This window comes from Elgaria multicarinata, chromosome 2, assembly GCF_023053635.1.
Source record: "Elgaria multicarinata webbii isolate HBS135686 ecotype San Diego chromosome 2, rElgMul1.1.pri, whole genome shotgun sequence".
In the NCBI taxonomy this organism is placed as follows: domain Eukaryota; kingdom Metazoa; phylum Chordata; class Lepidosauria; order Squamata; family Anguidae; genus Elgaria; species Elgaria multicarinata.
The window spans coordinates 160,616,303-160,688,391 of record NC_086172.1 but is presented as its reverse complement, the minus strand read 5'-3'; the positions used below and the strand labels follow the sequence as shown (position 1 = coordinate 160,688,391).

The window sequence follows — 72,089 nt, the reverse complement described above, 5'->3', positions numbered from 1 at the left end:
CGCCTTTGGAGACCCTTTTCTGGGTGTCCCTCCAAGTGAAGTGGACTCTGTATCTATTGGGGAAACGGCACCTTTGGTGCTGGCACTTCAACTGTGAGATGCTCTCTCCAGAAAGGTTCTCCTTGCACCTCCTCTGTGGTCTTTTCAGCGACAGGGGAAGACTGAAAAAGAGGGGCTGTAGCTCAAGGGTGCAGCACATGCTTTGCATGCAGAAGGTCCCGAAGAAGGGATGTACAAACATTGTGAAATCCATTCCATCTGACTTTCGTGTATTGTCTGGTGCCCTTTCATTCCGTCGTCCACTCATTGACAGAATCAAATTGGTTTTTGTGTTTTTTCAATTTCCCAAATTTGTGCAAATTCACATTTGCACAAATTCACACTGGTGAAAAGGGATAAATAACCCTCAAAATGCACTTTTTCACGCTTTGGCCTATGGAGGAAATGCACATTTTCAGCCATTTTTAAAAAAACATATTTTTCTACGACTAAATCTGCATAAAATTCTGGAAAGTTAAAAAATAAATAAATCTGCAAATCTACAGAATGCATGCAACTTTGGAAAAGACAGTCCACTGCAGAATCTGAGGTTTTATTCATCAGAACTCATTTGATCCCATTGCAGATTTCTCTGTCTTCGCTAGCCCCAGGTTCAATCACTAACATTTCCAGATAGAGCTGGAAAAAAATCTTACCCAGAACCTTAGAGAGCTGCTGCCTGACAGTGTTGAAAATACTGAGCTAGATGGACCAATTGCTGACCCAGTATAAAGAGCTTCCTATGTTTTTATTTTCCCAAGCCTTTTAAACTTTCAGACTGTCAATGTTTAAGGTTAAAACCTGTTTAACATATTTCCTTGTGTTGCTTAAGTGCCTTTATCATACTGGTTTTATTCTATGCACCATAATTGTTTATAGTTGTATTACAATGTTTTTGTTTTTATTGTTAACTGCCCAGAGAACTTGTTATTGGGGGAGCATATAAATATTGGCATTTAAGTAACAAGAAATAGCATAAAGTAGTGTGTGGTCACAATAAAATATGCACATACCTGGAGAACATTCTAAGCAAACGGTTCAATTCAGATGGCTCAGTTCAGACATAATCAGTCACAGCAAACCACAGTTATGGTTTGGCCTAACGTCTGAATTGGCAAACCATGGTTGCTGTCGGGAAGCAAACCAGGAACCAAAGCCATGGCTTCAAGTGGTTCCTTGGGAACCATCGCTTGTAACCATGGCTTAGCATGCTGTCTGGATTGACAAACCGTAGTTATAGCCTTTACTCAACTTCCAGAAACTGCTGTACCATTGTAACGGAAAACAATTGTTATTTCTAGGAGTTAGTGGTGGACAACAAATTACTCCTTCTCATGTCTAGACTTCCTGTTGGGCCTGTTGCTTTTAGTGGCTAGCTATGTTCCTTCTTAGATGTGTGTTTAGGATTCCTGAGGCTAGTAGATAAGCCTGCAGTGAGATCTAAGGTTAGCTATTTGTTAGGAGAGTACCTGGCATGGAGTTATCTATGCCGTCTTACTGCCAAATATTCTCAAAGTCATTAGACTATAGCCAGGATAGGGGAGGGTTTAAAATGAGCATAGTAGTATATATGAATCATTGAGACACTCCCATGGTGGGATCCCAATGTAGGCTAATTGGAAAGGCACTACATACGTTCCAGGTGGTTATTGGAGTCATGTCTGTTGCTATCTTTTGATGGGTTCCCGGCAACTGTATGGGTGTAAGCCTTGTAATCTTGCTCTGTAGGGTTCTGTTTCCTTCCACTTTGTTAATTTGCTCCTGCTTAATAACATCTTTAGCCTTCACCCATTGGTGTGTATCCTGAAGAACTTTTGCCTCTTGGCAAAAACAACCATGGAGCCAAGGATGTTTTTATTGTGTTGTTTCTAATTTCTAGGGCTGCGATTATCACCAATGGAATCTTTTCTTCCTTTGCAAATAGCCAGAATAACCCAAACCCACTTTTGGACTGGGTCTGTGGTTGGAGCAAAAAGTTAAAGCCCCCTTCTCCCCATATCTCAGTCCTGATCAAATTCAACACAAATAACAAACCAGCCACCAAGGATCCATAGGCATGCTGGGGAAATGAAGATAGTGAATGGTTGAAGCAGCTTCAGCAGGTGTTTTGCTCTACAGAGCACGTGTCCGTCCAGCTCCTCTGGGGACCCGCATGAACCCAAATATGTCTAGTGGAGGCTGGTGGCTCCAGTGTCAGTGGGACTGTGAATCCACTCTGGATTTCAGTCAGAACTCTAAAGGAGCTAGCAAGGGTGCTGTGCCAATGGGTTCAACACCTTGGATAGCTCCTTTAAAGTTCTAATCAGTTCTAACTGAAACCCAGAGTGGATACACAGACCCATTGAAATCAGAGCCACCAGACTCCATTGGATCTGTCTATGCCAGGTTCTGTCTCTGGGCTTGTTGGCCACTTTGCCAGCACTCCATTTTCTACTGACTCTGTCTGAGGTCTTTGGGGGACTCCCAAGCTGTAGGACCCCAGACGTACCCAGATGTCTGGCCTTAATGGCCCCATTGCTCTGATGGCAACATAACCCAAAGTACAGTCTCAGAGGATGATCTTAACCTCTGGTTGAAGTCTAGTGGTTTAAGTCAACATGGAAGTCATTTAAAAGCCCTTTGGTGTCTTTTAAGGCCTTTTGGTATCAGTTTCTTGTTTTACATTCAAAAAAGCACCATAGACTTGGGTTATTTGGCTTATTTGTATGATAAAAGATTTGCTTTTCAAATCTTTCTGAACCAGATACCTTCCAGAGTTTTGGACTACAACCCCCATCATTCCCAGCCAGCTAAAGCCTTGAATAGGGAGGAATATCATATGATTTGTTTCAGTTTTATTTGTTTCTAAAAACAGGAAAAGGTACAGATGCAAAAGTGAATGTTAAAATCTTTATTTACAGAGAACCTAGGCTACATTAAAACACAATGAACAATGTTTCATTCATATACAGATAGAGTGGTTTCAAAGAATGTAGGCTATCACTCCATTTTTGACAGACTATAAAGAAAAGAAACCCGCTTAATATTTTTTAACCTGCAGAAGTAGATGTGAGTAGATGGCATTCAATATATAGAATGACTCATTTGACAGCTGAATGGAGGCTCTTGTTACCTTTAATCTTGAACTTCGACTTGACCTGAGCCAGTATCAAGTGATACCAGTTTACCATCTGTCCTTGGTCAGCGTGATGGAGGACTTCAAAGGGTAGATTTAATAGCACACAGTTTGGCCTTGATGTAGAGGCTATATCTGTTCTTACTTACGAAACAATAAAACCCTGTATTTAGTTTCCCATCAACAGATGGGGAGCTAGTGGCTCATTCCATTTTGTTGCCCCATCTGGATGCTTTGGAAGTAACAACAAGAAATGGAAGGTGAGGCCACCAAAACGCCCTGGTCAAGTCCAGAGAGCGAGAAGGGGGGTGCGAAAGAGACCGAGCACTACACTAGGTCATGGCAAATGAAATACATGCCAGGCAGGCCCTAAGCAAATGCTAAAGACAAAAATCAATATTAACTCCTGGGATAATGGTGATGAAATTGGATGATATATTGATGGGGAAGCCTTGAAAGCGTTTGAATGCGATCCAGGTATATCACCATCTTGGCCCTTCCTTTGAATTGCATGGAACTTTGCCATCGTCAATATATGTGAGTATTTTAGAAAACGCTAAATGTAACCCTTCCCTTTTTCTAAACGTACTCAATTTCCCAGGATCACACACCTGTTGCATCAGTAATTAACTAAATTCACTGCCATAAGAGATGATCATGACTAGAGATATAAGATTTGGGGAAATATTGAGACCATGGGGAGTGGGATAGATTTTTTTCCTCAGGCGGTTTCAGAAAAAGACAGAAATTTTGGAAAAAATTAAAAATAAGCAATACTATTTATTTATTTATTTATTTATTTATTTTATTTTTAGCGCTCTTTACAGATCTAAAGTCATTTCGTTACTTTAAGACAGATTTCTCCAACCCAATGTCCTCCAGATATTTTGGATTTCAGTTCCCATCAGTCTCAGGTATGGCCAATGCTCAGGAATGCTGGGTACTGTAGTCCAAAATATCCAGAGGGCACCAGGTTGTATGCATCAGAAACTGCACCCTATAGAACAAAGCCCAAATTGTCAAGAATGCACATGTACTGTCAGGAATGCACAATGGTGACTCTACTCACATGTTGAGAAACTGAGCATAAATGTCTATCAGAATAATATACTTTAGATCAATAATTTTAATGAGGAATGAAATGAATAATTATGTTGGGAATCTTACAGAGAGGATTCAAAACAGTTTCCCCATTTGCTTCATTATTTCCAGATTTTTTATACCTCTAGTATTTTTATAAAATTGCTCTTATTAGAGTTTTTAGGAGTTGTAGTTTATAAGAGAAGATAGGGTTACATGTTTTTGCTGTGGAGAAGATCGGGAGTCTATCTTAATTTTGTATGTTTTTTAAGTGTTTTGTGCTTTTTATCTGTTTGTATGTTCTTTTTTCTACCTCTTTGTCTTGTATTGTGTATGTCTAAGGTGGTTGTGTTTTTAAAATAATAAAAAAATTAAATAAGAAATCATTTCAGGGGGAGTAAAAGCTGGGTAGCAATATATCAACACATATTTAAACTATGGAATTCACTGCCACAAGATGTCATGAAGGCCACCGATTCGGATGGCTTTAAAAGGGGGTTAGATAAATTCTTGGAGGAGAAGGCCATCAATGGCTTCTGGTCCAGATAGTTATGTGCTACCTCCAATATCCAAGGCAGTAAGCCTATATGCACCAGTTGCTGGGGAACATGGGTGGGAGGGTGCTGTTGTACCATGTCCTGCTTATGGGTCTCTGGCCAACAGCTGGTTGGCCACTGTGTGAACAGAGTGCTGGGCTAGATGGACCCTCAGTCTGATCCTGCATGGCTCTTCTTATGTTCAAGAAAATATTTCATAATGCAAAGCTGTTCCGTTCTTCCAATTTTTCAGAAAAACAAAACAAAAACAGTCCTCAGGAAAAAAATTTGGAAAGGATGTTTATTCACGAATTTTTCTGGTGTTCGGTTTGGTTTTCCTGGGCCTTCACATTTCTAGTCATGGCTTAAATGATCTTAAGAAAGGAATACACAAATCGATGGAGGTTCATTCTATCAGTGGCTGGCTAGGCAGAGCAGCCTTTCCCCAACCCAGTGCCCTCCAAATGTAATGGACTGCAAACTTGAGCATGCCAGGCAGTTTGGGTTGATCATCTGAGTCCAAGATCCCACGTCAAAATACGTACATTATAAGATACAAAAGGTTTGACTATCTGGACTGTTTACAAAAGTTGTGGCATCTCCAAAACTAGTTATGCACAACTGCTGGTTGATTTAGGGGGTGGCAGCCCCTACCCCAAGGAAACCTTTTTGGAACCAATATTTACATCATAATATACATGGTTGAAACAAGCAGCATCTGTGAGAGATCATTGCAGGGTGTCCAAACTGATTGACTTTGTTGAGACATATCTCCTTTCTGACCCCTCCAAAAGGGGGGTTGCTAATTACATCATGAGGCACTTGGTACCATTTGGTAGAGCTTTATTGAGAACTGAGAGACAGAGGTCGTGATTTGTGAAGTGATCTAGAGTACTGTGTATGAGAGAACATATATTGTTAGTCATTAAGAGTTACTTGTTTATTATTCAACAACTTATTACTGTAATGAAACTTGCTTTGTAGCACAGGAGGCTGTAAGGCAAAAAGCTTTGGGATTGAACCTTAAAGGTCTTGGTGACAGCGAAACCCATCGTGTGTGTGAGTGAAGGCGGTTCCTGCTTGGGTGAGACAACCCTTAGAGAAAGGGAATTCTCACTAGAAAGCAGCAATGCCACTGTGTGCCTTTGAAGACAGCACAGAAGTGCAGTTAGTCCCAAATGTAGCTGCTAGGTTACTAACTGGAACTAATCATAGACCTGATTCACACAACACAACAGCCCATTGTGGTGTAATTTATTATTATTATTATTATTATTATTTATTTATTTATATAGCACCATCAATGTACATGTACAATTTACCCATGGGAGCTGCCGTGTTGTGTTGTGTCATGGGTGCCATTTTTGCAACTGGCTTGCCATGGCTTGTAATGTCATGTGAACCCAGGCATCTGGAGGTTGTTTGAAGGTTAAAGAACCATCAAATCACCAATGGCTTGTTTTAGAAATTAACCCATAGTGGACTATCATGACATGTGAACAAACCTTTCTGGCCCTTAAATACCCAGGTCTCAAGCCATTTAGGACTTTCATTTTCAAAAACAAAATCTAAAACTAAGGCCAGAAACGAAACGGGCAGCTTGTACAGACATTTTTCTCCCTCTTTTTTTATATTAGAAGCAGAGGTCATCACATGAAGCTGATCGGTGGGAGATTCAGGACAGTACTTCTTCACACAGTGCATAGTTAAATTATGGAATTTGCTACCACAAGACATATTGATGGTCACCAATTTGGATGGCTTTAAAAGTGGGCTAGGCAAATTCCTGGAAGAGAAGGCTGGGAAACATAGGCAGGAGGGTGCTGATACACTCATGTCCGGCTTGCGGGTTTCCAGTTGATAGCTGGTTGGACACTGTGCGAACAGAATGCTGGACTAGATGAACCTTTGGTTGGATCCAGTATGACTCTTCTTATGTCCTTATGTTCTTATTAGACAAGATCAGAACCATTTGCTCCTATCTGATCCACTCTGGAATCTGACGGCAACGTTTTGTACCAGCTGAAGTTTCTGGATGCTTTTTTAAGGGCCGCTCCACACTGAATGTGTTACAGAAATCTACAGCTCTCGTTGCCCTGGAACAGTCTCTCGTGAACCAGGCGGACAAAGCCGTTTTGCGTGATATGCAACAATGCTCGCTTCTGCAACAAACAGCAGAATATTTTCATATAAAACAATATTTAAGATTAAGAAAAAAATCACAATAATAAAACACAGGCCAATGACAACAAGGTCGACTTTATTATCCTCTGCTACGGAAAGCAATGGAAAGGTAAAGATGGAACACTTTGCCATGCATAGCAATTATTCAGCCTGATTACTTCCTGCCCACCAGCACGGAATGTACACTTGCAGAGGTTACGTTCAACGTTGATAGATCTAGAAATGTCGGATATTGCCGTTCCCTCTCCTAACAATGCCGCTACATCTATTGGAAGCTATTTGCCAGCAATCTAATTTTTTCCCCGCAATTTGAGGAAATGTAGCATAATATTTATTTGTGTTTCCTCTCCTAAAGGGGGCGGGAGTGGAGTAGGGCTATTTTATTAGCATTACAAACAAAGCACCTTCAATTTGAAACCTAACGTGTCTAAACAGCTGAAAACTGTTGTGCTTTTATATGCTATTATGCTCAATATTATTAGTTAGGTTATGCCTTTTTATTTTTTTTTAGTAATGTATTGAGTAGCTTGCCGATATTTTTAGTTCCTGTTTGCCCAAACAAATGGATTTCTTGCAGCCATAATTATACTTGGAGAATACACCAAATGGTTGCCGGAGTACAGCAGCAGCAACAACCCTGCCTGTCCAAATATATCATAGTGTAGCAACTTCTGCTTCCATTGAAAATGTGTAGGTATTTATTTGCATTTATAGTCCATTCTAACCCATGGACTCAGGGCAGATTGTAACAATTCGTGTTCTGATGGTTTTTGTTTACCGGGGTTAATCCCTCTTTGTTAGTGTGAGATGCTAGTTTGGCCAGTCAACATAGAATCATAGAATAGTAGAATTGGAAGGGGCCTATGAGGTCATCCAGTCCAACCCCCTGCTCTCTCCCCAAGGTCTTTGAAGCAGCTTTCCTCAACCTGAGACAGTATCCTATTCAGCACTAGCACTAATGTAAATAACACGGCACATGTGTAAGTTTGCTGATGCGCCTGGTTTCCCTTGAAAACCCATTGCACAAGCAAACACTATCGGCATTGCAGAAGAGGCCACTTATGCACTTAGTGCAACACCACTTCCGTTAGTGCTCGTGCTGAATAGGGTATTGCCCCTGGAGCTTTCCAGATGTATGGGACTACAACTCCCACCAATGGTCCAGCTGTCTGGGATGATGGGTGTTGTAGTCCAGCACATCCAGAGAGCCCCAGGATGGGGAAAGTTTAAGGGCACAATCCTATGCATGTTTAGACAAAAAAAAAAAGACCTATAATGGCTGACTTTGGCACACACATGCATGGAAAGGTGTGTGCATGAACATACTAACTGGGGGCTATAGCTCAGGGCACAGCCATAGTTCAGTATGACAGAGCACCTGCTTGGCATGCAGAAGGTCCCAGGTTCAATCCCCGGCTTCTCCAGGTAGGGTGAGGGAAAGAATCCTGCCTGAAACCCAGGAGAGCTGCTGCCAGTCAAGTGTTGACAATACTGGGTTAGATGGACAAATGGTCTGACTCAGTGGCCTGGTTCAGACAACACACTAAACCAAGCTGCTTAACCACAAGATGGTTAAGGGAATGCATTAACCTTTCGTGGTTAAGCAGCATGGTTTAATGTGTTGTCTGAACCAGGCCAATATAAGGCAGCTTCCTATGTGCCTGTGTTCCATATGGTGCCCATTCAATGCATCAATGCTGTGTTATTTTTGGTGCCAGGTTAAAATGTTCTTATTTGCCTTGTATTTTAATTTGAGTTTTATGGTTTGTAGCCAATTTAGTAATCTTCATGTTTAACTGCTCTCAGTTTTATTGTCCAATGGTTTTCTTTTGGTATATATTGCATTGTTGGTTTTGTAATTTTATTTTTGCAAACTGCCTTGGAAACTAATGTTGTGGGTAAAGGTCAATCTAGAAATGTTAAAATTAATAAATAAATGTTCAGATTTTAAACTTCCTGGAACATATAAAAGGAAAATTACATTTTTCAAATGTATATGCTTAGAACAACCCCCCTTTTACTTTTTAAATCAATGTAGAAGGCTAGTCCAAAATAATAATAATAAAAAATACAGGAGATTTAATAGAACCTTCAGCAAATACATAATGGCTGGCAGAATTGTGATTTTTGGTGAGATACTTAAGGTCACAGGATCATTTCAATTTATTTTTTTATTTGATGTATATTCCACCCTTCATTAGGAAAAAAAAAATCCAGGACAGGTAACAGCAGCATTAAAGCACCCAACAATAGAATCATATCTATATCTATTTCTCTCAATATGTGAATACAAAACTATCAATCCACAGCAGAGCTAACCAGGTGTAAATTCCCAAGTGAACCAATAGGTCTTAGGGGCCATCTATACAATGCCATTTTGATTGATTGATTGATTGATTTTATATTCTGCCTTTTTTTCCTCCAAGGAACTCAAGGCGGCATACACAATCCTCTTCCTCTCCATTTCTATCCTCACAATAGGAGAGTCTGTGACTGGCCCAAAGTCACCCAGTGAGATCCCAGGGCCGAGTGGGGACTACAACGCGGAACTCCCGACTCCTAGTCCAACACTCTAACCACTGTACCACACTGGCCCTTTGCCTACTCATTTCCCCCAAATTCTGCAGCATCTATAGGGTTAAAATGTAGGCGTTAGTGCGGGCTACCCAGCCAGGAAAAATCACAGCGCCATTGTCAGACAGCGGAAACGGGCAGCAAATACTGAGGGACCAAAAAAAATCAAGAAAACCTTCTCTTTTTTCTCCTTGGGAACTCTCCGCAGCCTTGAAAGCCTGTAGCAGCTCACCTTCACTGCTACAGTTCATTGAATTTCTGTGCTATTCATCATAACTGACCTCACTTTCATTCCCAAGACTTTAATATTATCATGGTGGCCATTATTAGGCTTGCGAGCCCAACCCCTGCCCTGTATTCCTGCGCTTACCCTGCCCTGGGATCCGTCCCTAACGACGTCCACTCTCTTAATCTGAACTGAAGCCACCACTGACAGACAGCAAACAACCGTGGTGACATCAGAGCAAGGTAAAAAGTCGCGGCGGAATGACATATCAAAAATGCGCAGTTACGCGGGGAATAGCACGATGCGGCTGTTTTTTGGTGGCGGTGCTACTGCACAGCCACAATGCAGTATATCGAGCGTAGGGACAAGCCCTTAGGCTGCTGATGGAATGACAATAAGGTTGGCACTAGGCATACCTTTTGGGGGAGGACATTCCAAATTCAGGGCGCCACCACAGAGAAGGCCCGCCATTGCTAAGGGCAATAGCATAGAAGTAAGTGCAATTAAAATCAACAGGATAAACGCCCAAGTAAATATCATGATCCTAGAATTGGTATATGCACTTAAAATGGCTTCCTTTGTAAGTGAGTAGAGGCAGACGCAGCATGTTCATTAGGGTGTACACGCAGGGATTTTTTTTAAAAAAGGGGAAACGTTTATTGCACACTCAATCATAAAGGGCATTATTTTATTCATTAGACACTGTGTTCAGCTTGCCTGACTGCAGGAGGGCCATTGCAAGTGGAAGGTTGGAATGAGGAGACACTCAAGCCCCAGCCGTCACACTGGCCAGAGGATTGGCTTATGACATGTTATTAGCCTTCGGGGGCCCTCCTTCTGGCCTCTTTGAAGCCCAGCTCTTGGCAGAGAGGCTCTGAGCGGAGCAATTCCCTGCTGCTGGGAGCAATGGCGTGCTGTCCCAGCAGAGGCCTAGTGGCATGACTCCTCGGAGAGAGGCTCCCGGCAGAATAATTCCTTTTTGCGCCTGTTGCCGGGAGCAATGGTGCTCTCTTGGAGGCAGCGGTTCTTCAGCACAGTGGCAGAGCAGCTGGAGGGCATCCTGAGGACCGTTCCCACTGTGTCTGGATCCCTATTCAATGACCCCCTCAATTTGGTGCTTATTGCTTGAGGCATTAGGGTGTGCCTGGGCACACCCAGCACACCCCTTGCACATGACTATGGAAGTGTGTGTGTGTGTGCATGAGAGAGAGACTAAGAAAGGCTGTGGTTCAAAATTGGTGGACTGCAACCCACAGACTCTGCCTTCCAAATAAACTTAAGTGTTGTTTAAACAAAGCGTTTTCCAGAGAGCTCCCTCAGGTTGGCTCTTCTCTCTTCAGGCCGTGGGTGTTGCCCTCAGCTACTTCCTGGCTCCTCCCAGGAAGCACACACAATCCAAGCCAAATCCAGTTCTTTACAATGGACAGTTCACCCAACCTCCACCACACCGTTTTTGAGGAGCAAGGATCATGTGAACTGTACGCAACACCAATTTATAATTGCTCATTATATCCACCAGTAACCTTTTCCAGAGCCTTCAGAGGCTTAGAATCCCAACTCCCTTAGTGATATTTAGCTCCTTGCCTGTATTTTCACTTTTCTCTTTCAAGAACAAAACAAAAACACACTTCTAGCCTGCCTGCTTGTGGAGATATAATGTGTACAGGCAACATTTCTACCGAATTGGTCAATAAAATGAGGCATTCAACACCTGACTGGGAGCCAGATACTCGGATAATTCAGTTATTCTAGCCAGTGCGAGCGCACAGATACTGAATGGATTGACACGCCCCTGACACACTTATGTGTTGTTATCAAAATCTATGTTACCTTTATGAAAATCAGCTAATAAACCTTTAAATGTGTTAGACTGTTTGTATTTTGATTTTTTTACTGGTTCACATTGACGAACAAAGATGCCCTCTTCTCTTCCCCATCACCGCTACAAAATCATCTGGCTGTAGGCTTGCGTTCCCCTGATAGGTATGGATCGCTTTTTGTTAATAACACTGAAACGTTGCAAATCTCCTCCTAACCTTATGCGCGACCATACTGCATCACGTGTTCCACCGTTTTGAGATTCCACCTGCAAACCCCCACCCCACCCCAACATGCATTGTTCTGTAGCACATGGAAGTCAATTACTGAAACGAAACCATTGCAGGCTAAAAGGGGACTGGCAAATGACAAAAAGCTGCAATTAACGCCGTTTCCATCGCTTGCGGTCGGGAAGGCTGGGGTGCCGTTTGAGGCAGGCAGTTCTTCTGGCCCGATGTTAGTGCTTCGCTTTGTCACTCCTTGTGTCACGCTTGTAAAGTGCTAGGAATCACTTGGGAATGCCTATTCCGGATAGCTTTAAACTCTGCAATCAAGCTTTAAACTCTGCAATTGGCTTGAAGTGGGATGTACTGAGAGAGAGAGAGGGTAATTCCCTGGGCTGCCAATAGATGCATCTGAAAACTCCAGGGTCCTCTCATTTGAATTAAAGCTTCAGCTAGGGGTGGGTTTCTGTGTGTGATACCTGAGGAGAGCCTGCAGAAGCCGAGAGGCCTGAAGCATGGCAGCTGCAACCCTAAAAAGGGTTACCAGAGCCTCTTGCTCTGAAGGATGGTGGGGTGGGTGGGAATGGAGGATTGTTTTATTAAAAGTTTTATTGAAGATAGATATCTTTTGTATCATCTACATACACATATTTGGAGAATTATAAAGGTATATATGAGGCTTCGAAAGAAGTAGGGAAGCAAATATATGAATGTTCTTCACTTCAAGGTCCAAGGGCCACTGGCAGTTCCCAATCACCTCAAGGGTCTCTCTCTCTCTCTCTCTCTCTCGCTCTCCGGTACCTGCTCACTCTCAGCAGAGGCTCCTAGATTTGCCTTGTTGTTTGTTTTAGCGGTGAGCCAACTGCTGTGATCTGGGCAACTGGAGAAGGCTTCAGGGGTGATGGGTCAGGAGACCTGTCACTCTTCAGCTGCATCGTGGCAGGGGAGGGGAAAGAGGAGAATGCAGAAACAATCAGCCAATTACCTGTGTGGGGAGGGGGGAGCCCAAAAGGTAAAGAGCAATGCGATTGGCTAGCTGTGTCAATGCACTGCACAGGTGCTGGAGGTGGAAGGGAAATTGAATGAGCAGGAAAGAGAGCGCAACGTGCACCTGCGCTGGGAGATTTTGGAGCACCAAGTAGAGCAGAGCAGGCCTACCCGGAGAGGAAGGAGGGCAAAGGGGCAATTTGCCACAGACCCCTGCATAGCGCCCCCCAAGAAGCATTTTGTATGTGTGTGCATGTGTGACAACTCTACCCCAAAAAAAATTCCATTGCCCTGGGCCCCCAGGTTCCTCTGGGTGGTGCTGGAGCAGAGCACTTCATTCCAGTGATGAGAAATCCATCCCACTCCAAGGACTAGGTGAGCGTGTTGTAATTTACCTGCTTGACGGCTGATTGTTGAGAATTTGCTTGTACGACGTGGAGGGGGAGAGGGAAGACAGGACTGGAAAGCCCTCCAGCTGTGTCTGGTGCATGGCGTTGCTGCACAACTGGAGGGGGGACACGAGGGGGGGCTTACAGCCCAAGAAAGCCCTCCAATTGGCACTGACGGCAGCATTTGGAGCCAAAGTGCTCCGTTCTGCTGGGTTCAATGGGGCTTACTCCAAGATAAGTGTGCACAGGATTGCAACCTCGGTTTGGTAATTCTTTCTGCTTTCCTCACTCACAGCAACATGGAACACATTACTTCCAAAAAAAAAAATTCCACTGAAGGCTGGCATCGCTAGTGCTGCAAACATAACCGCTAACTGCCATATATTGGCTTTTTGCTTTAATAGGCTTTTAACCAACTTTCTTAATGGACTGAATACAATTTAGATATGGAACTTGGCTAAAACGTAGCTTCAATCGGCTATTAAAATTTAAGAGCCAACTAAGATAGCTAATTACAAAAAATAAGAGTGAAAGAGAGTGAGGGAGAGAAAAGAAAGCTCCAGCGGTAATGCTAAGCAGAATTAGTAATAGCAAACGACAGTCTGTCTAGTCTTGTTCCCAAAGGGAAGCAAAACTCTTAACTGAGAAGCCAACCAGACAATGCACAAAAAAATGTGTTGTTGTTTTAAAAACCACACACACCTCTAAACCAACAATCGCAGTTCTATTACCGGTGTTATTATGGCATCCCAAATCTGGAAGCTCATTGGGACAGAGTAAGTCAGGGAACTGCTTAGCATATCAATTTGGAGAGACTGCCAAAATTATTCCATTTGGACTGTCAGAGTGTGTGTGTGTGTGTGTGTGTGTTTGTGTTGTGTATATGTATTAATAGAATAGAAATTTTATTTGCAACAGCCACAAGCCATTGCAATGTCCACACACATACTTTTAAGAATGATAACGGGGGGCAGAAAGAGAAGCGGGGGGGAAAACCAACAAGGCAGCAGGTGAGAGGGGGGTTGTGTGAAAGTTTTCAAATCAGAAAGGAAGAAACACAACTCCGTTTGCCTATAATTAAATTGGATTCTCCCTCCAGATATTTTAGATTAGGGGGGGGGGGGGAAGCAAACGAGGGTCTGTCTGTTGCATGTTTGGCACTAAAAGAAGTGTTGTACAATTCATTATCAATACCCTCATTACACCATCAGTTGAAGTGCGTACTAGTTCTCCTGTGAAGACTTATCATGTACGGTGGCCACTTTGAAAGAGGGGGATCGGGAGGGGGTGGGGGAAACCATGTAGGTAGTGGAGTCTTTAACATTCCCGACTCAAGTGTCTCCCTGCTGTGCCTGTAAATGTCAGTCCAGTTTTTTCACGGCTGTGCGCACAGATTAGAAACAGCAGGAGAGCTTGGGAGTATGACTACAATACCGGTAAGGACTCTTGTCTTCATGGCACTGCTCAAGTGATTCTTGGAATGCAGGACCCTGCTGTTTTCTAATATTTACACACAACTGGAGTCATCAAGAGCAGTAAATGCAGTCTATAAGGACGCTCGCTTCCTTTGTGTAAGGGACTTTACATTCAAATCAGGACTCCCAAGAGCTGCCGCCCCCTTCTTTCCCCCCACCCTGAACACAGAGTATATATCGCAATATTGATGTCGTCATACACTCTCCATCCTCTCTCTGCTTCTTTAAAGCCTCAGGCACTTCCCGAGAAACTCCATTCATAGATCTTGCCGGTTTTCATCAGGTACACAAGCTCATCTTTACCTTCAAAATCTCCCATTGCACTACTCTCCATATCCACATTTCTCCATTTTTACATCTGGAAACATCCCTTCCCATGAACTTCACTCTTCCTGTTCCACCACTTGAAGGTCTCCTGCTATCTAAAACTACTTGGTGTTTTCTCGGTTCTGCCTGGAACTGCCCCCCCCAAAACTAGGGATGTCCGTCGCTGGGAAATCCTGTTCATTTTTGGCTTGAAGTTCCACCATGTGTCACTTTGCATCTGTGAGCTGAACTATGGGAACATTTTTGTGTATTTTTGGGGGGAGGGAAGGTTCTGCAAGTTGCACAAATTTGGCTCCAAGTTGCACACCCTGGAATGCGGAAATTGCAGAACGTTACACACAAACGTGCAAAATTCTCAGAAAATCTGCAAACCGTCCCCACTTGCTACAGATGCAAAATGAAGTCCAGGGGGCTGACCCTAGGAAAACTCATTGATTTCAGGCCAGTGACGGACTCTCAGCCCAACCTACCTCACAGGGTTGTTGTTGTTGTGAGGATAAAGTGAAGAGGAGGAGGATTGTGTACACTGCCTTGGGTTCCTTGGAGGGAAAAAGGTGGGATATAAATGCCATAAAGACATAAATTTAAAAAAAATCAATTTCTGACATATTTCTTTGATGACCCTACCCAGAATACCTCTGCACAACCACCTCCCAAACATCTCCAAGGCCCTCTTCAAATCTCACTCTTTCAAGAAAGTCTTTGGAAGAGCCAATACCTATTGACTAAGCCGAAGTACATGTAATTGAAATAATAACATATTCTCCCCCGCCTCCATCTCACCCCTTCCCTCTGTTCTTTTCCTGTGTCTATGTTACAATTGTAAACCACCTGTGGTAGGGATCTTCCAAATCTATTCTTCGTAAAGCACCATGTACATGGATGGAGGCATATATACTAGATTTTTTAAAATACAAATAAATCGGTCTTTAAGATAATTAGCCAACTGGTGGCTGATTGGCCACAGCCAACCACAACAAACTCCTCCGTAGCAAAATTCTTCCTTAGAAACCTTCGCTCCTACCGTCTACCTGGGCAGTAAAGCTATTTTGTCTACCTACAACAGCTTTGCTACATAAAAACATTTCATGCCACCAACTACTATTTATAATCCTGTTTTCAGAATGTAGTTATTCATAAAATACAAAATTAGGAAGCTGTCTTATACATGGTCAGACCTACCTTCCATCCTTCCTAAACAATTCTAAGCTGTCGTTCATCCACAAGGGATCCCAGGGCAGCATACATAAAAGTTTAAACACAAGCATATCACAAAAACATTAAATTGGTATAGTAAGATTGAGAGGCACAATTATTTTAGCAAACAATGTGGCTTATTTAAAATGCCTAAGCAAATGAAAACATCTTGACCTAGAGCTGGAAAAAAAAGTCTCGACACCAGTCATACCGCCTTTTAGGGAGGGTCTTTCAGAGCTGGAATGCCACCATAGAGAAGGCCCTCTCTTTTGTAAATGCATAATGCACTTTTCTCAACAATGGATATTGGGAAAAGGAGTCCTCTGATGATCCCAATGCACTGGCATGCTGATGTGGAAGGATAAACTATTTCTTTATTTAAAACATTTTTATACCACTTACCATTTTTGGGGGGGGGGGACCCCAACGTGGTTTGCAACATTAAAACATACATTAAAACCACATCCAAAAGTTACAAAGATCATGAAACAATAAAATGGACATTTCAAAACATAAGGCTACATAATAGCTGGAAATACTAGCATAGAAAAGTCATCCCTCCTTTGGCTAAAAGTCTGACTTGGGCTGCCTTTAGGTTAGAAACTCAAGATGTCACAAAGGCAGTGGCTCATGTTTGCTGAGAGCTTATATTTTAGCATTGGCATTTCTGAATCCCCATGCATCCTTGGGAACATAAACCTTCTTGCCTGATGGTATACAATGGGCTTTTAAATTACACCATATAGACCTTTGCAATTCAAAGCAAAAGTGACGTGATACATTCATATTGTCACATTAGTCCAAGAAGTGTGTACCAATTCTTGGAAAGCTGCAGTGCAGTTCTCAGCTCAAGAAAAAATATCAAGTTTATATTGAGAGAAAATACATACTAAATACATATTTAATTATGTATTTAAATGCAAATTTTATGTGGATCTTTTTTTAAAGCATAGATTAATGCGGATATGAGATAGATTTATGGGCGATCTCATGCAGAAGTGACATGGATCAGAAATGAAGTGATCTATCCATCTCTATTGTAGGCACAGATCAGCTTAGTATTCTTGAAAACCTTTGCTTAGAAATAGAGAACACTTGTATGTACAGGTGAAAAAAAATGAGGTACCAGAAAGCTCTACTTCTCTTATTAAATTTCATGTTAACATTAGATGGTAAACTTTGCTTTTACATAAAGAATGAAATGTAAAGTTTAATAAAATCTCTTGCCTTTCACTTCTAGAAACTGGGCTGCTGTGTTTGACTGACTGGCCCCATTGAAAATCAAACCTTAAAAGGGGTATCAGTGAGCTGGAGAAAAGGACAACCAAAATTATTAAAGGGCTGGAGGTCAAGGGGCTATGAGAAAAGCTTACAACTTTGGGGCTTTTAGCTTAGAAAAAGGAGAACATGGTAGAGATGTATAAAATTATGCATTGTGCTGAGAAAATGGATAGAAAGGTTTTATTCCTCTCACAGTACTAGAACCTCTACATAATGACATTCAAATGGTGGGAGATTGAAAGGAAGTTCTTCTTCACATGGCACAGTTAAAACCACGGAATTTGCTACCACAAATTTAACTTGTTCATAAATGATCTGGAATTAGGAGCAAGAAGTGAGGTGGCCAAGTTTGCTGATGATCCCAAGTTATTATAAAACAGAGAGCTTGCAAAGAGCTCCAAAAGAATACGTCCAATCTGAGTGAATGAGTATCAAAATGGCAACTACAGTTAAGGGAGGAAATTTGATGTGACACACACTGGGTAAAATAATCCCAACTAGGGCTGTGCTCCGCTCCAATTCGGATCCCTGAATCGGGAGTGGAGCGACCCGATCCGCACTCGCTAAATTTGGATCTGGATCGGGTCTAGGGACTTTCGGATCAAAGCGAAGCAGTTCACCTTGTTTCGGATTGCTTTGCCTCGATCCGGAGCTACGGACACAATTTTGAGCGGTTTTTCCCGTTGATTTGTATTGGGCAAAAAAACGCCTATAACTTCCTTATTTTTAAAGATTACTGAAAATTACTGAGCTTAGAGATTGCTCACTGGGGGTCATTTGTGTAGATTTTCAGAAATACTCGTTCAGCAGTTGGGTTGCAATGAATTTTTTTAAAATGGGTAAGCGGGGGGTGGGGAAATAAGCCTTTTTCGGCATTGATAGATAGCTTCATCTCCCAATCGTGCTGATAAGTGATCACCCCTTGTGAAGCATCCTCCAATCCCAATGTAGGAGGGGGGACTAAGCCAGAAGCATACAGACGAGACACTTTTCTTTCTCTGTCTTTGTGGGGCAGGACTTCGGTCAGTGGGGAGTGAAATTTTCTGGAGCTGTGTTTGGAGGAGTTAGTTGGAAATATTTTTTAAAATTCCAAAAAAAATCAGGGCATAATCTGATTTCCTTCAAAGTGGCCATGCCTAAAGTCCTATGCAGAAGTTATCATGGTACCCAGTTGCATGTGTGTATCTTGAAAAACGATGGAGATAACTGCATTTCTATAAATGGGGGGGGGGAAATCTTTTTAAAATTCCCCCAAAATCAGGGGATAATCCCATTTCCTTCAAAGTGGCCATGACTAAGGATCTATTTAGAAGCTGTCATGGTGCCCATTTTCATGTTTCTAACTTGAAAACTAAAGAAGTTATAGGCATTTTACATTTGCAATGCAAGTCTATGGGGGGGGGGGAGAAACAGAGCTCCGGATCCACAGTGGAGGCAGATCGATCCGGAGTGGACCCGATCTGAAAGGTGCAGATTGGGATCCAGAGCGGATCGGGGGTCCGTGCACAACCCTAATCCCAACTTCACATATATGCTGATGGGCCCTGAACAAGGGTTAACTGACCAAGGGACAGAACTTGGAGTTGTGGTGGACAGCTCGATGAAAATGTCAACCCAGTTTGCAGCTGCTGTGAAAAAGGCAAATTCCAAGTTGGGCATAATTAGGAAAGGAATCAAAAACAAAACTGCCAAGATTATACTTCCCTTATATAAATGCATGGGGCGACCACACTCAGAATGCTGTGTACAGTTCTGGTCACTGTACCTAAAAGATGATCTAGTAGAGTTGAAAAGGTGGAGAAAAGGGCAACTGAAATGATCAAGGGGCTGGAATAACTCCCCCATGGGGAAAGGTTACAACTTTGAACTATTTAGCTTAGAAAAATGACAAATAAGGGGAGACATGACAGAAGTATACAAAATTATGCATGGTGTAGAGGAAGAAGATAGGGAGAGATCTTTCTCCCTCTTTCGATACTAGAACCCAGGGTCCCCACATAAAGCTCAATGGTGGGAGATTCAGGATAGCTAAAAGGAAGTACTTCAGAGTACATAGTTTACAGAATTCACTACAAGATGTAGTGGTAGCCCCCAATTTGGATGGCTTTAAAGGTAGATTGGACAAATTCATGGAGGAGAAGGCAATCAATGGCTACTACTCATGATGTCTATATATTAGCTCCAAAATCAGAGACACCATGCCTCTGATTATCAGTTCCTGGGGAACGTGAGCAGGAGGGTGCTATTGCATTCATATCCTGCATGTAGGGTTCCCAGAGGCATCTGGTTGGCCACTGAGAACAGAACGCTGGACAAGGTAGTCCTTTAGTGTGATTTAGCATAGCTGTTATGTTAAAATGTTGATTTAAAACATTAATATTTTAAAAGCAGCATCTAAATCCTGTTCTTCCTTCATACTTTAATAGACACAGCATAGGAGTGTTTAACGTTTACAAAACAGAGTAATTTTAATATATGTTTGCATAATAAAAAACAGCTCCTGTACATATTCACTTTGTATGGACACATGGAATAAAATGAAATTATTAACAAGTCACTCTTTATGTGTGCGTTTTTCAAAAGTATTTTGTCAATTCTTATTTCATTTATGGCAAAGCACTGTTACAGAATTGCATCCCTATTTAATTACTGATGCAAACCTATTCATGTTTGGACATAACTCTCAGCGTGCCCCAGCCAGCCACTATTTTGCACCTTGCTCCAAGTTGGTAAACCTCAGTATTTCAGCACCAAAGATCCTTTTATTTGCCCAAAAATTTCAGCACCTACTCTGAACTTGTTCATCTTTTCGTAACTATTCTACTGAAATTCTATTCTGATTTATTGTTTTTATCATTTTGATTTTAATGAAGAGAAGCAAAGAAATTTCTTTTTTTTAAAAATAATCTGGGCCAGTCTTTTTTTAGCTGACAACTGCAGTCATACCCCATCATGTACACATTTAACTTGGACATAAATCAGTAAGAGTCCAACAAAACTTGCATTCAAACATACTTCAGCCTCAAGTGATTTTTATTTAAAAAGACATGAGAATTAAAATTTTATTTTTTATTCAAGTTCAACAGAAACTGAACAACTGCCAAAGAGTGTGCAAAAACAGCCAGTGAAGAATTTTTAACTGCATTTGTATTAAACTGTACATTCTGTACACAAGTCTTAAAATATTTATTCTTCCAATCCCAACTACACAATGCAGTACTGAATTGTAAGTCTGTATATTAGACACATACACAAAGGGGAAATGCCCTACTGCTGCAATTAAACCAAACAAATACACTTAAGCAAAAGCTGGACGCACACCTCATTCCAGCTCTTTTACTTCTCGATCCTCTTCCTCACTTTCAGGTTTGTGTTGGCTTTCCGAGAACTCTCCTGTGACTTGGGTTTCGTGGCTCCCTTCTCTACAGTTGTTGAGAATAAAAAATGATTTAAAAATTAAAAATACTGACCACAAAGTGATGTCGAAATACAAGCAAGACGTTCTATATTCACACATTAAAAAGAGAAATCCACACGAATTTTCCAATGATTTACACCTCACATTAAAAAAAAAAAAATCATACTCACACCGGCTTTAGGACACTCTTGAGTCTCATGAAATTAATTTATAGTAATACAATTCTTAGAATAAGTGTATAATATTGCAAGCTATATAAACTATAGTTCGATAGGGCCTGCAACAAGGTAGCATGCAGGCAATATCTACCCATCTATATGATTTTATCTCACACATACCCTCCCCACAACATCAAGATTCCTGTAAAGAACATTCTACCGTGAGTACATATTGACTAAGGCAAGGTTATTAAACCTCTAGCAGCCCGAGAGCCAAATTCAATTTCAGAGAAGCTCTTGGGGGGGTCTGCATTCCAGTGGTGGGTGGGGCCAAAAGCAAAAGTGGGAGGACCAAAAGTGGGATCACCATAGTTTAGCTTAGAAGCTTTTACTGCCAGGAAATAAGCCTTAGGAGAGAAAAAACAGTACAAACCAAGGAAACAAGTGAACAATTGGGGATTAGGGGGAAAGGGGTGGGCTACGGAAATGAGCATGACCTTCCAGAGAAACCTGGAGGGCCAAATTTGGCCCTCAGGCCTGAGGTTCTAGCCCCTGGACTTAAGGGGTATGAATGCAGAAGCAGTGTTGGAGATTCTTCATCCTCCCCTCTTCTCTTAAGTTCCAGCTACTCATCCTCTGCCCTCAGGACTACTCCAGAAAAAAACATTTTGAAAATTGTCTTGTGGCTAGGGCAAGAAGAGAAGAGGTGCTTACTGATTGATTTAACTACGAAGAATCCCAGGTATCCACTTACATGTGTATACATCTCTCTGCTAGATCTTAGGCAAAGAAAAACATTTGTGTCAAACTAATGGCTGATTCCAACAATACATTAGCAGGTAAAGCAGGAGCATAAATAATTCTTGCATTCATTGTTTTTGGTAATATTTCAGTGTCTATGTCACTTTAAAAACACACAGGTCTCTCACTTTGCCTGTTGTAGGATCCAAGAGATTTCAAGACACAAATCAGACTGCAAGTGAGACACATGTGAAAATAACAGCAAGTAAAGATAGCAGACAGTTATCTGCTGCTCTCTCCTCTCAATCTCATATCTAATTTTGCCCTAACCTGGGCAAGTGTCCAATATTGTGGCCCTTTTAATTTCCAAAAGAGACATAGAAAGGTAAATACTTCTGAAACAACTCTTAATATATAAAACAGGCAGGGAAGCATACAAGCACCCAGATTGTGTTGACTAGGACTTTGTGACTTAATATCTCTAGCAGCTTATCTATTGAAGACACAAAAAAGATGGGCTACTACTAGTAGTCAAAAGCTTGCACTGTTGTAGCAGACCAAGTTCACAGACTCAAGTCTCTACTTCATCCTATGTGCTTTTTATACTGTATTTTGTAATTGTGCTTTTAACCTGTTGGTTGTTTTATTGTGGTTTTAATTTTTGTGCACCGCCCAGAGAGCTTCGGCTATTGGGCGGAATAAAAATGTAATAAATAAATAAATAAATAAATAAATAAATAAATAAATGTACCAGGGTTGTCAAACCTCTTTCAGCCCAAGGGCTGAATTTAATTTCACAAAAGCTCTCAGAGGCTGTCTTCCAGTGGTGGATGGGGCAACAGGCAAAAGGGTCAGGACAAAATACCATTATGTTTTGGCTTAGGGCTCTTATGCTCAGCAACTTTGCCTTAGGAGAGGCACCTCAACCTTTTAGAATGGGAAACCACCACCCCAAACACACACACACACACACACAAAAGCCAGGAAACCACCAAACAACTGGTGGTTGGAGGAAAGAAGTTGTGGAAAAAGGAAAGGGTACATGGCCATCTGGGTTACCCCAGAGGGCCAGATTGTGACTCTTCACATGCCACATTTAGCTCATGAGCCTCAGATTTGACACCCCTGGTATTTACTAATACCGAACTCAATTTCTGAGTGCTCATCATCCATGCACAAGCACATCAGCAGGCTTGGGGGGAAACCCAAATATTTTGTAGAAGTACAAAATTCCCTTTTATAAAAGGAAAAAAACCTTGCAGGAGGGGAAACTGAGGACTGACCATAGTCAACGGGCATAGAATGCAGACTTACTATTGTGGAGAGGAATGGAAAACAGGGAGGTGAAAAGGAATGGAGGAGTATTCTAGAAGAGGAAAGGTTTGATTGGCTGACACACTGAACAAGAATACTTCACAATGCAACATTGTGTTGCAGTTCCCACTTTGTACATTTAAATTTGTGAACCCTAACCACTGCTCTTTTAGAGTTTCAATAACATATCTCCAAATACTGAAAGCTCGGTGTATTCAGGCTGAATAGGAGGGAAATGACAGCCATTTCGAAAAGAGTCAAAAGCAGGAGATGGGGCACCAAAACCAACTCTCAATATAAAAAACACATGGTTGTTATTAGTAACACAAAAGAAACAAAAATTGCAAAACTGTTTGCTGGAGAAAACATCATGAGAAATATAGATTGTAAGCCTATGCAGCAGGGCCTTGCTATTTACTGTTTTACTCTGTACAGCACCATGTACATTGATGGTGCTATATAAATAAATAAATAAATAAATAAATAAATAAATAAATAATAATAATAATAATAATAATATACCCTGACTTGAAAGTCCTTCACTAACAGGTTAGCCAACGGTTTAACTGGAGGGAACAGATGAGATGGTCTATGTGGTTTCCAAATAAAGGCTCCTAATGAATTAAGAGGACTTTGGATACTGAAGACTCAATTCAGGCTTAAAGAGCAGTATGCAACAAAGAAAAGGTGTGTTCAATGACCTCAAAATTGTATGCCTGCAAGTTTAACTTCAGTGCTGGACAAACTGAGTAATAGCCCCAGCTAAGAAAAGACTAGTTGCAAGCACGGATGGACATTACATCTTAGAAAAGAGTCAGCATCAGTTATGTAGAGAAGTAAGCCTCAAAGATCTACTGGAGATTTAAGTAGTGCACATCATGTCCATAAGGGTAACCAAGTTGAGGCTGAACTTGGAAATTCACTCCTCCCATCCAAACTGTCCTCGCATGACTACTGTCTGGGAATTATGGGAGCTATGGAGGGCACAAGATTGGTTGGGGGAGGCTGAAATATGGCATAAGAAGCAAAATCCTTCCCTGAGTCAGAAATTGATCACCATAAACATTTTTGAAGAGTATATACATGAAATACTAAATTTTCATAATGGAGGGGAATGAAATGCATTTCAAAATATTTGGATTGAGTCCTATTTGTTAAAACCAGTTCATACAAAGTGGATTTCTAAGCCTGAACCAATGCATTAAAACCACAGAAGGATCACATAGCACTAAGGATAGCCTAAAAAATGGCAGTGAAATTTTAACACGAGTTGAAGTGATACACATGGGGGGTGGGGGGGAATAGCCAAGTCTTGGGAGTACAACTTATGGCAGTTTTTCCTAACCAGGTGCCTTCTGAATGTGTTGGACTACAATTCCCAACATCACCAAACAGCATGGTTGATAATGGGAGTTGTAGGCCAACACAACTGTAGGACACAATAGTGAGGTTGAGATTGATAAACAAATGGTCAAAGAACACCTAATTTCCTTGAATGAGTTCAAATCTCCAGGGCCCAATGAACTGCATCCTAGAGTAATGAAGGAGCTAGCAGAAGAACTCTCAGAACCTTTGTCTACTATCTTTGCAAAATCATGGAAGATGGGTGAAGTGCCGGACGACTGGAGGAGGGCTAACGTTGTCCCTATCTTCAAAAAGGGCAAAAAGGAGGAACCTGGGAACTACAAACCAGTCAGTCTGACATCCATCCCTGGGAAAATTCTGGAGCAGATTATAAAGAAATCAATCTGTAAATGCCTTGAAATCAATGCGGTGATTACTAGAAGCCAACATGGATTTGTCAGGAACAAATCCTGTCAGACTAATTTGATCTCATTTTTTGATCGGGTAACCTCCCTTGTGGACTGTGGGAATGCTGTGGACGTCATATATCTTGACTTCAGCAAAGCTTTCGACTAAGTGCCCCATGATATTCTGATTAACAAACTAGCTAAAAGTTGGCTAGATGGAACAACTATTAGGTGGATTCACAGTTGGCTACAGAATCGGACTCAAAGAGTACTTATCAATGGAACCTTCTCAAACTGGGGAGAGGCAACGAGTGGGGTACCGCAGGGCTCAGTCCTGGGCCCAGTGCTCTTCAACATTTTTATTAATGATTTGGATGAGGAGGTGCAGGGAACGCTTATCAAATTTGCAGATGACACAAAATTGGGTGGGATAGCTGGAAGACAGAAACAAACTTCAAAGTGATCTTGATAGGCTGGAGTGCTGGGCTGAAAACAATAGAATGAAATTTAATAGGGATAAATGCCAAGTTCTACATCTAGGAAATAGAAACCAAATGCAGTTACAAGATGGGGGATACTTGGCTCAGCGATACTACAAACGAGAAGGATCTTGGAATTGTTGTAGATCACAAGTTGAATATGAGCCAACAATGTGATATGGCTGCAAGAAAGGCAAATGCTATTTTGGGCTGCATTAATAGAAGTATAGCTTCCAAATTACGTGAGGTACTGGTTCCTCTCTATTCAGCCCTGGTTAGGCCTCAACTAGAGTATTGCGTCCAGTTCTGGGCTCCACAATTCAAGAAGGAAGCAGACAAGCTGGAGCGTGTTCAGAGGAGGGCAACCAGGATGATCAGGGGTCTGGAAACAAAACCCTATGAAGAGAGACTGAAAGAACTGGGCATGTTTAGCCTGGAGAAGATAAGATTGAGGGGAGACATGATAGCACTCTTCAAATACTTAAAAGGTTGTCACACAGAGGAAGGCCAGGATCCTCCCAGAGTGCAGGACACAGAATAATGGGCTCAAGTTAAAAGAAGCCAGATTCCAGCTAGACATCAGGAAAAACTTCCTGTTAGAGCAGTATGACAATGGAATCAGTTACCTAGGGAGGTTGTGGGCTCTCCCACACTAGAGGCATTCAAGAGGCAGCTGGACAACCATCTGTCAGGAATGCTTTAGGGTGGGTTCCTACATTGAGCAGGGGGTTGGACTCGATAGCCTTGTAGGCCCCTTCCAACTCTGCTATTCTATGATTCTATGAGGAAGGCTGACATATGTGATACCATATTTAATGCAGTTTCCATTTCTGCCCACTGATAGCCCCCTTTTCTCTCTTCAAACCATAACCTGCTCTTTCTTCTCTCTGAATCACTACTGAAGGAATGCCTCCTCCCATACGTGCCTGCCTGGACCTTAAGATCATCCACAGGGGTCCTTCTCTGTGAGCGCCTGCCAAAGGAAGTGAGGCAGGTGGCTACCAGGAGAACGGCCTTTTCCGCTGTGGCACTCCAGCTGTGGAATGAGCTCCCTAAAGAGGTTTGCCTGGCATCTACAGTATATCCTTTTAGAAACCAGGTGAAGACCTTTTTTATTCTCTCAGTATTTTAACACTCTATAAATTAATTTTAACTTTGCTGTTTTAAATTTGTATTTCTGCACTGCTGCTGATTTAATCCTGGTTGTGCTTTTATATTGTATTCTGTATTATGTTTTTATACTGTTATTTTATACTTTGGATAGTTTTAATTTTTGTAAACCGCCCAGAGATTTTCGGCTATTGGGCGGTATAGTAATGGAATGAATGAATGAATAAATACAACTTTCTGAGCCTCTTCCTGTTAATTCTCTCTTTTTTTCTTTCCATCCCACAACACACTCCCCCTTGCCTCAATTCTCTTTTTGGTCTGTTTCTATCTCCTCCTTTCTCTCCTATGCCTTGCAGATTTCAGAAGCAAAAGTACACAAGTCTTTCAGTATTCCAGGAACTTTGCATTGACAGAGTTTTCATGGCTGAACTAAACATTTTAGTGGCACATACACATTATGTCAATTCCTCATGAAGCAGGAGTGGTGGGGTGTCCATTTAAAGCACAGCAGGGGTGAGTGGAATGCTGACACTCTTCCCTATGTTTCCCTAAATCCACTTCTCTCCAGACATTTTTTCCCCTATTGGGGCTCCGAGACTGAAGCAATACCTACTGAAGTGGGGGGTGGTAGAACAAGCGAGTGTGAGATAGTGTGTTTGTGTTTTTCTGCGTACCTAAGGGTTCAGCATCTACTCCCACTCCATCCATACTCCCTCTACCCTGCTTTATGAGGAACTGACACAACTGAGACTGAAACACATGAATTGTGCTTCTGTAACATCACGCTGGCATCTGGCAAAGGTGGGCCACACAGCATAGTTCTGGCTGGCATAGGGTTGGGGGGGGGAAATCTTATTGAGGATAAGGCTATCAATGGCTACTAGTGATGATGGCTATATATTACCTCCAGAATCAAAGACAGCATGCTTCTAAATACTAGCTACTGGGAAATATGAGCAGGAGGGTGCTACTGCATTCCTGTCCTGCTTGAGGGCTTCCCACAGGCATCTAATGTGAACAGAATGCTGAACTAGATAGGATTCACCATACACCTATAAATTTACTGAGAAGAGGAGCAATGTGGATAGCAACATAAGAATTCTGCTGCCTCTATCCCAATTTTGATTGTTTTGGTGGGCTTTCGGATGTTCCCCATCTCTCTCTCTCTCTCTCTCTCTCTCTCACACACACACACACACACCACTCCAAAAAAAGTTGGAGAAAGCCATACACAGAGGGTAACTGGTATTCGACAGAAAGTCACAAATAGGGACACAACTGGTCCATAGTCTTATATTGTGCAGACCCACAATAGCTGATTTTTTGGTTAACAAATGAGGGGGGAGTAGAATACAGACTCACTTCCAGCCTGTACATGAAATTTTTGCTCCCCGTGTAGCCCCAGGAGTGATGGTAAAGCACAATAAAGCATCACGGCTACACAGTGGCCCTCTGAGGAGTAAAAATGTAAACCACTGAGATTTCCACCACACATGCAGCAGCAAAAGAGGGTTTTTTAAAGTTAGGGTTGATGTTGTTTTTAAAAAAAGAAAAGAAAGAAAAGAACTAAACCGCCACTGCTTCCCCACCACCAAGCATAAGCACCCGCTAAAACTTTTTTGTAAAAAAACAACACATCCCCCAGAAATCCCTCCCCTCAACTTTGACACAACCCTAGTCCTAGCAGTCTCATGTTTTGACATGATTCATTTTAAATTGCAGGCTTTTCTTTAACCTATTTGCAATCAACTAAAGTTTAACTGTAGAGAAGCTGAGTATAAAGTTGGACTAAAAAATCAATTTCAATGTTAAAACCAAACAAACCATTGAATTTTGTCCACTCTTGAGCAGACAGTACTAGATGGAGTAATAGACTGGGTGTAAGTCAGGTCCTATAAGTTTTACTCACATCCTACACCTCACTATGAATAAGTACCATCTGCCCCATTCCCCTTTTCTTGGGGATAGGCAGTAACTCATTGGCAGAGAATGTGTGTGGCTCCAAATTCTAATCCCTGGCACTTCCTGCTCAGAATGTCTCAGGTAAGAGAGCTGCAATCCTTGGTTTCAAAAGTCCTGCTGATATGCATGTGATGTTCATAAGCTGCCAATGATGCCAAAATAGAACCAAGATTATTATTCCGTCTATTTGGATAACTCCCTTTTCTTAAAGTAGCTCCACTCACTGTTGTAAATGGCTGCTGCTGCTGCTAGCCTCTGGCTGCAACCTGCTGTGATGAATTGGTCCTGGGGAGTCAGCACTTCCTGACAGTGAATTGGACAAGATAGGGGAGGATAAAAATGAGAACAGAGAGGAAAATAAATGGTGGGAAAAGGGGCAGGGAACCACCACCACCACCTTTCATCAAGTAACTGTCATCCATTTTATATGATGAGGAGCAAGTATATTTCACATTTGCTAATAGCACATAGCTGACAATCTTATTTTCTTCAAGTTACCTAACAAAAATGGTCATGTTTATTGCAAAACTTAGATTTTTAAAAAACCAAAATGATATATCTATGACAAATACTAATAGGAACATTTGACTTACTAGGTGATGCACGTTTCCTTTTTTTGATAGTCTTCACATCATCTATAGCTGTTTCAGCATCATCTTCATCAGAAGTGGCTGCCCCTGATGCAGCAACCGCAGCAACTAATTTCCTTTTCGTCTATCCCCCCCCAAACAAAAGCCAAGTTTTATACAGAGCGGAAAAGCGCATGTAGGCAAGTTAAATCACAAAATAATGCAGTATAGTATGTTTCTCTATCAAAATCCCCGACATTTGCCTTCCGTGAGTAACCAGCTTAAAAATCCTCCAACAGAACCCCCTCCACCATTTTAAAGTAATTAACATACCATGAATCTCAATCTCTTATTTTGATTTTTTTTTATCAGGTTCATATGCAAACCCATTTTAAAATATGAGATTTGCTCAGGAACAAGACTGTAGTTTACAATCATAAGATACAATTAACCAAATGCATAATCATTAAAGTGCATGTGAGTTGTGTTCAAAGACAAGAACGTTCTCCAAGCATGAAATACAACATGAGTTTCTGGGTTGTCTGAGTAGCTCAGATTTTATTATACATTTCATTTTTAATTTGTAGTCTTTACAATTTCAGATATATTTATTTATAATATATAGGCAGTATCAGCTAGGGATTTGTGAGGAATTTGATATTTGCAAATTCCTATATGAAATTAACTGACCTGCATTCTTGAACTAATGGCCATATTGGAATTTAGCTATCCAACAGATTTCACACTTATCTGAATGTTGCAACGCAGTTCCAGACAGTGGGGTACCATCCTATTATGTGTATGCACTCAAGGGAGCAACCGCTCACACAACAGGGCCTTTCAAGCTTCTAAAAATAGCCTGAATTGAGCAGATGTGCTCATTTCTGCAATGGGGCAGGGTCAGCGTTGGTTTTCTGGGGTTATTTTAAGAAGTGTGAAAGCCCCATTGCACAAGTGGGAGAACAAGAACAAAGGAACCAGCAGAGTTGGAGCAGCGCCCTGTTGGATACTGTCCAATTTAAGCATATCGAAATACGTTGCAAGTTTGCATTTTGAGAAAAAAATGCACATTGGGGGAACGGGTGGGCTTAAATTGCAAATTAATGCAGAAATAGAATGGAACTTTAATACCAGCTGAAGAATCGGAATTTAAGGAAGCCACTGCATCTGAGCCCTGAATGTTGCCTCTCATACTGCTGCCCTGTCTGTGTCAGCCTCTCTCCCACCTTTGCTAATATATTCCAGATTTACCAAGGACCCAGTTGTCACAAACTAAATTACTGAAATTTAAAGAATACACATAAAGTATCCAAAGATTAAAAAGGCAGACACAATTCAAAAGTCCAATTCCAATCAGAAAGAAAGATAAATTAATCAAGTACTGATTGTTACTGGGATTCATTTTTATTTTAGATGGTCCAATTGAAGGAAATTCTGTTTCTATAATCTTACTCAAATAGGCTGATCTTGCACAGCTAGAACACAACAGCCCATTATTCTCCCCCGCCTCCCCACAGCAAGAACTGCTTCTCAACCAAAGTTTCATCAGGTTATACATAATTCTAAAAACCACAGAGCAGACAAAATATTTTAAAATAAACTTGAAGTGTGTGTGCTCTCCCCCCTTTTTGCAATGAATGTTGACAAGCCAGTACGTTTTGCCAGACACAAACACATCTCAGTCCATAAGCATAAAAATAACTGCTAAAGTTTAGCTTGCTTTTTTTGGTAAGTTTGACAAACGTGTAGCTTTACTGAAATAGCTGCTGAAGTGGTTACAACCTCACATAGCTGACGATAGAAGGGGAGAGTGCATTACATCTTTCCAAAGTGTTGCTTCATGATTACCATCTAAACCCTGCTGGGCTGAACAGATTGGTTCGATAATTACATACAATAACTGCAGTGGGCAGGTAACCCTCAGCTGGCACAGGGCAGCTCCCCTGTGAGAACTTCCATATGCAAACTGCACTGATGGAGTGCATTAGGTACATCTTTCCTGCCGGTGCACAGGCCTGATTAACGCCAACCAAGACTCCAAGGTTAGCATGTCAGCAGATTTGTGATGCATTAGGCAGGAATAAACACGGACACTTTTGTTCATTCTGACCAAAATTAAGGAGGAATATTTCACCACTGTATTACTGTTATATACAGGATATAAATGCATTCCTCCTGGTTGAACCAAAGAGGTTTTTAAAAGGCTCATTGCAAAAGCAAATATCAAATACTTTCCACACAGAAAGCAAAAGGACATTTATCTTGTTTCCAAGCTTATTCAATAAAAAGTGTTCTTAATCTTGATGCAGGTGAGTTACATGGCAAGAGAAGTCAGGCATCATTCCCTGACAGAGACAACACCCATGTCTGATGCAGAGTGCAAGGCAAACTATGAATCACTAATTCATATTTATTTCACTCCAAATATTTCCTAGCAGTTATCAAGTGCCATCAATGGGCTCATCACTGAACATAAGACATGTCCCATGGCTTGAGTAGTTTACAGCAGCAATAATGGATGCTTTCACTGCAATGCAATGAGGATAACTCCTCTTTCGACAGGAGCCAACTGAACCCATGCAAATATTAGAGTAACATCATCCATTACATATGAAAGCGAATTAGATTCAAGCCAAGTTGGGAACAATGTCTCATTAATAAATCTCAGAACTAGCATCAGTTAAAATTTATAGTAGAAAAGACGCAGATCTCCTAGTGTGAGAGAATTTCAATTAAGGTGGGCAGCAGCTGTTGCTGCTATTTCACAATACTTGCCATTCTGATATGCCATATATACACCAACTCAATCCAGATTAAAGTTCAACAATCCTGGTCAACAATTTAAAGTTAAGTTTATAAACTTATTGTGAAATCATTTTTACTCAAAAGTACACAATCAATGGAGCCTACTCCCAAGTAAGTGTGTGTAGGACTGCAGCCTTATACAAATTACAAAATAACGAACATGAGCTGTTTATACAGGAAAACCATGGGAATTTATTTTTAGGAACAGAAAATTGGTCATCTGAAAGTTCTCTGAGGACCAATAAATATGTAAGATTGTCTAACCTCCTACCCAATATCAAATTGGAAATGCCCATAAGTTCACACACTCCTCCCCCTCTTCGGCTCTAACCATGATTCCAAACCCAGATTTAGGAGCAATTATGGTTAGCAAAAAATGCTGGTACATAAATAATGTTGCACCACGGTGAGCTCTGAAATGGGAGGGGAAGGAAAGAAAAAGTTGTGTAGGAGAGGAGGGGGAAAGAGAGTGTAAAGCCAGAGGATGAGTATGCAAGTCCCCAGGGCAGAGCTAAGTTTTTACGAGATCTGATCATTTTTCAACAAGATTTTCGAATCTTGTCACAGTATAAACATTACGGCACACTAGCTATTTCAGTAGTTCTCCTCCTACAAGTATTAGACGGTCCTTGCTTATTTTTAAAACAGTACTGTTATGGTTATCAATCTTTTCTTCCCCCACCGCTTATAAGTTTGTCTCTTCTGAAAGGAAGCATCAACTATAGATAAAATGTGATCCTGCTGAAACAGATACTGTAATGACAAGTTTTTCCCGGAACGAATTCATTTCTACAGAATTCTATGGGGCTCACAGGTTCTTGTAATATCCCCCAGGCTTTTTAGCATCTACATGAAACCGTGGAGTGAAGTGTCATCAATTTGGAGAGACTACTCTTTTTCATGCACTTCAGATGAGGCAGTGATGGTGTTAAACCTGTGGTTGGGTGCACTAATGGTCTAGATGAGGGCCAAAAAATTAAGGTAAATCCAGATAAAACAGGGGCCCTGATGGTGAGTAGTTCATGTGCCTGGCTTGGTGTTCACCCGGTATTGGACTGCTGGATGGGTTGCACTCCACCAAAGGGACACAGCCTGGGGTGCCCCATGGTCCAATATTTGTTACTGGAGTTGCAGGCTTCTTTTGTGGAATGGTGCATCCGCGGGGAAGCCCAACCTGACTGCTGTGATCCATAATGCGGTAAACGCCAGATTAGACCACTGTAACATGTTATATGTGGATCTGTCTTTGAAAACGATTTGGAAGTTGCAACAGTTGTGAGACTGTTAATTGAAACTGGACCTTATATATGTGCTCTGCAAACTGCACCAGCTTCCAGTTTGTTGCCAGGCTCAATTCAAAATGCTGATTTTGATCTTTAAAGCTTTTCACAGCTTGGAGCTGGGATACTAGAAGGACTGTTTGTCTCTAATGTGCCTGCCTGTACACTATAGAGTCTGTTCTTCAGGTGTTCTCATTTTCTGAGGTGCAGCAACTGGTTACGGGGAGGACCTACTTGGTGGTGGTACCCTGACTGTGCAATGCTCTCCCCAAGGAAGCTTGCCTGGTGCCTACCTATCTTCAGATAAAACCCTATTTTCTTAAAAAAAAAAAAAAAAAAAAAAAAGTTCAGCAAATTATATACTAATTTGCATTCAGTTCCTTTCCTTTTATATCATTCTTTTAGGCAATGGGGGTTTCCTTTGTTTTATTATCATTTTAACTTTTTGCAAGCCACCCTGGGAACTTGATGCTGGATGGAAATAAACCCCTAAAATAAATAAATTCACACCTTCTTCAGGAGATATTATCATTATAATTATAATAATAATAATATTTAATTTTTATTTATTTATTACCCGCCTCTCCCTTTGGATTGAGGCGGGGAACAACATCAAATATAAAAATACTATAAAATATATAAAACCGATTAAAACATATAAAACTAATACATTAAAATAACAGCCAGTCATTTTAAAATTGGACTGGGTAAAAATATTAATTTATTACTCAGAGCTGCTATGAAGCAAAGAGCATTAATCCTTAGAAAGGGTAGAAAGGAAATTTTTATTTATTGCATTTATATCCTCTCTTTCCTCTAACCAGCTTAAAGCAGCATAAATGGTTTTAACCTGCACAACAATTTCATCCTCCCAATCTCTTGTGAGGTAGATTAGGCTGAAATACAGCAACTGGTTCAAGGGTACCCAGTGAAGTTAATGGTCAACTGGAGATTTAAACCCAGGTCCTCTATGTCCTAGACTAGCAACCTAAACACTAAACCACAAATGATTTCAACTCCACTGTGTGTGTATTTTTTTCTTGGGTAAGTTTATCATAGCAAACAAGTGAACGCTGATTAGATTCAGGATTCCCACCAAGTTAAATGCCAAGATAAACCAACTGAAAAATTCTAGAGAGGGTAGGGCTGAATGCATTAATAGATTAATTGGTTCAATTAACTAAAGTGTGGGTTTTTAACAGGATTGTAAATCAGAGCATTTCTTTTTGAAAGATGCTCAGGGCTTAGAACATTGTTTAAGACTATGCATATCTCTTGATTCAAGGAAGATTATTTTCCATGATCCAATTTCTCCAATTAGTCAAGGGGGGAAAATGTATGATCACCACCTGTATTTTAAGGCATTTAGAGGAAACACCCTGGTCCCAACAATATTTACTCAGAAGCAAGACAAATTATCAGTGAAATGCATAGCTTTAACAAAGTAAACATTGGCTAACAACCTAAATCATTAAAACCAAAAGAAAATCAACAGGCAGGAAAAGTCACCAGCTAAAATTAATTCTTATTAGGTGTAGACATATGGAAAATAAAGCCTGATCCATACAAGAACAATCACCATCAGTTTACAATAGAAGAGACACAAAGTCACAGGCCCCAGATATTTATTAAAGTAGATCTAAGTCCCACCTTTCTATGGCTGCCAGTATACACCAGGTGACTAACAAAATTTTGAAACTCTATAGGAAACTGATAAGATCTAATGAAAGGATCTTGCAACAGTTCAATATCACAAACACACTGTTATTTCCTCTTAATTGTCTCCATTTTACTTCAAGTAACTTTCAACATTTTTTTAAAATCATAGTTTATCTGAGAAAGTAAGAAGGACCTTTTTCTTCTTCTTCTTTTTTACATACAGGCTACACCAGTCAACGTATCAGCTTATTACTTCAAGTGTGCTAGTCAACATTGTGGACCAGGCTGCCTATTGACAAAACTTCACTGTACAATACTTTTAACCCCGGAACTATTATCATGGAATTACTTGCTGTATGTTCAAAGCAATATTTTTGTCATTTCAGCCTTCAAATAAATCTTATACTTGAATCATAAGCAATACCATTTAACCACATCTAGGTAAAAAAAGATTTTCTATGTATGTCTCCCTGTCTTTGGAAAACGAATACAGCAAAGTGTGTTTTTGCACAAAAGTGGCCTAGGTACTAGCATCTTTCACTCATATATACGATCTCTCTCATACACTTGTAGATGAAAATTCATTTTGAACTACAGGCATTAAAATCATTTATATTGTATTTATTTATTTGTCACATTTTTATACCGCCCAATAGCTGAAGCTCTCGGAACGGTTCACAAAAAACATAAAAATAAATAAATATACACATGATGCACCAGTACTCATGGTTTGTTGTTGGGTTAACCTCCGGGTTGTTTGGCCCCTTGACATCACAGCAATCTGGGTTCACATGTCACACTGCACAACCCCTGAAAGAGCCACTCTTGGGTTATACAGTAAAGTGGAAGAGCGTGCCCATCAGTTTTTAAACCGATGGGTTGTCATTATGTACAAACAGCTCCATTCTTAAAAAGAAAACTTTCAGAGGAGATACTGCCCAGGATCCAAAGCCCGTGTACCTAGCTTTTTCTTCTGTCCAAGGGGACTTTTGGCATATATTTCTTTCACTTCAGACCCCTATGCTGAGCAGAGTGGTGCTTCAAAGCAGTTTGTAATATGGCAGAGAGGTCCCCATTAAAGAAAAAAAGACTCCCATGGGGTGTGTGCAAGCTCTTGGACATGCCTGAAGTAGTTCTTTGGATTCAGGCCAGTGACAATAAGATTGAGCAAGCCTTTTGCCATGAAATATGGCCAAGTCTCAAGCGTACATTTATTCTCTTTCTCTTTCCAATCTTGATTTCACCTACATGACATCCATTTCTAACAGCATTCACTCTCCTTGCAGCTAAAAACAAGAGGTATTAAATACTGATCTGTATTAAGAAATAAAGACCTTAAGTGCAGGCTTTTCTGGAACATCTCCATTCTCTGAAATTTCAAAGTCCAATATACCATCATCCTTCTGACCAATTTCCTTGAGACCTCGAAGAAGTATTTCTCGTAATTCCTGGTATGGTGGTTTTGCAGTGTAGGTCAAAGCCATCACTGTTTCCATATACCTGGCTATTTCACCTGAAGAAAACCATTAAAAGTCTGAGCTCTACCTCAAACTATAATACATCTAGAAACAGCTACAAAACTCACATTGATATTACCACACATTCACATTGGTTGCCCAGAAAGAAAACATCAACATTTCATTAATAAAAAGTATTGTAAACCAATCTTCCTTAAAAGGCTTAAAGGTTTCAGATATTTGGCCTCCTTCTGGAAGATGACTGCTGAGGCCTTAGCTAGACCTAAGGTTTATCCCGGGATCGTCCCTGGGTCATCTCTGTTCATGTAAATGACACACAGGGGATCCTGGGAGCAGGCAGGGTCGACCCTGGGACAATTCTGGGATAAACCTTAGGTCTAGCTAAAGCCTGAGAGGAGAAACAGCCAGAAAGTCATCTTCTACCCACCCCCTACTTGACTGGAACCAACCCAGGTAGTAGAGACATAAGCCAGCACATAGAGTTTCTCGGCTCAGTTCATTCAGAAATGTCCACATTTCTTAGAACTTATGCTGTGTTTTTTAAATATTTTAGAAATAAAATATTCATACATTATGAATATTCAATATAAATATACACATTACGAATCTCTCAAGCAATTGATACCTATAATATGGAAGTCATATATGTTCCAAAGTCTACTATGACTGGAGAATCTGGATATAATTTAGATACCATTGAAGTCAACGCTAGAACTCTAACTGATTTTAATGGCTGTGGATTTTGCCCTATGCGTTAAAAAGAAAAGAGATTTCCTTGCAAGCCAATTTTCTTCATCCCACCCCCACCCCCGCAATTTTATGAGAACCCAAACTGTGCTGCATTTTGAGCGGTAGAAAACAATGCAAATACACCAGGTGAAACCCAACACAGTCCACCAGCTAGGATAACCAACACCACCGGCAGAATGGGTTCTCCCTCTCCTCTACATCCACCCACCTGTCCCCAAAAATCTTCTCTAGAAGGTTAGGGGACTCTGTGGAACAGACTTGGGCAGCATAAAGGGACAGCAGCAGGGGAAGTCATGTTGCATAAAAGGAGGTCTGGTTGTGCAATACTGGATATCATCACAAATATTAGGCAAGTTATTCAAGGACCATTTTAACTCTGCTTGAAAAATGCATGCCAGGACCTCTTTGGATCAAATCCTCCAAAACTAGGCAGTAGTTAGTTTTGTTTAAACAAAACCTCTCAATATTTACATCTTTCTATATTGTTCTCCTTTAAAATAAATAAATAAATCAGAAAAATATATATTATGCGTTAATATTTAACTTGAATCTTCCTACCTGGCTTATCTTTTTCAGTGAAACACTTGCACATCAATTCTGCAATATTATCAGTATACCTGACAGAAAAAGAAAGCAGTAAGTTATATTTAACAGATCAACACCTAGTTCTTTTGTTGGATTTTGATCCCTTTCAAGGGTATATACACAGTGATGAGAGCAAAAATGAGGCCAACCCGTTAAATTTTAAAATTATACTTCAATACTGAATAAAATCTTTCATACCCTACTATAGTACAATCTCATTTAGTAATATGGGCTCAAAATATTCAGACAACCAAAACCTTGGATGAATGGAAATATTATTGTATTATAATATTTTTGATGGATGTGTTACTATATCATGAAATTCCCAGAAAACCATATACATTTATCAAATAGGAAAGTCAATACCTTTAACTGGACTAACTTGCACTGGGAAAGTGGAACAAGAACTTTCAAACAGTAATGACAGATAAAATAAGATTATAAAAACATAGGGCTCTGTGGTGCATGTGTGGGTGTGGTTGCACAGTAGTTTAAGAAAGGTAGGACCATGTTCAGATGTTATGAACAATCAGAGGAACACAGTGTCGATGGTGGCTTAGTACTAGCTCAGCTCACCCAACAAGGTATCTGAGCATAAAGCTGACAAACTATGATCGTTCTGGTCATGTTAGGATTCTGTTGTAAACTGATGCAACTGAAGAAAATGGGTGGGCAACTTGTTCAACATTTACACTCTTTGTTGTATGTCCAACTTGTTCACCAGTTTTCTTCTCTGCAAAATTAGGAATATTCATCCCTTCTTGTAACACTTTGGGAGTGTGATAGAGTAATATCTAACAGCATGCTTTAGTTTTTATTAATCCAATGAAGCAAGCCTTAGAAAATACAATTATTTATTTATTTATTTATTTATTTATTACATTTCTATACCACCCAATAGGCGGAGCTCTCTGGGCGGTTCACAAAAATTAAAACCATTCAAAGTATAAAACAACAGTATAAACCATAATATAAAATACAATATAAAAGCTCAACCAGATAAAAACAGCAGCAATGCAAAATTACAAATTTAAAACACCAAGTTAAAATTTATTTATAGACTGTTAAAATGCTGGGAGAATAAGAAGGTCTTCACCTGTCGTCTAAAAGCATAAGCGAACCTCCTTAGGGAGCTCATTCCACAGCCAGGGTGCCACAGCAGAGAAGGCCCTCCTCCTGGTAGCCACCTGCCTCACTTCCTTTGGCAGGGGCTCACGGAGAAGGACCCCTGAGGATAAACTCACTTCTGCTGGGCTTGTCACATCCCAATCATACATCTGACCAATATTTTTGGATTCACAGGAGGAGGCCATTGAGGGTTTTTTTTTAATATACCAAGTTCGTTTTCATTTTTAAAATTATTTATTTTTAATTAAAATAGCCATTTACCTAATTTTGGAGTCTTTGACATAACTGGGGTCTTTCAGGTTGTCTTCCCAAGGCAGTTTGCCACTAAGCCAACATATCATACAATAACCCAAAATTTCCAAGTCACCACGCCTTGAAGGAGCTACAAACAAATCAAAGTATTAAATTTACAATAAAGTTCAAGTTTGACAGCTATAAAATGTATGCTTAAAGATCTAATACCTTTGTATATTTTACTTATAGCTTTTACTTGTATATGTTTTAATTTTGTAAAGCCGCCTTGAGGCCCAGCATTGGGCAAAAGGCGGGATACAAATAAAGGTAATAATAATAATACCACCACACTGTATTTCAAAGCTGATGGGCAGGCTCTCCTTCTTTGGCATGGAACTTCAGTGAGGGATGAGCAAGGCATTATTGGTCCTAAGCCTATAAATGCTTTCACTCCAAGGTCTCCTATGTGTGGATCATAACTGTCATCAGTGAAATGGGAAGTCCCAGGCTACTATTATGCCTGGTTGAAGATTAAGTGGTACAAGGAGAAGACGCGTGTAATGAATAAGGTTTCTAAGTGGGGTCAGACCTGACTATGGCTAGGATCCAAATAACTACTTTATGGGCAACCCAAGGGTTTTGACTTTTCTTCAAGTCCCATGCCATATCACAAATTGCTTTTGAGACTTTCCTCAGAAGCATGACAAGAGAAGAAGCTTCTTTTCAACTAACAGAAGACATTATCCAGACCCTGGCCCTAGAAAACTTAGAAGACAGTCACAATTACACCTACTTTGAGGCACAGTGCACCACACCACACTTCTTGATGTGATGCCCAATTTTTTTTTACCATTAGACTCATAGTTACTGAAGTGAGTACAGCATTACACTATCAGAATTAGGCCAAAAGCTGGGATTGCACTTTAAAAATGTCTCTTATCCTGGAAGGTAACAGATGTGCCCTTGTCCATGCATGTGTAGAAGGGAAATACACATGCAGACAGAGTGTTTCTTTTTCTCTGTAGAAGTTCCCACCTGAAGGTGAAGAGACAAGGTGGTGTGAAGTTCTTTGTTTTGTTTTAAGATTCCCTCTTCTGTGCTAGGGAATGCTACAGAGAAAAAGGAACAGTAACACTCGAGATATGTGAATGGCAGGGGAAGATGTGGGAAATCTAGCTTAGTAGTTGAGCAGATGCTGTGCATGTAGAAGGTCAGGGGTTCAATCTTCAGCATCTGTAGACAGGGCTGGGAAAGACTCCTATCTGAAACCATGCAGCCAATACCAAGCTAGATGGACCAATGTTTTGATTCAGTATAAGGCAACGTTCTCTGAAGAGGTCTCATATCAGTACACATATCCATCCATCCCTTGGGAACTGGCCAAGTTTTACAAGGTTAAAGTATCTGTTTTGTATGTTTGACAAGATAAGGAGAAATGCTAATATTTGACTTTTTTTAACTGACCAAGCAAGAGAATCCAAATCCATATTTTAATATGCAAATTAGGTTCACAGAATTGCTAAGTATTCAGCTATATCACAACCCTCTTACAGATACTTTCAGTAGTATCATTCCACAACAATAATACAATCCAATTCGCGACGCTTATTAAAATTATCCTGCTAATTATTTTGGGATTTGGGGATGTAAGCAGGCAACTTTAGATCAGTATTTCAACATGGTCATCGTGACTAAATGCAAAGAACAATGCACAAGCAGAAAAAGAAAATTACTTACCCACCCCCTTGTGTGCATCAATACTAGTAAATTCAAGGGTTCCATCATGACACCGTTTTGGATTTTCTTTGTAATCCTTGTGATTTCCTTCTGGGGAGTATCGATATGCAAGGCCATAATCCACCAGGTACACCTATTAAGATTTTAAATGCATCAAAACCAGCTTCATCCAAGAATTAAAATGACTATATTAAGATAACATTTTTCATCTTTATAATATTTAAAGAGTTCTCATTGGATCATTATTTTCAGCAATGATCAGTCCTCAAACATAACCTAAAAGATCATTCTAGTACCTATAGACTAATCATTCCACATAGCCAAAGTACAAGAGCAACACATCACATTATTAGGTGTAACATTACACTCAAGTTAAGATACTTGCTTTTCTTAAAAGATGAAACAAAGTCTGCTTGCACACTATATTTCTGTATGGACCAATCGAATACAAGGTCTCCTGCACTTACTCTTGAGTAAAAAAGAAAAAATAGCTAGTAGATATATGTTTAAAGTATTTGATTCTTCAAGCAGGAGTGAAGAACACGTTTTGAGCCAAATTGCCCTGCAATGAACCCTCTGTGGGTTGGATGACATTAGTGGGTCAGGCACTGAAGCACTGGTAGCCACAACCATCCACGTCATTAACCCGCACCCCACCAGTTTTGTCTTTCTCCATGCCTTGCAAGCCACAGAGGACCATGCCTCTCAATATGGAGAAAGGAACTTGGCTGGCACTGGGAGGTGCAGTCAGTATGGAACGCACAAAGTCACTCAGCTGACGCTGGGAAAAGCAGCCGCTCCCTTCCAGTGCTGCTTGAATCTCCCACCACCCACATCCCTGTAATCGCCAATCCAAGAACACATTTCATTTAATGGAACCATCTAGAAAGTCAGAATAGAATTGCAGCTTCCATTTGCAATCCACAAATTTCATTATAATCTCCATCCAATAACTCCTTGTTTGTTACAAGTCAGCACAAAGAAGCCTTCTGGATTAATTTTGTGTTAATCATAATAAAAGTATTGTAGCACTATTAAGTTTTTGATTGGTTCTAATTAGCAACCATGTAACCCTGTATTTATTGTTTGGATATACACCTTAAAAAATGTTAAGTATGCACCTTGAGATGAAATGAAATCCCACATACCGTACAGATCACAGGAAAGCAGATCCAAACACTTTGGGGAGAGAGTGGAATTGCTAACAATGTCATGATTATTTATTTTTCAAAAACAAGGGAAATTCAATGATCAATAAACCTGCCAGTTTAAGGCTAGAGTTTAGGGTGTCTCATGTTGATTCAAGCTACATAAAGCTGGGAAATAGGAAGCTAAAGCCAATGCCTTAACAACCATGTTCCATGATCAGAAATGATGTGAAATGTCACAAGTTGTGCTTGCTTACTAACAACTTACTATCCATGCACCCACACTTTCCCTCAGTCTTTCAGACCCAAATCCAGATGTGGAAAATGGAGTGCTTGGGACCAGCAAAAATGTGCCATGTCGTCCTGGTTCTACATTGCCTTATGAAGCATCTGTATTGCTAGAGAAAACCTCCTGTGAGTTGACCCATGTCAGTAGCTGGTATGATGGGTTAAACTAGGAGTGTGCAGAAAGCAGATTTTCAGATGTTTTGGACTTCAACTGAGCATTTCTGAGCATTTACGATGCTCAGACAGACTTCTAGGAATTGAAGTCCTAAATATCTGGAGATCTACTTTCTGCCCACCCTTGGGTTAAACAGTAGGAGGGGGGCTCTTCTGGCACCCTTCACCATTCTTATGCTGGCTCAATACAGAGGGGGCTTTTGCATGGCATTGCAGTGAGACTGGATGACATAAAAGCTCAAGTTTTGTATTCTTGATGCTAAATGATACAACTGCCCAGTGACAAAGATCAGAGTGACCTTGCCTTTCCTTCTATAGGTATATTGAGTCCATATACATGTGCATAATAAACCAGCAAAACTTTTTGTGGACTAGTACATTTCGTGAATTCATTTGCAAGGCTAGTTTTGCTACTTCAAAAGTACTAGTATTTGCTTATTCACCCCCAAGATAAGCACTTGAACAGGAGAAAATTATGGACTTCATATGTGCATTTGCCAAACACTACAGATGTAAAATAATAATAATAATAAAATTAGACAGCTACAGATATTTCTGTAAACCAATTGATTTAAATAATCAACATGTTAAAAAAATCAGGTTTTCCAAGTAACAGAACACTTATGCTTGATGGATTCTTCAAACAAAGGAAATAAAAAATTGACAAAGCAGACAGGCAAACGTAATTCACCGGTGTACTATATAATTTTAAACTTCCACCCCCAAATAGCTATTTGAAATTCGTTTTGTATCGCAAGCATTCTCCTGAATATTATTCAGGGCAGAATAGCCAATTTGATCAACTGCCAGCAAAGTGAATAAAAAATGTACAACATTAACTAGATATAAATGTCAAGCAGAAATATTAATGCTGTACACATTCATAAAGGCAAGACTTCTGCTGAGGTTCACAGCAGCTCCATTTTCTTTAAAACAATAGGTTAAACACTGAAGAAAGAAAAGACTGGAAGTTACCTGATGTGGAGCTTTGTAGCCCAGGAGAAGATTTGAGGCCTTGATGTCTCCATGCACATATTCATGTTCATGAACATACTCTAAAACATCAAGCTAAAAAAAAAATACAAAAAAGGGCAATGTCATAAAAATGCTCAACCCCACCCAGAAGGGGGGCTTGACCCATTACAGACTAACCTTAAAATCAAGATTATATTAAGCAGCATTTTAAAAAAGCAAATGTTTAACTTACTATTCTCAAGCCCAATTGTAATACTGCTTTGCGTGTAAACTGTTTTCCTCTCTCTTCAAAAATCTTCTGAAGATCTTTCCCAAATCTGTCCATCACCATAAATCTATAGCTAATTTCAAAACAAAGGGACCAAAAAATGTATTATCCATTTATTTTAAAATGTCTAAGTAGCAAAAAGGCCTTGAAAGCAACATATAATAGAAATACACAAATTTAAACACTGAACATCCAGCAGAATAAGAAGGTCTTCAGTAACTTTCTAAAGATTAACAGGGAAGTGAGCAGATGGGCCTTGTAGAGGGTGTTGCAGAGTCTGCGCAGCGCCCCATGTTACTCACCAACCATACTTCAGATGACAGTGGGACGCAGACCAGAGTCTCACCTGTAGTTTGGAAGGATCATGTGGTTTTTTAAATAACATGGCCCCACACAAAAAGTCCAGTTCTAGCAAACAAGGTTATAAAGCCACAATTCAGCAAGCATGTGCCAATGCCTTTTCCAGATTTTTGGGAACATTAGCAACCTCTCCCATTCTACCTCTTGCTGTATGGTAAATTTAAAAAGGAGCAACTGATAGCATTTGCAGCCCGACAATGCCCTAACCCTGCCCTTGGCAGTGCGCTCCTGAAGTGTCAAACACCATCTTGGTCGGGTGGCAGCAGCTGTGCAGGGCTGTCAATTTTGCCTTGTGTGCATCCCTGCCAGGGGATGGTGTATGAAACTTTATCCCACTCCTGTAAACTTCCATGAAGTTAAAGCCACCACCTCGAAAGGTGCTTTCATTCACACGGCTTTGTCAGCAGGAAGGGTCTTCAATGGGACCCATGTGCATCCCTGCTAGGGGGAGCCTGTATATCACATCTGTCCCAATCCTGTATATGACATCTGGTCCCAATCCTGCAAACGCCCAAGTGTTTTATTTGCGCCATCCCATTTTGGATGCACCCGGGGGTTTCGTGTCTAATTGTGCAAGGTTTTGATGGTGCATTGGGTGCCTCCAGACTGGGGTGGCTATGTATAAAGCTTGGTCCCAATCCTGCATACGTCCAAGAGCTTTAGAGCCACTATTCCTTGTCGGGGTGATGCTGGAAGCACTGAATTAACCTATCCCCTCTCATTAGGATATTGTGGAAAGTTAAAAGAGGTTGCTGCAACGTTGTCAATGGGTGAAACAGCATCATCGCGGGGCAGGAGGACTGCAGCAGGACAGGGAGATAACTCAGATTACGCACAGTAACTTAATAAACTATGCACAGTAGCTTATTTGTCTGGTCATGTGGGGGATAACAGTAGCTTATTTTGAGTAGCTGTGAGTAGCTTAAAGTGACGTCTGAGCACAGCCAGTGTGGCCCTAAAAACAATCGTACAGAATGTTAAAAACTAACAAATTTATTACTTTTTAAACAGCTCCACACGAGATGGAACAAATAGTACTAAAATCCCTAAGACTCAACCAACAATAACCTCTGCATGCATGTGTTAGTTCATATCTCCAAATAGTCCATCAATAACATTTACTGAAGGTTTTATCATAAATTTAACTTTACATATAGGTATTTTTTAGGTGGCAATATAAAATCCCCTCACATTTTCACAATAGACTTTTGCCAACACAATGACGAAAGGTGTCATTTAATGGTATCTGCTAAGATTAATTTTAAGAAACCAGGTTAGGGCTTGTGGAACATCTATTGGTGGAAAATGTGACTATGAGATAGCTTAAACACTCTAAAATAATATACTGTTTGTACCTTTTGCCATTCTTTTGATGCATGCCAGAACCCCAGTATTTTGGAACACCTAAGTATTTCAGTTTGTGAGAAGAAATCCATTTCTTAACTGAAAACATAAAACAGTTTCCAAATATGCACTGTTATGGTTTTCTGCAAAGCAATTATTGCCATATTTAAGAAAAAATGTCATTATTGGTAAGTCAGAAAACTGATTAATATCAGTGAATAGAAAACAAGTATTTACTACTTAGGCGCTAAGCACACAACTTAGATGACATTAAGCACTTTTAAGGCTCAGTAAAATTAGCCATGTGCAAGTCTTTCCTGTTGAAATTAACAGGATTTAAAAGTGCTTACTTTGGCTGGATTGTGCCATTGCTATTGTCCATGCATTTCATGTGTATATTTCTGCCTATATTCTTAGCAATTTTAATATCTTGCACAAGCAAATAAAAGCCAATATCTTGTCTCTTTAACAAATTCAAGTAGAATATTTAAATACAGTTGCTTATACTTTCTTCCCATTCAAACAGTCACCTTTTAGTATGAAAATTCCATTTCCCCCTTGCAAATTAGTGGCTGCAGCCTCAATGGGCTGTGACCTTCTAGCATGAAAAGGACAAGAGCAAGTGTTCCAGTTCAGTAGATCCTGTTTATAAACAATTACCTTCAATAAATATCCAACACTGCACCATTATAAAGAAACATCCAGTTATAATTAAAATGCCCTTAAAGAAATCATTTAAAAGTCCTCTATGTTCTAGTTGCCCATGAACCATATAACAATATATTACTACACCTCTCTTTAAGGTCTATATTATGACATGCAAGAGGATTAAAGATACTGTTTTATTGAATCAGAACTCAAGAGTAGACTACTTACTTAGGTCTGGTTTAGCAGCTCGCGTGTAGAAATTTAATTCAGTAAAGAGTGGTCCATTGTCACTGGGCTCCTTTAAAAATCATTTCAAAGTAAATATAATTTTTCAAACTTATTTCTGTCCTCCTAGCAAATACTACAATACAAAATAAAACTTTCTTCCACTGTCCTGTATATAAAACTTGAACTTCAACCATTTAAATTATCTTCCCTTTAATAAACTACACTTTTCAACCATTTCCTCAAAGGTTGATATGTAATGGGAGAAAAACAATTAAAAAAACAGGAACATTGATAAATTTCAATAGGATGGCGTTTGCACTTTAATATGGCGACTGAAAGCCTAACATCTGACATTCTAGTAATATTGCAGTATTTACTATCACACTGAATTACCAATATAGAAACTTTTGCTTTATTATCTGAGCATATGCCTCTTAGTACGAAGCACCCAATTATCCAATGCAGGGCCGCGGAAGGAGTGGCGAAGGCGATCTTCACCTCCTCACCCTCTGGTCCTGCAGATTTCACTAGGAGGGCTTTTTAGGCCATCTAGTGAGGGCTCTTCAGAGCGGGAGGGAAAGAAGCTCAAAATGAATCATATCTTGGCCTCTCCAGTCTCCTCCCCTCCCCCTTCACCCAGGGACCATAGGATTGCTCTCTTACAGAAGTAAATCTACAAGTATGTTTGAGAACTTAGGAAGCTGCCTTATCAAGTTTAGATGATCTGTCCTTCTAATCCAATATTGTCTATTCTGACTGGCAGCAGCTCTCCAGGATCTCTAGCAGAGGTTTTTCCCATCACAGGCTACCTAATCCTTTTAGCTGAAAATGCTAGGGATTGAATTTAAGATCTTTCACATGCAAAGCATGGTTCTACCACAGAGATATGGTCTCTTCCATGTGTACAAAGGACAGTTTTTATCTCTTCCATGTGTTCAAAGGATAGCTTTTATCTAATCAGTTTATACTAAAACAACGGCTCCAATACGAAGATTCAGTTTGTTCCTCATCAAATTTATGCACACTGCAGCCTACCATAAGACTGAATTATGTGAATGATGAGGGTTTGTGCAGCGTTTATTTCTCACTATCTCTTGTTGAAACTGGTGCCAAATTTTAGGCAAGCATGAACACTGCAGGGGACTATCCCATGTTAAGACACTTCTCTAAGTGCTATTTTCTTGTCTCTGAAACAATGCAAACTATGCCCATGCACTACATGTGTCCTACATACCAGTTCGCAAACAGATTATATTGTCCAGATTTAACTGAAGCAACTCAATCCTTACTCAGTCAACTCAAACATACACAAGAACTTCAACATATCTACATCTGCTGTCATATGTCCCTACCTCTAAGAGACAGTAACATTTACAAGCCGTCTATTCTGTAGTCAGAGGCATTCATTTATTAACACAACTTATCTCCATTATGGTTATACACTAAAGTAGACCGCAAGGCACTGATGTTCTATATAAATAAAATGTTTATATCAACATCCTTTTAAAACCGCACATATATCACCAATATGAACTATGCATTAATGCTTTTCAAAACATTTAGTAGTCAAAGACATGATGCATAGACTATTTTTACAAATGTAAACGTAATCGATTCATAGTATCTATAATCCTATAAATAAAAGGAAGCCAGAAACAGGCAAATCTACATGACACTACTGCTACCAAGCAATAATATTTGTAGCTACTCTAAACCGCACCTTATAATTTGTCACATTCAACCCTCCCTCTCAAGGAATGGTGGGAACAGAGAAGGGGGAATTGAGAGGCAGCTAGGAGGGGGGTGGGCATAGAAAATTGAAGCACACCTCAATGTCCTCTGTATCCTCTGGCACACACTATCACTTTGTATAAGGCAGTTGGCTCTTTCCTGCTGCTTTTATCTTAGTAGTGCCAGTACTTTACATGAAATTAGATAGTGCAGAAGGCTACAAGGGTAATTCCATCTTCAAGTACTGTCCCAGCTGAATCTACCCCCTGCAACCTATCAAGGAGGAAGGTGATGAGTGGTACAGCTGGAAAACAGGAATGAAGGACAGGACAATGGACCTGGTCCTCCACCACCCATCCACTGTGTAAAGTGCTTCATAGTCAGAATTAGTTGCCAAATAAAGGCATTATAGCTTTACACCTGATACCATAGGGAAATGGTATCAAAACAGTACCAAAAGTTTCAAGCCTGTATTCCAGCTCCAATCCATTCCAGCATTAGTAACTGTTCCCATCTCATGTTACTATCACAGAGACTCATAAAGTAGAATTTGAGACTACAACCAAGCAGCAAGAGGACAATGATGTTAGTTATTTTAAATAAGAATGCTTACAGCAGAGCAGATTTAAAAAGATGTTAACGTTTTCAACATACTTTAACCTACTTGCAATTATAGGACAGACGATTTTCTCCCTATAGAATTCCACAAACTATTGCAAACAGGCAAGTAGAACAGTCTTTCTAGTTTTCCCATGATGTTCTAAACAGTCAACCAAATTCTAGTTGTAATATAGAATGTTTCAAAGTAAAAAGATTAAACTTACCACTTTTATAACATAGGGTGCATCATTTGTGACAGATTTTGAAGAATTAACATCAGCTGTTAAAATATGAGAGAACTACTTTTTAATATACAGTTAGTAATTTTACAAAATAAAACAGAAACAAATATCCAATAGCTTGATGGGAAAAAACCAAAATTTGAATGTTTGAGGGAGTACCTTTGCACTAAGAAGGAATACTGCTTGACTAGATAGGAATACTACTTGGCTCCTTCACACATTACATGTGTTCCTTGGTCAATCCTGCCTCCATGTGAACATACCTGTATGATACACATGTACGATAAACATGTCTTTGCTGCACCTAATAATATAACAATTTTGCATGCACATATTAAATGCACATATTAAATTGTGGCTCTCAGGGAGCCCCCATAAAGAAGCAAGAAGCCATGGTGCTTTGATGAGTGACTGAGATGGTGACATTAGCTTGGCTGACATTTGCAAGCTGGAAAGGGACCATCCTCATTCCTTTTCACACTGCTAGTCTGAAAAGAGAAAGTTCAGTACAGACAGCACAGTAACAGTCGCACCAAGCAGTCATCATTGCACCAAATCTTGAGACTAGAAAGTACATGAGCTATAAGGTATTTCCTGGGAAATGCTTTGCATTAGCACTCTGGTCACTGGAGAAGCAAGCTATCATGTGGAAGTGCTCTTACAACAAAATGCTATTTTCTTTTTAAACTAAGATGCCATATATCACAAAACTAATTATTTTGAAGCTCATGGATCTGCCAGTTTCCAAAAGGGAATCCTGTGACTGAGATCCTTAGCACTAGTTTAGAAATAGCAAAGATTGTAGGGATCAGAAAATAATAAACTTGGGCTACAGCAGCATGGCAGGAAAGAAGCCTTGAGGCAAAACTCCTCAATCCTCTACCCCGGAATGGCCATCAATTCCAAGTTTCTAGAAATAAAATGGCTGAACCAGATTTTTTTTAATTGTGTAAATCAGCCTTTCCAAACTTGTGGTAGCCAGATTATATTGGTCTGCAACTCCCATCATCGCTGCTATCCGAGGTAATGGGAATTGTAATCCATCATCCCCTGAGGACTGCAGGTTAAGAAAGGCTCACGTAAAAAAGGGGAAGAATAAAACTCAGAAAGGCAGCAATGAGTATGTTCTGAATTACGACAACTTTTGAAACGTATGTTTCAGGTATTAATTTGGAAATCACTAGTCAAAGTGCAATTTGTATTTTTACAAGCAGTATCCAGCCAGCAGCTGACTAGGTCCAAGCTTCCACATAACAAAGGACTTAAGAACTTCCTTGCTTAATCAGATCAGGGTCCATCCATTCCATCATTCTGTTTCCAGCATTAAAGACTGGAAGTAGCCCTACTTCCCAGCATAAAGGTGATGAATAAAATCAGGATTAGCAGCAGAAATTTTGTAGGGTTAAACAAATTGTGAGGTAAGTGCATATTTGGATTCGTAAAAAGAGAATTTTGAACGAAAAAATGCTGCTGCTCTCTAGCCAAATTGTGAAAATAATCAGTTTATTTTATTGCTTCCATTCCCTTAATTTGATATGGTGCCAGCACAAGCGGAACAAACACAGAGCTCTAAATTTAACACCTTTTAAAACCAATCTTACCAAGATACAGGCAGCCAAAACCACCTTTGCCTATAACTGGACCAAGCTTCCAATCTTTCTTTAATATGTCAGTAAAAACTTCTCCTGGAGGGAATTCTTCTGCAAGCTTCCGCTTTGCAGGACCTCTTTTTCCTGCTGTCTTCTTTACATTAGGCATATTCACTAAACCAAACAAAAGCAAAACCACCAGTAAGATGCTAGGTTTATTCCACAACTGTTAAATAAAACTGTTCAGAGTTTTATTTAACAGTTCAGAGTTCCCATTAACACTTCCCATTATTCAACACAACTGTTCAGAGTTGTTTTTAGTTATTTAAGCTGTCTACTGCCACTTCCCATTATTCAACATATCCTGCCTCCACAAGTACTAAAATAAGCACTGTGCAAATTCTTGTTCCAGATTTTTAATGCTTTGAGTGCAGATTTTCTTTGGGAAAAGATTTCCTCCTCCTAACTGAAGGGTCAAGAGATGTTTCCTCTAAGAAACAAATTCCCTACAATTTCTCCAATGCCGAGGCAGATTTTACTTTCCTAGATGGATAAAAAAAACAGTAGATCTCTGTACTATTGGCACAACTACACTATTCTGAATTCTGCAGCAATAGTGCAAGAACATGCCAACTTCCTTGGGGAAGAAAGACGTTTCCCTTTGGGGAGCTGCAACTAAAAAGGGTAGAAGTCCCTACCTGCCATACCTCAGACAACAGCTGTCAGTAGGGCCTTGGTTGTTGAATGGAGAGTCAAGGCTGGTTCATACTGAAGGTTACAGTGGCTAAAATAACCTTTAAGGCCCTAAGAACCTTTGAGACCAGGCTAAGACTAGCACTTTCAATTTGGCTCCACTGAAGTTTGGGGTTTGGAACACCCGCCAGCATACAACACTGTTCAGAGGCAGAAAATATGCATTACAATCATCTAACCTGAACAAAACTAGAGCATGAATGACTTTCCTGCATCATTGCTTTTGCTGTTATTCTTTCTAAGCAGTGATGTCCTAGTACATGTTTCCATCCACATTGCCTAGACCTAAAATGAACATGCCTCTAATTTATTTTGAATACAACATTTCTGCTGTGTGGGAACACAGAATGACTCAACAGCTGATGTCCTTCCTCATTTGGTGGTGCTCTAATCCACCACAAACTGTTGTTTATTTCAGCAAGCAGGCAAGTACCATTAGGTTTGAACTGGGAACTTTATGCGCCAGCCTTCTCCAATCTCCAGATGTTTTGAAGTTCAACTCCCCTGATTCTTGACCATTGGCCATGCTGGCAGGGGCTGATTATTTATTTCTTTATAAAGTGCCATCAATGCACACGGTACTATACATGATGGGAGTTTAAGTCCACAAAACCTGGGGGGAGGCAGGTTGGGGGAGGCACGTTGGAAATATGCAGCACTGCATATTAGAACTTTTCAAAGGCATCTAACTGCACATGAGACACACCACACTCATCAAAAGGGGAAAAAACTGTTTGAGAACCCCCCTTTTATTTAAATAAGTTTGCCAAAAGGAAGAGCACCCAAGAAAGAGTTATGGCAGCCTCCCTCAACTTAGGCCATTCCATCCGTTAGATTGCAACCCCTATCACCCCACTGGTCAAGCCAGTTGGACCTGATGCAGGTTGCAGTTTCCATTATTTTTATTTATTTATTTATTTATTTGCAATGTGTCCGTCACCCTTCCTCCACAGTTATGAAAGGCTGGAACCGAAGAAGCTCAAACAGTCCAGAGGAAGCCACCTCATACTGAGCCAGACCGTGAGTCCATCCAGCCCAGTCCTGTCAACACTGACTGGCAGCAACGGCTCTTCAGGGTTTCAGGCAGGATTCCTTCCTAGCCTAACCTGGAGAAGCCAGGGACTAAATTTGGGGCCTCCTGCGCGCCACGCAGGTCCTCAGGCACTGAGCTGCGGCCCCCTCCCCAGTTGCTTGTACTCGACACTCTCCGCTCAGGCAATAAATGCGGCTCCCCCACCTCCTACATACAGCCTCAGAAGTCAGGGAATGTTCCCCCCCCCCCGTCCCTCCCCCGCGTGAGGAGAACAGGGACGCCTTTCACCCAACCCGGTGCTGGCTTACAACAGGGCTGGCTGCAGGGGATGCTGGGAGTTGTAGTCCAACACCTCGGGGGGGGGGACCAAGTTGAGAGAAGGCTGGCGCAGGTCGAAAGCGGCAGAAACGGGTGAAGGGAAGGCGAGGACACAGCAGCTCCCCGTCAGCCACTGCCCTAGTAGGGCGGAAGCGGCCTCCGACCGGCCTGACTCTCACCGCCGCTCCGTAAGAAGAGCTGAGGAGGGTGGAGCTGGATCCGTACCTAGAGGAGTCGTCGGCCGACGAGGCTCCAGCAGAGAAAACGGCGGGAAGACAGTTCGCCCTCAGCCAGCCACTGACAAGCCCTCGCTCCACACCGGAAGCGGGGCGGGGGACATTCGGAGTTGCCGCGCGGGGAAAGACGCAGCTTCCGGTTTCGGGCGTGCGACAGCCGTTGGGGCGGGGCCGGCGCGAGAGGAAGGCTTCTGAGTGGACGCCGCGGAGCTCCGCCTCCTCTTGCCAACGGTGACCGCGAGTGAAGGGAGCAAAGGGGCCGCGGCGGCGACGGCAGCTGCAATTACGCGCAGCGGCGGTCCGAATGCGCGCAGCTCAGATTCCCGCCTTGGGTTTATTTTATAAAGAAAAAAGGCGGGGGCATCTTGTAAAATAAATAAATATGGCCCTATTCAGAAGACATCTTAATCACCGTGGTTTAAGGCGTCTTCTGAATAGGACCTATATGTATGTGTAAAGCGTTTTTTCCCCCTAAGTAATGAATTAACTAAGCTCTCCTTCGCTTACACCATATAAAAAATGTAGGCGTGTGTGTGTTTGTGTATATATGTGTGTGTTTCCCACGATTAAACTTCAACTAATGTACGATATATTTTTAATATGTATGTGTGTTTCTACATACATATTTTAAAAGCCCTCTAACTAGCTCTCTAAGTTGAAGCTTGCAATGCAGTCCTGTACATGTCCACTCAGAAGTCTGTTCAGTGAGGCTTATTCCTTGGGAAATTTGAATAGGATTACAGCCTTAAACTTGAAGTCCACTTCATCTATATTCTTCAGTTTTTGCTACATGAGTATTTAATAAACTTATCCTTAAACTTTATTCTGTTTTTATTTTCTTACTCTGTTTTTATTTTCATTTTACATTGTACACCGCTCCGAATTTTTTTTCAATGGGGAGCAGTATATAAATATTCTAAATAAATAAATAATAAATAAACTATGTTCCTGCTAATGACCTGCTACTTCTTAACCCTCCTCTCCCCTTTCTAAATTTGAAGATTATTATAATGTCTCACCTGGATGCTGGTGATATGATACAACCAGTAAGCCTAATTATCTCATTAACAAACATTGCTATTTGAAACCTATGGAACAAGTTAGTCTGAACTTTAATTCCTGTTGCTTTCAATGAGATGTGTGCTGTGTAATTCTAAGCATGTTTACTCAAAGGTGAATCCCACTGAGTGTCTTCCAGCAGGCCTACTCAGATGAATTTTAAACCTAAGAATGTTAAGATAGTGTGATGGTTATTTTAATATTGTATTGGTTTTATATGCTCTTTTAACTAATTTTATGTATTATATTTTATTTGGTGTTGTTCCCTGTCTCGATCCAGAGGGAGAGGCAGGTAATAAATAAATAAATATATTATTATTATTACCTCACAGGGTTGTTGTTGTGAAGATAAAATGGAGAGGAAGATTATGTACGTCGCCTTGGGTTCCTTGGAGGAAAAAAGGCGGGATATAAATGTAATAAATGTGCGAACCAGGTCACTGTCTTTGTGACATCAACAACCACTTAACTGATCCTCTCATTTCTCTGACAATTTTACGTGGTTACAACCCCCAGCAGTAGTGCTAAAAGCAGCTGCTTGGTAGTGCATGCTACGAAATCAAGTTTGACTCATAAAAAAATGGCTGACAATTTCATGCTGTGGCTTTGGCCAACGCTGCAACACTCAGGGAGTCCCGTGCCCTGCACCACTGATATCCATGAGAAAATTTAGCTGCATCTCCCTCCCAAAATTCTTTTTAAATCACTAATCAATTCGAAACAATGTACAGAAAATAGTTAATCCATTCCAAACGACGTCACGTGCAGCAGATGAAATGGATGGTGAAGACTGAATGGGGATATAAATTGCCAAATAGCAATCGGCATTGCCTGCATGCATAAGTGTGGTGGTGTTGGATTTAGGAAGCAGAGGGATGTTCTCAGGAGCTCTGGTCAAACAATGGGGGGGGGAGCTGACCCCACCCATTTGGAAAAGGCAAAGCCAACCCTGGGTTTGAAGGGATCCTTGGCATGAGGTACTGGTATCCCCCTTATATTGGTGCCCACTATGTCAGCAGGCATCCCTTCCACTATTCCTGTTGATTTCTGGAGGGGTGCTCTGAAGCAATGAGGGCAGTTACAATGGCAGCTGCCTGGCACTCATCAAAGGAGGCTCATGGCAGCTACTGTTGGCAACAGTGGACCCTCAGCAGCCCCTGAAGCATGCCACTGGCTGATGCTGGTCCTGGCCTTGCGCCATGCTTCATACAAAGTTTTTGGCACAGCGCTAATTGGAACTGGCATGTGGCACATGCCAGTTCCAATTAGCGCTGTGCCAAAAGCTTTGACCATTCCATTTTTGGCATTTCGTGGGGGGAAACGAAAACTCGGGCGAAAAGGGCTGGGGGAGGAGAGAATTTTGGAGAATTTTCTCCTGGGGGAAGAGGACAGGCTTTCCCCATACCTTTTAAAATGTAGCCAGCTGTTTGAGGGGTCTTATTTCTCTTTATTTTTTTAAAAAAAACACTGCCAGTATTTTCAGGAGCCCAATAGTTCTTCTTGAATGCTTATTGGAGAGTGTGAGGTCACATGGTCTCCAATAGGCATTCACTAAGAACTACTGGGCTCCTCCAAAAAACGAGGGGGGGGGCTAAAAACTAAAAAATAGGAAGAAGGCCACTCAGCAACTGGCTACACTTAAGAAAGGTATGGGGAAACCCTGTCCCCCTCCCCAAGGAAAAAAATCCCTGAATTTCCCCCCTCCCTGTGAAAGAGGCAGAAAATACAATGCCTCTTTCACAGGGAGAGAAAAAGTTCCTGAAAATAGGGGGCAGGATTCGGCCCAGCATTAATTCCAATATAACAGGGATTTCCCATTTCTATTTGGAGATGCCAGGGATGGAACCCTGGGACCTTTGAACTTGACTAGCAATACATCCAGGACAGAAAGGAGCACATGGAAACCACTTCCATCAGGCTCCTACCCTTAACTTTCATCGAAGACAGCCATTCCAGCAGGCGGCTGCAGCAGAAGGAGATAGGATGGGAAGCAACCCTGCTGAAAGTAGGGTGACCATATAAAAAAGAGGACAGGGCTCCTGTATTTTTAACAGTTGCATAGAAAAAGGAATTTCAGCAGGTGTCATTTGTATGCATGTCACACCTGGTGAAATTTCCTCTTCATCACAACAGTTAAAGCTGCAGGAGCTATACGAGAGTGACCAGATTTAAAAGAGGGCAGGGCACCTGCAGCTTTAACTGTTGTGATGAAGAGGAAATTTCACCAGGTTTTCCATATATACAAATGACACCTGCTGAAATTCCCTTTTCAATACAACTGTTAAAGATAAAGCAGCCCTGTCCTCCTTTTCATATGGTCACCCTACTGAAAGACCACTTGCTTTTTCCCCTTTCCCCTCTCCCCTCTCCACCCCACACACACGCCTTTTGCATCATGTCTGCCTGCAATCAAGGTCTGCCTTGTTTTTTATTGGCTGCATACAAGGTGCTCTGGGAGCCATTTTGACAAAGGATAAAAATCCTATCAATGAATGACTTTCTCTTGCATATGCCTCTAGGGGGGATAAGTCTCACTACAATAACTATTGTGTGGTTACGAAAAGGTTAAGTTGGATCTAGCCCCCACCCCACCCCCAATGGCTTGGCTTGTGATACCAGATGAATGACAGCCTTCAACAAATTCAATCAAGGAGCTTCTTAAAGAGACACAGTTTAGAAAGAAGTTAATGAAATCAATCCAAATTAAAGGGAGGTTTCAGCGACTTTCAAAGTTGTTGTGCGTACTTTAGTTATGGCCCCAAATTTGCATTGATGACAGCGCTTCCCCCCCCCTTTTACCTCTCCCATCATTAGACCTTCTAATCACCTTCTTGAAGAAAGTACACACATAATATATCTCATCCAGGCCCACACAAGCAGTACAGTCTTCCAATGGCGGTACAAAGGACTTCTGTTTATCATCAAACATTTCATGAATCCCATTACGTGTGAAAGAATTATTATCTATCCCGCTGCAGCAAAAACACTTTTCCCTATAATGGAATTTTTACTCTGGAAATTTATTTTAGTATTAAAAGGTTCCACTTTATACTGTCTACAGTTCAATCAGTGATCTAAAAGGCACTTACATGCTTTGAACAAGATACATAAAAAGCTTTTATTGCAAATGCTTTGCTGTATCTACCAATTTTGCCATTGATCTGTTTCCATGTAAGGCAGTCCTGGAAACAGCCCATGCTGTATAAAAATCACATGGTGGTTTTTGATCTCCAGCCGGTGATTAAAGCGCATTATGGAGGTCTGAAAAAATTTTCTTGTGGCCATTAGCATACCTCTAAACATCACTGTATTAAATGCTGGTGGTGTTCTTAATACATGCTATTTAAAAACAAGAACCCCAGAATCTATAAACTTATTATTTACCACTCTTTATAGCTGGAAGGATGCAAAGCTCTTGAATGAAGTGAGTTTGGCCTTTAGTGATAATGCTTTACTGATGAAAAGAACGATTTCTTGCGGTAATTAGGACCAGGCACAATGCAAGGAGGCAGAAGGTTGTGTGTGTGTTAATCCTCATTTGCTAATACATACAATGTTAGCCACTGAGAGGCCTAAATGCTAGAGTTCCTACACCTTGAATTACACTTGCAGAGTTTGTGACACAGCAAGACAAGCACAGCACACAAGCTATGTCTGGTCATCCATCGGGAGCTTGGTAAAGTGTCCTATTTTTACAGCCAGTCTTTTTTAAAAATGGGGGGGGCGGGGGTCAAGCACCCTGGCAGTCATAGCCTGTAGTTAGTGGGCTGCAATTGGTGCCTTAGAAGCATACGGTGCCTTAGAAGAAGCTCTCTGGGAGCCTGAAAAGCCAGCTCCATTGGATGTTCATCAGGGAAGGATGGACAAACAGCCATCACGGAGCATTCCCCAACCTGTTGCCCTCCAACAATGGGCCTGTTCAGACAACATGCTAAGCCTTTTGCAGCAAATGGTTAGTGAGCGTGTTTAAACCAGGGTTAAGAATGGCTCACACAACACACTAAGCCATCGTGTTTAGCTCAAAATGCTTAACCACCGTGGCTTAGCATGTTGTCTGAACAGGGTCAGTGTTGGACAACAACTCCAAATGTTCAGCACCAGGTGGGCGAAGGCTGTTCAAAAGCATCCCTGACAATTGTCCATCCTTCCCTGATGAACGTCCAGTGGTGCTGGTTGTTCAGTGTGGGAGTTGTTGTTGTTGTTGTTGTTATTATTATTATTATTATCATCATTATTTACATTTCCATACTGTCCCATAGCCGAAGCGCTCCAGCCAGTTTACGGAGGTTAAAAACGTTAAAAATTCAATATTCAAAATTTAAAAACATTAAAAAAACACAAACAGATAATATACACAGAGACAACATATATGTAAGAACAACTTGATCGATCAACCAAACCATGAAACAAATTCAGGATCAATTAAAACCCATCACATGCTGCCAAATGTCTGGGAAAAGAGAAAAGTCTTGACTGGGTGTCGAAAATATAACAATGTTGGCACTAGGGCCAAATCTACACCAAGCAGGATATAACACTTTGAAAACGGTTTGAAAACTGTATATGGAGTGTATCTTGGGCCCCAAAAGTTGTCACTATTGTTATAAACCTTTTTAAAGCAATAGTGTAGATCCTGCCTAGGTGGGCCTCATCAGGAAGATCATTCTACAGTTGAGGGGCTACCACTGAGAAGGCCCTTTCACTTGTTGCTGTCTTCTGAGCCATCTTCAGAATAGAAATCCAGAGAAGGACTTTAGATGCTGAATGTACAGTATAGGATTGTTCAAGCCGGGAGAGGCATTCTGTCAGTTGTAGCGGTCCTGATCCATGTAAAGCTTTATAGGTTAAAACCAGCACCTTGAATCTTGCTCAGAAACATACAGGCAGCCAATGCAAGTGGGACAGAGATGGTCTTGTATGTTTGGACTTTCTGGTCTCCATTATCAGTCTGGCCACCGCATTTTGCACGAATTGCAGCTTCTGAACCATCTTAGTTGTAGCCTGACACATCTGGAGGACACCCAAGTTGGGGAAGATTGCTTTCCATTCTGACCCAGTTCACACATCATGACAACCCACCATTTTTCTAAAAAAGAAATGGTGGGTTGTGAAAGAGGCAGCATGCTAATAGGTTGCCCAAATGACCCAGGGCTGCTCCATCCCTGGGTTAGCATTGCATCCGAACCTGGACCTCTGGCTTGTCTCTCTCCTGACAAGCCAAAGAAAAAGACTCATGGTTTGTTCTAGGGTTGTTTCTCTACCCTGTCGCAGGAGAGACAAGCTAGACGTTCAGGTGCAACACTAAACAACCCAGGTATATGGAGCATTCTGGGTTGTTTAGCTGCTCTTACTTGCTGAGGGAGGAATCAGCCAGTGTGTACCAGCACACCCAATGTAGCCCTCTCATTCCCAACAACACTGGGTTTTTTTTAAAAAAAAAACCTGGGTTGTTGTGATGTCTAGACAAGACCACTGAGAGGGCTACGTGATGTTTGGGATATCTTCCCAATCCTAAAGGCATTTAATTAAAATCAAGTTCTATTAACTTCAATGAAACGTATTTTGAATCAACTGTGCACACCAGGAAAACAGGTTGACCCCTTCCATGGGTAATATGAAGCAAAATGTTTGTAGAATATGTTAGACCTTTCATAACACAAACACTATCCATATGGCTCTTACCGTAATATGCTGGAGGGGGGATGATGTCATACAGGCAAGAAAAACAGCTATGTGAAATTGGCTTTTGGTCTGGGTACATTTTTGATGGTTAAAGAAATCCTAGCTGATTAAACAGAGTTTTGAGTCTAGCAATCAACAATTAATCAATTTAAATTTGCATAAATTTATATATGAGTAATCCAACTAAGTGGCAAGGAGCACCTTTTACCAGTTTAGGCTGATATACCAACTACACCCTTATCTGAACATAGATAGCCTAGTTATCCATGCTCTGGTAACCTCTTGTCTGCGTTACTGCAATGCCTTATACGTGAGGCTGCCTTTGAAAACGGTCCGGAAATGTCAACTGGTACAAAACAGAGCAGTGTGATTGTTAACAGACAATCGCCAATGACTGTACTTTTCCAGCTTCACTGACTGCCAGACCAGGTCTGGCCCCAATTCAAAGTGCTGATATTAACATTCAAAGCCCTAAATGGCTTTGGGCCAGGTTTTCTGAAGAAACGTATCCTCCGACATGTACCTGCCCAGGGGTCCTTCGTGAGCCCCTGTCAAAGGAAGTAAGGCAGATGGCTACTAGGAGGGCCTTCTTTGCTGTGGCACCCCAACTGTGGAATCAGCTCCCTGGAGAAGTTCGCCTGGCACCTACGTTATACTCTTTTCAACACCAGGTGAAGATCTTTTTATTTTCTCAGTATTTTAACGTTTTACCATTTTATTCTTTTAACTTTGCTGTTTTAAAACTGTATTTAAATCTGTATTTTAAATGTGGGTTGTACTTTTATAATGTGCTTTTATATTGTGTTTTTTATATTGCGGTTTAAGTTTTATACTTTCAATTGTACTTCATGGTTTTAATTTTTGTAAACCGCCCAGCGAGCTTCAGCTATTGGGTGGTATAAATGCAATGAAAATAAATAAGTAAGTAAGTAAGTTCTGGAGTAAAAGGCATACATTGTTTTTAGATGTAAGGTTTGTGTGTGTGTGCAAGTAAGTGTCAAAGCAAATATCGCTTTAGAACAGGAATTCCATCTTCAGCGAGAGAGAAGGGGCATATTTCTTTGAACACAGTGCTTGCCATGCATTTGTATTAAACACTCCAAAATTTTGAAAAGCATTTGCATCAAACGTAACATCTTGTTTTAAACGAATCTGCTGCCCAATTAACTGTGGTACTTTTTCGATGATCCACTTACGTTTTTAATTGATGTAGCCAATTAATTGCAGTTTTAGTTTCAGGGTAGCAATGGTATTTGTCAGTTCCTCTCATTAAGAGTCTTCTTCTCAGTCATCACCTTTTCCTGTCTTCGGCCCCCATTAACCCCATTGACCTCCATGGCTAGCGCCACCCCTATAACAACGAAAACGTGGAGTTAACTAGCTGTGCCAGAGGCGGCAGTTTTGCTGCAGCCACTCTACACTGATGGAGGGATTTACTTATTTATTTATTTATTACATTTATATCCCACCTTATTTCTTCCAAGGAACTCAAGGCGGCATACATAATCCTCCTCCTCTCCATTTTATCCTCACAACAACAACAACCCTGTGAGGTAGGCTGGACTGAGATTGAGACTGGCCCAAAGTCACCCAGCGAGCTTCCATGTCTGAGTGGGGACTAGAACCTGGATCTCCTGACTCCCATTCCAATGCTCTAACCACTACACTACACTGGCAAAGCCATGGGATGAGGCCCATGTCTTCACCCCCAGAAGGCCTGCTGCCCCAGGTAAGCAGAGTAGATCCTGGACTTGACCTGCTGTGCCACAGGTATTTTTATTTATTTATTTATTTATTTATTTATTACATTTATATACTGCCCCACAGCCGAAGCTCTCTGGGCGGTTCACAAAAGCTTAAAACAGTAAACGTTAAAAGTATACAATTTTTTTAAAAAAAAATTACATGCAGCCCAAAGAAAAACGTCCATATAATTAAATTTTATTGCAATCATCATTCTTTGAATGATACCCTTCAAATGCACAGTGCTTTGGGAATAAGAGTGACAATTTGGGCTTACCCTCCTGTCAAGTATAACATACAGGTAACTTTGTGCCATTCTGTTTGCATCCATGGTAATTTACATCACATCTAAATAAAGTATTTAGTTTACTTAATGCTCAATTCATTGATTCCCTGATTACCAATTACAATCTCTTTTCCTGGCTCCCCCCCACCCCCCCAGATAAACAAAAGACACAAAACCACTGAATAACTCATCATCAGGTGTCCCGTTGGTTCTTGCGCTCAGGCTATGCAAACTCAAAAAGTTAACGCACCAAGACTTAACAAAAATACCGTTAATCACCACTGACGTCCTCTCGTTCGTTATGCAAGAACACCAAGAGTTTAATCACATGCATTATTGTAATCAACCTGCCAATCACATGTTGAAGTGTTTCATGTATTTTTTTTCCTAGTTTTTTTTAGGGAATTACAATACAATTCCCCCTCCCCAGCCCATCTGAAGTATGGAGATGGTAACATTGATATTGTGTGACGAAAAATGTGAACTGGGAGGGGGGGGGAAGCAAAGAGGATGCTTCTCCATAGAAATGTTACACTTTTGCCCTGTAAATTGGTTTCACTGCAAAGACTGTCAAGAACTTTATTTATTACACTTACATCAATAGAGAGCTGCCATATGCGAAGTCAAATCATTTGATAGATGGTGCGGGGAACCATCTGTTCCCCGCACTGGTCAGCAACAGTTAGGGTGACCATATGAAAAGGAGGACAGGGCTCCTGTATCTTTAACAGTTGTACTGAAAAAGGAATTTCTGCAGGTGGCATTTGTATATATGGAGAACCTGGTGAAATTCCCTCTTCATCACAACAGTTAAAGCTGCAGGAGCTATACTAGAGTGACCAGATTTAACAGAGGGCAGGGCACCTGCAGCTTTAACTGTTGTGATGAAGAGGGAATTTCACCAGGTTCTCCATATATACAAATGCCACCTGCAGAAATTCCTTTTTCAGTACAACTGTTAAAGATACAGGAGCCCTGTCCTCCTTTTCATATGGTCACCCTGGCAACAGTTCTACAAGATTTCAGACAAGAGTTTTTTCCTGCCCTACCTGAAGATGTCAGGGGAATGAATCTGAATCTTCTGCATGCAAACCGTGTGCTCTGGGCACCACACTTCAAGAAGGATGCAGACAAGCTGGAGGGGGTTCAGCGGAGGGCAACAAGGATAATCAGGGGTCTGGAAACAAAGCCCTATGAGGACAGACTGAAAGAACTGGGCATGTTTAGCCTGGAGAAGAGAAGATTGAGGGGAGACATGATAGCACTCTTCAAATACTTGAAAGGTTGTCAAACAGAGGAGGGCCAGGATCTCTTCTCGATCCTCCCAGAGTGCAGGACACAGAATGATGGGCTCAAGTTACAGGAAGCCAGATTCCGGCTGGACATCAGGAAAAACTTCCTGACTGTTAGGTTAGTACGACAATGGAACCAATTCCCTAGGGATGTCATGGGCTCTCTCATGCTAGAGGCCTTCAAGAGGTAGCTGGACAGCCATCTGTCAGTAATGCTTTAAGGTGGATTCCTGCATTGAGCAGGGGGCTGGACTCGATGGACTTATAGGCCCCTTCCACTTCTACTATTCTGTGGTTCCTCCACTAAGCCATTGCCCTTTCCCAAAACAAAGTGACTTATTTTGGGTTCCAATGCACTCTCCTTTCCAGGGACTGAGCCGGATGAGGCCTGCTTTTACCCTGGCGCCAACATTGCTATCTTTTCGGCACCAGGTCAAGACTTTTCTCTTCTCCCAGGCATTTAACAGCATTTAACAATACATGCTAAGTTTGTTTATTTTTTAATGGACCCCAGAACTGTAGTTGTTTAAATGGATACTGTTGTTTTATACTGCTGTTTTTATATTTTTGATGGTTTTAAATTTTGCATACTTTTTAATGTTCACTGTTTTTAACTTTTGTAACTTCAGCTATGGGGTGGTATATAAATTTAATTAATAAATAAATAAATTTCAATTCCACAGAGAGCAGACAGATGATACCACTCTTAGGTCCATGATGCTGTCACGTTGCTGACACTAATTTACAAATGGAGCCAGTAGTTTTGCCTGCCTTTTGTACTCAAGAATTAAGTTCAGAGCCTCTGATCTGGGGATAATGGGGCGTTAATAATAATAATAATAATAATAATAATATACAATATAATTCATAAAACTGGTTAAAAGAGCATATAAAACCAATACAATATTAAAATAACAATTACAACATCTTAAAATTCTTAGGTTTATAATTCATCTGGGTAGGCCTGCCGGAAGAGACTAGTCTTTATGGCTGTCTTAGACTCAGAGAGAATATTAAGCTGATGAATCTCCTCCGGCAGGCCATTCCACCCTACCCCCTGCTGCAGTCCCAATCAGGACTTAATGATCCTTTAAAAGGTATGGATCGCTATTTGGCAATATATGATGCAGGCACTTTGGAATAAGGGGATCAGTATCAGGACCACAACAGGGAGAAGGGTTTAAGCCTCGCTCTCTCCCAACTTAGGGTCCCCATCCAAATTATGGGGTCTGCATTTACTGTAGGGTAAAAAAGGTGGGAAGGAAAGATATAACTGTTAGCTATGGGCAGGTTCGAACAGGGGCTTTTCACACGTGGCCGGCCCCACCATGCACATGGCTCCTACTGCTGGTGGCCTGACCCTTCCAGAAACTAGCATTTTGGGGCTCATCCCTAGAAGTGCTATATCACAGCCACCAGCGGTAGAGGTGCACGGTAGAGCCAGCCGTGCACAGAAGACCCCTGTTGGATCCTGCCCTTTGTCTTTAAAGTAACATGTGCTTTGGCCCATAGCTTCAGCAATGAAACTGCATCAGGGTCCTAAAAATGTTGCTATCTGTCTGCTCTCTGGTGCTAACAAAATGATATTTATTTATTTATTTATTTATTTTATTACATTTTTATACCGCCCAATAGCCGAAGCTCTCTGGGCGGTTCACAAAAATTAAAACCACAATAAAACAACCAACAGGTTAAAAGCACAATTACAAAGTACAGTATAAAAAGCACAACCAGGATAAAACCACGCAGCAGAAATTGATATAAGATTAAAATACAGAGTTAGAACAATAAAATTTAAATTTAAGTTAAAATTAAGTGTTAAAATATTGAGAGAATAAAAAGGTCTTCAGCTGGCGATGAAAGCATACATAAGTATCCTGAAGATGCAGGCACAACACATACAGTTCAGTGACTATTTAGCGCTGTCTGTGTCAACACTTCTATGGCTAGGCTTGATTATTAGATTTTGGGCTTCTTTAAGCAAGCGTTTTCTAGCATGCTCGTGACTGGCCAATCACGGATGTTCACAAGTCATTTTGACAACTCCGTGAGCCTCCTGCCTATCTCCCGCTCCATTTCCTGGTTTTAGCGATTAAAAAAATAAGGCTCAGAAACTCAACTCTTCTGAGATATGTCAGTATTTGTCGGGATTTCCTGCTATGCACACTATAAAGCGCCCACCAGGGGGTGCTGTCTCATTGAAATGTACAGGCCACGTGGTCGCTGCTCTCTGCCCCATGTAATTCCAGCTCATTTCAAATGCAGAAGAGAAGCACGAAGCAGAGCCACAGTAAGGAAATGTGATTTTCTCCCAGATATACTAGTTTGATATCATTCACATCAGAGATCCTTTGCTCTAAACATAACTAGGGTGACCATATGAAAAAGAGGACAGGGCTCCTGTATCTTTACGACCAAGGGCAAGATGGATGGATGGATGATATTCTGGAGGTGATGGACTTGACCTTGGGGAAGCTAGGGATGGCGACGGCCAACAGAAAGCTCTGGCGTGGGCTGGTCCATGAAGTCACGAAGAGTCGGAAGCGACTTAACGAATAAACAACAAAGGAAAGGGAATTTCAGCAGGTGTCATTTGTATATATGGAGAACTTGGTGAACTCCCCTCTTCATCACAACAGTTAAAGCTGCAAGAGCTATACTAGAGTGACCAGATTTAAAAGAGGGCAGGGCACCTGCAGCTTTAACTGGTGCGGTGAAGAGGAAATTTCACCAGGTTCCCCACATATACAAATGACACCTGCTGAAATTCCCTTTTCAATACAACTGCTAAAGATACAGGAGCCCTGTCCTCCTTTTCATATGGTCACCCTAAACATAACTATAGAAACATGAACAAAGGCTCTTTAACATAGTAACAGATGTAGCCAAAACATCACACGCACTTCAAATAAAATTGAGTAAACACTTCAAATAAGGTTTCTTTGAAGCTGTTTTCATTTCCAAGGCTGCTATTTAAAGGACCAAGTCCTTGGCTAAGCAGACAAGTTGCATCTGGCAGGGGGGAGGGTGTAGGAAGTGGTCACCCTGTGCCAAATCAAATGATTTTTCAGGAACATCTGGATCTATCAAACACTGGATCTTAAAATGCATTAATTGTGGGGGTGGGGGAGTTAAACTTGCAAAAGCCTTAACGCTTTTCCGTGGCTTTTCCTCCTAACAAATGAAAATTTAGTACATTATTATTCATTTTAAAATAATTAGCCACTAACCTTTTTGCAGCAAATGGTTAGGGTGCATGTCTAAACTGTGGTTATGTAGCCACCATGGTTAGGAATGGTTCACACAACATGTTACGTCATGATTCACATGATACGCTAGGTCATAATAGGCCTGTTCAGACAACATGCTAAGCCATGGTTAGGCCGCTAACCCTTTTGCAGCAAATGGTTAGGGAGTGTGTTTAAACCTTGGTTATGTAGCCACCATGGCTAGGAATGGTTCACACAACAGGTTAAGTCATAATGTTTAGTTCAAAATGTTTAACCACTGTGGCTTAGCGTGTCATCTGAACAGTGTTGTGGTGTTTCTGGCTGTGCCACTTTTATTATTTCACTGCTTTTACTTGTTTTTAAAATTAGATGTGATTTTGTATATTTAGTGATTGATGATGTTGGCCCTCTTGGGAGTCCATAACTGAGGGGCAGGTTAGAAGTATTTTAATAAATGAACTCTCCAGAGGGAGAGGTAGGTAACGATGATGATGATGATGATGATGATGATGCACTCTGCCCTATCCTATCAAAACCAGAAATGCACTCTTGAGTCACAAGACATTGGCTCAGAAAACTGTTACCATTTTCTGAACGAACCTCTGATATCACCAATTATGTAAAACAAAGCTATCTCCAGTTCTATGTCCAGTATTCGAGGCAGTAAGTCTGCGTGCACCAGTTTCTGGGGAACATGGGTGGGAGAGTGCTATTGCACCATGTCCTGCTTGTTGGTCCCTGGCTGATGGCTGTTTCGCCACTGTGTGAACAGAGTGCTGGACTAGATGGACCCTTGGTCTGATCCAGCAGGGCTCTTCTTATGTTCACATCCAGAACAGGTACTCAGATGAAGGGTTTGGTGTGTGTGTTTTAACGGTGGGATTTGTGATACACTGATACAGCCTTTTTTTTACACATGTATTAGCTCTGTACTTCATAATGCAAGAAAAATATATAGAAGCAAGATACTGTTGACAACAGCTATCCATCTGTCAATGAAGAGGAAGCTTTTCACATTCGCAGAGAAAAATTACTTCGCCGTGACAACTTTACAGAGGGTAGAACTTTCTCCTCTGTGACAGGGCAATGGGTTACATCAGAACCAAGCCAATAATTGGAAGAAGTTATTACTATCCAATGACCATTTCGGTGTCCTCCAGGATATAATTTTGTCATCCCATCCAGATTTCTCTGTAGACAGATGTCCCCTCTCACACCAACAACTGTCACAATTGGCACTGGAGTTCCTATTAGCAGCCCATCGCTCTCTACAAAACAGGCTGGGTACTGAACGGACTGGAGAATGAATTACATCTCACCTCTCTTTTGTGAGGGTAGAGGTTTGTCCTGCCATTGATTAGGGAAGTACCTAGAAGGTTCCTGGAGGAGCCACCCCCGACCCCTTCCAGGCCTCTTTCCAAAATGTTTATTTTTCTTGAAATATGTTTCCAGATTCTTTAGTTACAGAGGTATAAGGGCAAAAAGGCAAGGAGGAGAATTCTACTGTCCCCATCTAATGGTGTTCTGACTCACCAACAAGTGCAATGATGAATGACGGATGATCACTTGGGCTCGTGGTTCCTAATCTTTCACTTTACTAACATGTAATAAATCAAGAGGCCAGTCCTTATGAGTCTTTGTTTGGAAGAAAGTTCCATTTGGTTCTCTGGGTCTTAATTTCAAGTAAGCATGCATAGGATGCCTTAGTAGGGGCTAAACTAAATGTTGGGTTGTTCATGATTGAAATGACTAATTTAACTCCCATTGATTTAATTGGGTCTACTGTCTAAGTATGTCTTAGACTTAGGATGACCATATGGAAAGGAGGACAGGGCTCCTGTATCTTTAACAGTTGAATAGAAAGGAGAATTTCAGCAGGTGTCATTTGTATGCATGCAGCACCTGGTGAAATTCCCTCTTCATCACAATAGTTAAAGCTGCAGGAGCTTTGTATCTGGTCAAAAGGGCAGGGCTCCTGCAGCTTTAATTGTTGTGATGAAGAGGGTATTTCACCAGGTGCTGCATGCATATAAATGACACCTGCTGAAATTCCCTTTTCTATTCAACTGTTCAAGATACAAGGGCCTGGTCCTCCTTTCCATATGGTCACCCTAGATTTGGCTCAATATTGAGCTTGAAATAAACTGGGCTATTTTCTAAACAGTCCAGTGGTTTCCCCCAGTCATTTCCAAGCCTGACTGGGGGAAATTACTCCATCACTAGTGACCACAGTACACGGCTTCCCCACAAGTAGGGCTGAGAAGAAATGAGATAGAAGCAGAGCCAAGGTATGTGGATAGATGCTGTAGCGATATATAGGACTAAATGACAGCTGGTGAAAGCTTTCCTAGGGGGGATCTACACTACTGCTTTTAAAGCGCTTTAAAGCACTTTGAAAACGTTTTGAAACCTGTATACGCAGTGTGTCCTGGGCCCCAACAGTTGTCAAAACTGTTATAAAGCGCTTTAAAGCAGTAGTGTAGATCCTCTGCTAGGTTATGCTGGTAATGAGCTGTTGCTGGGATGGTGGGTGTTCCTCTGAGGATAAATACTGGATAGTTCCACAACACATTAAGGGCTCCATCACACCTATTTTTTTCCTCTGGTTTGTCTCCAAGTTTTTTACCTCCATTTCATAAGCACTGCAAGGGCTTCCTCACACATGGTCCCTTTCACATGGATTTTCACTTGTTTGCTCTTCCACTCCACCCCACCCCTTCTCCTTCCTCCTCCAGTTCATTGGTTGTGGTACTCTGACAGGTGTGGGCTCTTCTCCCCCCTAATTCTAGCTTTTCTTATCTAGCAATTACTTTTAAGGTTTCTTCTGGGCTCCATTTCTGAGGGCAATGGGGGCCAGGCGGTTGAAGCAATAAAAAGCCCATTCAACCAACTAGCAAGTCCCTATGACGATGTGCTGGAGGAGGAGAACCACCCCGCCCTTCCCTTTCATCAGCAAGACTCCATTAGCACACACTCCCAATGAAGGAAAAAACGAGAGGGGAAAATAATCCAGACTTTCCCCACACCAAAATAAAATGCAACAAGGGGGCGGAAGAGGCGAGATGAGTGCAGGACAGGGACGACGTCATGTGAGTCCCGTGCTGCAAATCCACATACCAGGCATGGCGAGTGTGCAATAAATCTCTGGTGTGGTGGAGCTCTCACTGGTTTGAACTGCTGAAATTAATGTTCCCTTAAAGTTGGGTTGGGGAAACATTTTCCGCCCAAATTCAATTTTGGCAAAGCTAACAAGGGGAGCATTCCAGTGGTGAGCAGGGCCGAAGGCAAACGTTGTGGGGCCCAAAATGTGAAAAAATATCAGCGGACCGCAGCTGAACACTCTTGCTGCCAGGAGCTGAGCCTTAGGAGAGGCATTTCAGCCTTTTAGAATGGGGGTGGGGGGTGGGGGAAGAGACTGCACAAAGCTGAGAAACCACCCACAGATCAGTGGTTGAGGGGAAGGGGGTGGGGAAATTTGGGAAAGCCCAGACGGCCACATTGGAAAACCAGGGCAGTGTCTTCACAGTGTTGGGTTGGCACTGTGTCTCTCAACACCCCACCCACCCCGCCCCCGCGCTTTCCCTCCTCTGGGGTGGAAGCGTGGAGGTTCTGGGAGCCCATCCGTGGGCCAGAGCTGCCTTCGCCCTCTTCCTGATGGAAGGCGACCAATTGCAGGGACTCCGGAGCAAGCCTTTGGGTCTGTCTTCACTCCGTCTTGCTCGTCCTCGTCTCTCTCCGGAGAAAAAAGTCGAGGTACGTCCCTGGCTTCCCCCCGCCCCGCAGCTTCAGTGGAAAGCCCCAGGGTGCAGCAGGTTTGCATGAGCGTCATAAAATCGACGCTGTGCCGCCGTGCCCCCACCCTGGAGCTTTTGGAGCATTTAGACAGCCCACAGGAGGGCCAAATTTCCCCACCCCTGCCTTAAAGGATTGGGGAACACGCCTCGTGACCATTTCTTTATAACAACTTCGACTGCATTCTTGACATAGCATAAATAAACGGAACTGGCAATATTACTGAAAACTGTCCCCTAAACATTTTTTTCTCCATTCCCTGAGTAATATCAACACATGTTGAAATTTAAATATCGCTTCCATCTGCGCTCTTTTTCTCTGCTAATAATCAAATTGCAGCCATCAACTCTTCATTTGAATTTTTTTTTCGGGGGGGGGGGAATAGAGAGGCGGGGGAAGGGAGAGCCCTTAACTTGCTCTGAAAAGTAAGCACAGCCATTTGAAACCATTCTGAAGCGATCTTGGGAATGGAATTTCAATTCTTAAAAGTGTTGAGTTCATACTGCCGCCAGCTCGTAAACATATTATAATGTATATTGGCCTATTTTAGCAAACAGCAAAATGTACTTTTTAAAGGAGTGTGAAATGCTTCTTCCGAGATATAAAGCAGCGAAGATGAAGTAATATGTGAATACGGCACTTCACTCCCGACTTAATGGAGGCTCCTACATCACACGAACTAATGGCAGAATTGGCAAGGCTGCGTTGGACTGTGAGGAAGACTGTGGCCAGATCTACACCAAGCAGGATATTGCACTATGAAAGTGGTATGAAAGCAGTATATAAGAGGCAAGAACCACACTACTGCTTTAGAGCGGTATTGAAGTGCACTGACAACTGTTGGGGCCCATTGACTCGTACCATATACCGCTTTCATACCGTTTTCATGGTGCTATATCCTGCTTGGTGTAGATCCGGCCTGTGAGTATTTCTTCCATCTTAATATACCAGGAGCTGGATCCAGGATCTTCCTTCCATGAGGGGAATTTTGAGGGATCCCCCTCCTCCTCAGCAGCACAGCTCACCCATTTAGCAGTGGCTCCTGACTCTCTGGGTTTGCACATGATCACGCTAACCCGCACTCAGTGGTTGACTTGGGTTGTGGTTGATCTGTGGATTGTTCGTTGATCATGGATTAGAGTATTGTTTGAACACAGGATTTTCTGCAGGGTGGCTTCTTAACCATCCACTGTGGCTTATTTTTCTTGAATAAACCATCTTGAGAACCCAATTTATTTATTTATTTATTTATTACATTTTTTATTACATTTTACATTTGTTGTGGGGTTATTCAGGGTGGTTTACAAGTCACACTGCATGGTTAACAAGCCACCCTGTGGGAAATGGCTGAGTCAATGGCTAGAAAAGGTTCATTTCAGTCGACAGAAGTCAGAATTCTTACAGCCAATAGCTATGAGGATTTCAAAGGCCAAGTCTTTCATTTATGCCAGCTTTTTGCTGTTGTTGTCTTACGTGGTTGTAGAACAGGGGTATCCCCCCCCACAATGCCCATGGGTGTTTGGGTGCTCATGGGGACCCCTAACAGCACCCACAAAGCCATCAATTCCCTGCCCCCTTCAAAAAAATTTTTTCTTAAATAACATTTCTGGAAAATATTAGGTCAGTCTTCTTTCTTTCTTTTTTGAGCCTCTGACCTTGGTCTTTCTCTCCCCTCTATCCCTTTGCTTTGCTACTTCCCCCTTCCTCCATCTTTATTATTTCTCCCTACCACCATCTCTTTAACTCACTTTTGATGAGCCAAGCCTCTACATCAGGCATTACGTGACTAGCCACATCCTCCACGGGAGCCATTTTGTGGTGATGCCCATGGCAGTTCCTCAAATACTCAAATGTGCACACAGGTCCAAAATGACTGAGGACTTGTGCCATACAAGGTCTCAGCTTCAGTTCTTGACATCTCCAGTTAAAATAATCAAGAGGCAAGTGATGGGAGAAGGGAGAGAGCTGCTGTCAGTTAGAATAGTCTGACCCAGTAGAAAGCAGGTGAGGAGAATGGAGGGGTACCATTATTTCCCATAATTTAGATGCTATACTTCTGTTGATACAGACTAGAATTGTATTATTTATTTATTTATTTATTTATTTATTTATTTAGAATATTTATATACCACTCCCCATTGAAAAATTTTGGAGCGGTGTACAAGGTAAAATGAAAATAAAAACAGAATAAAAACAGTTAAAACAAAATTTAAAAGAAGCAATAACAGTAATCCAAGGCTGCATGTTAAGAGAAAGGCTTCTTGGAATAAAGATGTTTTCAGTAGGGGTGTGCACGGACCCCCCGCTCCGCTTCACTTCCAGATCCGCGATTTGCGGATCGGGCCGCTCCGCCCCACCCCTGCTCCGCCTATGTCCACTCCGCTCCGCTCGGAGCTCCGGATCCGGATCGGAGCTCCGTTTCCCCCCCCCCATAGGCTTGCATTAAGCTAAAAAAGTATA

The 72,089-nt window shown here is 41.3% G+C and overlaps 1 protein-coding gene across 2 annotated transcripts; it reads right to left on the bottom strand.

Moving 5' to 3' along the window:
• Positions 1-20,506: 20,506 nt before the first annotated feature.
• VRK1 (VRK serine/threonine kinase 1) lies at positions 20,507-52,634 on the bottom strand. Of its 2 annotated transcripts, none has more exons than XM_063118021.1 (13): positions 52,535-52,632; positions 50,218-50,379; positions 48,599-48,654; positions 46,044-46,113; positions 45,179-45,266; positions 43,428-43,536; positions 43,196-43,288; positions 40,611-40,743; positions 38,901-39,021; positions 37,485-37,543; positions 36,033-36,211; positions 28,979-29,099; positions 20,507-20,874 (listed from the first exon to the last, which is right to left on the bottom strand). In XM_063118021.1, exons 2-13 carry the CDS (start codon positions 50,372-50,374, stop codon positions 20,789-20,791), a joined length of 1,272 nt encoding a protein of 423 aa, XP_062974091.1. In that variant the 5' UTR covers positions 50,375-50,379; positions 52,535-52,632; the 3' UTR covers positions 20,507-20,788. The 2 variants fall into 2 exon arrangements, with proteins under 2 accessions (XP_062974091.1, XP_062974092.1); XM_063118022.1 differs by lacking the exon at positions 20,507-20,874 and adding an exon at positions 28,591-28,688 and having other exon boundaries at positions 52,535-52,634.
• Positions 52,635-72,089: the final 19,455 nt, after the last annotated feature.

Bases quoted from the DNA above. Each gene is read 5' to 3' on its own strand.
- VRK1 (XM_063118021.1), bottom strand. From the start codon at position 50,374: ATGCCTAATGTAAAGAAGACAGCAGGAAAAAGAGGTCCTGCAAAGCGG. The intron at 43,537-45,178 runs GTACAAACAGTA...TTTTGAAATTAG, and splicing joins CATCAAAAGAATGGCAAAAG to CTATAGATTTATGGTGATGG. The intron at 20,875-28,978 runs GTAAGTCAAATG...CAACAACTGTAG, and splicing joins AAGGAAACGTGCATCACCTA to AGAAGGGAGCCACGAAACCC.